Source organism: Salvelinus namaycush, chromosome 20 (assembly GCF_016432855.1).
Source record: "Salvelinus namaycush isolate Seneca chromosome 20, SaNama_1.0, whole genome shotgun sequence".
NCBI lineage: Eukaryota > Metazoa > Chordata > Actinopteri > Salmoniformes > Salmonidae > Salvelinus > Salvelinus namaycush.
The window spans coordinates 40,497,633-40,551,924 of NC_052326.1; the positions used below are offsets into that span (position 1 = coordinate 40,497,633).

Genomic DNA, 54,292 nt, shown 5'->3' on the forward strand with positions numbered 1-54,292 from the left:
GTGCATCAGTTCATGAGTATTAATATGTTTTACAAAAAAGGGTTGGAAATAGGTGTCTCCATAATGACAATCTATACTGAACAAAAACATAAATGCAACATGCAACAACTTTGAAGATTTTACTGAATTACAGTTCATGTGTTGTGTGACAAAACTGCACATTTTAGAGTGGCCGTGTATTGTCCCCAGCACAAGGTGAACCTGTGTAATGATCGTGCTGTTTAATCAGCTTCTTCACAACATTTGAGAGAAATAAGGTTTTTAAGAGAAATGTCATGGCGGCTCCGGTGCAATTTACAAATAGCCAAAAACCCGCAACCAATACATCTTCACCCGCGACATCGTTTACAAAGTAGCCCAATCTGTAATGAAAACCAAGAACATGGCACGACTGAGACCACTTCTTGTTACCTTCATCGATTCCACATCACCGAAATCTGTTTTCACCCACCCTGAAACAATGGATCTGCCAGAAGACAAGGGTCGGAGTAGGTGTTCCCTAACGGAAATATGCAAATAGATAATACAACGTGCCAATAGGAACTCACTATCTCGTGCTTGGTTCTGCACCACCAACTACACCAATATACCACTACTTCATAAAAATAAAAATCACCACCCCACTCCACTACTTTGACCCTAACTGATCCTACACCAGGCCGTTGGCCTGGGAGGACTGGACTCTTTCGTTAAATCTTCCTTCCACACTTAAAGCTACAATATGTAACTTTTGGGCGACCGACCAAATTCAGAAAGAAATGTTAGTTATAGATCTGTCATTCTCAGTGAAAGCAAGTCTAAGAAGTTGTATATATGTTTTCTGTGTCCACTGTTGCTATGCTTCCAATTCTTTAAGTTTCATTTTTGTGTCTTTTACTTTCGGTTTTGTACATCAGCTTCAAACAGCTGAAAACACAATATTTTTGGTTATGGAACAGATATTTCAAAGCGGTTTAGATGGTATAATGATTGCTTGTTTTGGGATTTCTACATAATGCAGCATGAACTCTTCTGCAGTAAAACCTCGTACACCCAAGTACTTCTCTGCCATCACAACATCTATTTTCTGTGATTTACATTCCATTTCTGTGGTACAGTTGATATCCATGGCAATGAATGCTAAAAAGCCAACCTTACTGAAGCACAAATTCGGATCACTCTGTATTGGCCTAGGCCAGTGTTTTTTCAAAGTCGGTCCATTTAGTTTTTTGCCATAACACAACAAAGCTGATTGAAATGATCAAAGCTTGATGATTAGTTGATTATTTGAATCAGCTGTGTAGTGCTAGGGCAAAAACAAGACATGTACCACGAGTTTGGGAAACCCGGGCCTATGCCTACTAACCCTTGACCCATGATCCTATACTCTCATTACTGCCTCAGCACAAGACACCTTCTGTTCTACAATGACCCTGGCAACCTCAACCTGTCTCTCTTGCACCGGGCACTTCTGAAGCCCAGCAACATGGGCACCCCCACAATTGACACACACACCGATATTACACATTCCTTTGTCCCATGCCATGCTGCACACTTCTACACTTCACAGTTCACCATAACAACGGACACTGTAGCTGGGTGTCTGCACCGATGCAAAATCAAAAAAGAAGCACAGTCAGTCACTAGCATAGACTTAGATAGATATCACATTAGGGCGTCTGTGAAAGCATGGGCAGCGCCATTGAGGCCATCTCCATTTTGAAGTCGTTAATTTTCTTCTTCTAATATTTCTATGAGTTGGCAAATAAACTGAAAAGGTGCATTCTACCACTAGAGTGTGTGGTTTGAACAGGTATAAAGCCAAGTTAGGCAATTTACTATTTACTGCCACTTGCAGTTATGGAATGTTTGCTCACAAGTATAATTCAATGACTGATCCCTCCTGATGATCCGGATGGAATCATGTGATCCTTCCTTAACCCATAGGAAGTCCCACCAAGTTGACCACTTCAAAATGGTGAAAGTCCTCAATGGCACTGCCTATGTTAAAATTAGGCTTTTGGGAACTAGAGTCCCCTATCTATCTCTATGGTCATCAGCAACCTTCTCAACTTCATTGGGGTTTTTCTGCCATTGGCATCCAAAGTTATTGGTGCATTACCGCTACTGTGCTGGAGTGTGTGCCAGAGACAGGGAGGAACTAAATCAAATCAAATCAAACTTTATTTGTCACATGCGCCGAATACAACAAGTGTAGACTTTACCGTGAAATGCTTACTTACAAGCCCTTAACCAACAGTGCAGTTCAAGAAGAAGAAAATATTTACCAATTAGACTAAAATAAAAAGTAGCACAATAAGAATAACGAGGCTATATACAGGGGGCACCGGTACCGAGTCAGTGTGCGGGGGTACAGGCTAGTTGAGGTAATCTGTACATGTAGGTGGGGGCGAAGTGACTATGAAGTACAAACAAACAGTGAGTAGCAGCAGTGTACAAAAGGGAGGGTGATGTAGATGATCAAATTGGTATCAATGCAATAATATAAAATGTGGGTAATTTCTTGATTTGATAGTAATTTGATTCAATATGTTGTGTTTGTTTGTCATGGTACAGTATTTTAGTCCAATAGACCTAGCTATACCGATTATTACCAATCCACTTCATTTCTCTAGTTCTTGACCATGACGATTTACGTGCGCGCTCCCGCGTTGCAGATGATGCTGCCACTGATGAAGATGGCGAATGCTTGGAGTATGGCGATTTACTGCAGAAGCTGATAAAGTGAATGAGAAAAGATAATTCACAAGATAGAAAACCAACTAAAGAATACGTGCAGAATTACGGTGAATATCAAAGCTGTTGGGGTTATGATTGGAAGGGAAATATGGCCCCTGAAAACCTGACAGAAATAGAGCAGAAACCAAACAAACCACTAACGTTAGTAGTTTCTTACTGCATCCTAGCTGGCTAACTTAACGCTTTAGCTAGCTACTTTAGCTATACCTACTAGCTAGCAAGCTATCTCTAACATTATATTCCACAGATACACTGGCATTTTTCATTACAGTTTTCCACGGATTGGTAGCAAAATATAAATTATTTGACACAGTGTTAACTAATTTGATGCCCTACCATAGATGGAAATTCTAATTAGTGAGGGCGGGCCAGAAAGGATGCGTTCATCGGTGGCTGTTAATGCTACTAGTAGCTAGCTAACGGTATTGTGCCAATTAGCTAACCACTTTGCTTAGTTATCCAGCTAGCTAGCTACATTAATTAAGCAGGTTGCTTAACATCGGGAGTCGGTGTATTGGTTCCAACCAATACACATACTCCCTGTCCCAAAGCTAGTAAGCTAAATTAGCTACAGTATGTCTATCCCAACCCTGTTGTAAATTCCCAATACTACCATGAAGCACATGTTACGTGATGGAATTGATGGAATGTACTATTATTGTTTGTCTTTGGGCCCACCTTTTTATTGTCATCTCCCATCTATGTCCAGGCACAGAAAGAATGTCCCGCTCTTCAGACAGTGATGATGGGTACTTTGTTGCCATGGATACAGAGGAAGATGTATCAGGGCCTGTTGGAATGGCACAGGGGGGAGATCTGAAATTGGGGACCAGCAGAGGAGAGGGGGACATAGAAGGCTGCAATGAGGGTGAGGGGACAATGGTGGAGCTGCCGGAGGAAGTCCTAGAATACATCCTCTCCTTCCTCTCACCATACCAGGAGCACAAGACCGCTGCACTGGTGTGTAAACAGTGGTATCGCCTCATTAAAGGTATGTCTCTCTACTGATGACACAACAACCTCCACCACCGTTCTAAACCCAAATAGTAGTGCTGTGCAAATAACCCAAATAAAAATGTTTTGGTTATTAAACAACTAATTGACCAACGTCTATTTGTAACAGTATAACTTTAGTACGTCCACTCGCCCCGACCCGGGCGCGAACCAGGGACCCTCTGCACACATCAACAACTGTCGCCCACGAAGCATCGTTACCCATCGCTCCACAAAGGCCGCGGCCCTTGCAGAGCAAGGGGCAACACTACATCTAGGTTTCAGAGCGAGTGACGTCACCGATTGAAACACTATTAGCGCGTACCACCACTAACTAGCTAGCCATTTCACATCCGTTACATATTCAAATCAAATTTTATTAGTCACATGTGCCGAATACAACAGATAGTGAAATGCTTACTTACAAGCCCCTAACCAACAATGCAGTTTAAAAAAATACGGATAAGAAATAAAAGTAACAAGTAATTAAAGGGCAGCAGTAAAATACCAAAGCAAGACTATATGCAGGGGGGTACCGGTACAGAGTCAATGTGCGGGGGGCACTGGTCTGGTTAGTTGAGGTAATATGTACATGTAGGTAGAGTTATTAAAGTGACTCTGCATAGATAATTACAGAGAGTAGCAGCAGTGTTCCAGAGGAGGGGGGCAATGCAAATAGTCTGGGTAGCCATTTGATTAGCTGTTCAGGAGTCTTATGGCTTGGGGGTAGAAGATCTTTCGAAGCCTCTTGGACCTAGATTTGGCGCTCCGGCACCGCTTGCCATGCGGTAGCAGAGAAAACAGTCTATGACTAGGGTGGCTGGAGTCTTTGACAATTCTTAGGGCCTTCCTCTGACACCGCCTGGTATAGAGGTCCTGGATGGCAGGAAGCTTGGCCCAGTGATGTACTGGGCCGTGAGCACTACCTTCTGTAGTGCCTTGCAGTCCGAGGCCGAGCAGTTGCCATACCAGGCAGTGATGAAACCAGTCAGGATGCTCTCGGTGGTGCAGCTGTAGAACCTTTTGAGGATCTGAAGACCCGTGCCAAATCTTTTCAGTCTCCTGAGGGGGAATAGGTTTAGTCGTGCCCTCTTCACGACTGTCTTCGTGTGCTTGGATCGTGTTAGTTTGTTGGTGATGTGGACACCAAGGAACTTGAAGCTCTCATCCTGAACCACTGCAGCCCCGTCGATGAGAAATGGGGGTGTGCTCGGTCCTCTTTTTCCTGTAGTCCACAATCATCTCCTCTGTCTTGATCACGTTGAGGAAGAGGTTGTTGTCCTGGCACCACACGGCCAGGTCTCTGACCTCCTCCCTATAGGCTGTCTCGTCGTTGTCGGTGATCAGGCCTACCACTGTTGTCATCGGCAAACTTGATGGTATTGGAGTCGTGCCTGGCCGTGCAGTCATGAGTGAACAGTGAGTACAGGAGGGGACTGAGCAAGCACCCCTGAGGGGCCCCTGTGTTGAGGATCAGCGTGGCGGATGAGTTGTTACCTACCCTTACCACCTGGGGGCGGCCCATCAGGAAGTCCAGGATCCAGTTGCAGAGGGAGGTGTTTAGTCCCAGGGTCCTTAGCTTATTGATGAGCTTTGAGGGCACTATGGTGTTGAACGCTGAGCTGTAGTCAATGAATAGCATTCTCACATAGGTGTTCCTTTTGTCCATGTGGGAAAGGGCAGTGTGAAGTGCAATAGAGATTGCATCACCTGTGGATCTGTAGGGGCGGTATGCAAATTGGATTGGATCTACGGTTTCTGGGATAATGGTGTTGATGTGAGCCATAACCAGTCTTTCAAAGCACTTCATGGCTACAGACGTGAGTGCTACGGATCTGTAGTCATTTAGGCAGGTTACCTTAGTGTTCTTGGGCACAGGCACTATGGTGGTCTGCTTCTAACATGTTGGTATTACAGACCCGGATAGGGAGAGGTTGAAAATGTCAGTGAAGACACTTGCCAGTTGGTCAGCGCATGCTCGCAGTACACGTCCTGGTAATCCGTCTGGGCCCACGGCCTTGTGAATGTTGACCGGTTTAAAGGTCTTACTCACATCGGCTGTGGAGAGCATGATCACACATTCTTCCGGAACAACTGTTGCTCTCTTGCATGTTTCAGTGTTATTTGCCTTGAAGTGAGCATGGAAGTAGTTTAGCTCGTCTGGTAGACTCGTATCACTGGGCAGTTCTCGGCTGTGTTTCCTTTTGTAGTCTGTAATGGTTTGCAAGCCCTGCCACATCCGACGAGCGTCCGAGCCGGTGTAGTACGATTCGATCTTAGTCCTGTATTGAAGCTATACCTGTTTGATGGTTCGTCGGAGGGCATAGCGGGATTTCTTATAACTTTCGGGTTATAAGAAAGCCTTTAGCTCAGTGCGTATGTAGCCTGTAATCCATGGCTTCTGGTTGGGGTATGTACGTACGGTCACTGTGGGGACGACGTCAACGAAGCACTTATTCATGAAGCCAATGACTGATGTGGTGTAGTCCTCCTCAATGCCATCGGAGGAATCCCGGAAAGTACCGTAATTTCCGGACTATAAGCCGCTACTTTTTTCCCACGCTATGAACCTCGCGGTTTATACAATGACGCGGCTAATTTATGTTTTTTTTTCTTTTTTTCACAAGATTCATGCCGCCAAAAAACTGAGCACCGTCACATAATGTGACGTAAATCGAGCGCGCTCAAACTTGCCATCATTCTGATTACGGTAGTCATTTTGTCACCCTCATCATGGCAAAGACACGGAGAAATGCATATGATGCAGCTTTCAAGTTGAAGGCGATCGATCTGGCTGTTGGGAAAAGGAAGTAGAGCTGCTGCACGGGAGCTTGGCCTTAATGAGTCGATGATAAGACGTTGGAACTGTGCAGATCCGACTGAAAGCCATAACAATCGCCACCGCAATGAAGTTTGACTTTCTTGGTAGGCTACTGTTTACTGCTATTTATTTTTTATTTTTGTTACAAGCCGTGTTTCGTTAAAGCCTATTTATTTTTGTTACAAGCCGTGTTTCGTTTAAAAGCCTATTTATTTTTGTTACAAGCCGTGTTTCGTTTAAAGACTGTGTAAAGTTCATTTGTTTCAATGTACCGGTAGGCACTTGCGGCTTATAGACATGTGCGGTTTATTTATGTACAAAATACATATTTGTAAAAATTTCAGTGGGTACGGCTTATATTCAGGTGCGCTTAATAGTCCAGCAATTACGGTAGTATATCATTCGCATCGGGCTCGTCAGACTTGTTAAAGGAAAAAAAAGATTCTGCCAGTCTGTGGTGAGTAATCGCAGTCCTGATGTCTAGAAGTTATTTTCGGACATAATAGATGATAGCGGTAACATTATGTACAAAATAAGTAAAAACATTTTTTTTTATAAACAAACAAAAAAACACGATCAGTTAGGAACACATAAACAGTGGCTGTGACACGTAAAACGTCACCCTTCTCCGGCGCCATTGTTACTCTCAAATACAACTCAAATACTTGAATTGCATTTATAAAAAATAAAAAAATTGTGAGCCCAATGAGCTGTTTCTCTAGAGAGAAATCAAATCATTTATGAGAGAATCAAGTCGAGAACTATGTGGGATGCTGGTGTCCCGAGTGATCGGGAGCCCCATAGGGCTGTGCACAATTGCCCCAGCGCTGTCCAGGTTAGTGGGGGGTTTGGCCGGGGGCCTTTCCTTGGCTCATCGCGCACTAGCTACTCATTGTGGCTGGTCGGGTGCCTGCAAGCTGACTTTGGTTGTTGGTCAAACGTTGTTTCCTCCAATATATTGGTGTGGCTGGCATCTGGGTTAAGCGAGCAGTGTGTTTAAGAAGCAGCGTGGCTTGGCGGGTCATGTTTCGGAGGACGCTTGTCTCAACATTCGCCTCTCCCAACCCCGTTGGGGAGTTGCAGTGATGAGGCAAGATCGTAACTACCAATTGGATATCATGAAATTGGGGATAAAAATGGGATAAAAAAAGAAATATACTTAACAAAAATATAAACGCAACATGCATACATACAGTTCATATAATGAAATATGCCAATTGAAATAAATTCATTAGACCCTAATCTATGGATTTCACATGGCTTGGAATACAGAAATGCATCTATTGGTCACAGACCAGTCTGTATCTGGTGTGTGACCACCATTTGCCTCATGCAGCGTGACACATCTCCTTTGCGTAGAATTGATCGGGCTGTTCGAATGTCCCACGCCTCTTCAAGGGTTGCGAAGTTGCTGGATATTGGCGGGAATGGGAACATGCTGCCGTTTCCATCGATCCAGAGCATCCCAAACATGCTCAATGGGTGACATGCAGGCCATGGAAGACCTGGGACATTTTCAGCTTCCAGGAATTGTGTACAGATCCTTGGAACATGGGGCCGTGCATTATCACGCTGAAACACGAGGTGATGACGGCAGATGAATGGCACAACAATGGGCCTCAGGATCTTGTCACGGTATCTCTGTGCATTCTTATTGCCATCGATAAAATGCAATTGTGTTCATTGTCCATATCTTATGCCTGTGTAACAGTATAGCTTCCGTCCTTCTCCTCGCCCCTACCTGGGCTCGAACCAGGGACCCTCTGCACACATCTACAACTGCCTCCCACAAAGCATCGTTACCCATCGCTCCACAAAAGCCGCGGCCCTTGCAGAGCAAGTGGAACAACTACTTCAAGGTCTCAAAGCGAGTGACGTCACCGATTGAAACGCTATTAGCGCGCAACCCGCTAGCTAGCTAGCCATTTCACATTGGTTACACCTGCCCATATCATAACCCCACCGGCACCATGGGGCACACCATGGGGCACAACGTTGACATTAGCAAACCGTTCGCCCACATGACGCTATACATGTGGTCTGTGGTTGTGTGGTTGGTTGGATGTACTGTCAAATTCTCTAAAGCGACATTGGAAGCAGTTTATGGTAGAGAAATTAACAACAAATGTTCTGTTAACAGCTCTGGTGGACATTCCTGCAGTTTGCTTGCCGATTGCACACTCTCCCAAAACTTCAGACCTCTGTGGCATTGTGTTGTGACAACTGCACATTTTAGTGGCCTTTTTGTCCCCAGCACAAGGTGCACCAGTGTAATGATCATGATCACTTTACATATTGCGTTTATATTTTTGTTCAGTGTATGTGGGATGCTGGACTGAAAGGAGTTGTAGTTTTCATTAAGCAAATATTCAACCTAGTTCAGCACAGAAACGTGGTAATGAAATACAATAACCATAATCCATTGCGCTTGTTTTTTCTGGCTCAGACAGAGATGGATACACTTTTATGCCTGCTACATTAGGTTAGATATTTTGTTGTTACAAAGTGGGATTAAAATTGATTGTCATTTATTTTGTCAACGATCTACAGAAAATACTCTTTCAAAGTGGAAGAAAAATTATAATATTTGTAAAAATGAATAAATAAATACTATCTTCATTAGAATTAGTATTCAACCACCTCAGTCAATACATGTATTAATCACATTTGGAGGTGATTACAGCTATGAGTCTTTTGGGTAAGTCTAAGAGCTTTTCACACCTGGATTGTGCATGATTTGCCTGTTATTTTTTCAAAATTCTCCAAGCTCTGTCAAATTGGTTGTTGATCATTGCTAGACAACCATTTTAAGGTCTTGCCATAGATTTTCAAGCAGATTTAAGTCAAAACTGTAACTCGGCCACTCAGGAACATCCACCGTCTTCTTGGTAAGCAACTCCAGTGTAGATTTGGCCTTGTCTTGGGTTATTGTCTTTCTGAAAGGTGAATTCAGCTTTCAACAGAAACATGGCTGAGATGCAAAGGAAATTCAAGAAAAGTGGGTACAAAAATGGTCAGATCAATACTGGCGTTGAGGGGAAAAAAGACATAGTATTTGAAAGAGATCGTCTCGCAAAAAGAAGCGTTCTTGCGTTCTTACTACGCGCTATTCAAAATACTCTGAACAAATTAAGGGAATCGTTCACAAACATTGGCACATTCTAAGATCCGATGACTGTATTGGTAATGTGTTTTTTCGGACCCTCCCTTGGTCATATTCTCTTGGAGCAGAAATCTGAGATCAAGTGGTAAACTCTATGATTTACCACCCCATAATACCCCCGCATGACATCTCCTTGTGCCCCTTCCGGATGGAAACTACAAGTGTAATGGCTGCACTCAATGCAATGGAACTTACAAATGTAGATCATTAAAACACCCCCAAACAGGGAAACAGATCAATCAAAGGTGTTGTCACGTGCTCAACTAAGGTAGTTATTTATCTTAAAAAATGATGTGGGCAAAACAAAGTGCGAACTAAAAGTAATCTCTGAGCATCGTAGCACCATTAGGTGCAAAAACTCGACGTATCCAATTGCGGCACACTTTTTGGAAGCTAACTACTCTATTTTGTCCCTTCGCTATTTTGGCATCGAACACTGCACCCTCCTTAGGAGAGGGGGTGACCTTGACAATACATTGTTAAAACGAGGCCATCTGAATCTTTAATTTAAAGATCCTTGCTTCCTTCGGTTTCAACGGAAAGTTTGATCTGAAGCTATTCTTGTGATTTATGTTTTTGCTATCCATTGTAAATGTTTGTAGGTCAATGTGGCCAAATGGTAACTCTGATCGTATGTAATCCATTCATGCTTTATTATATGTTCTATTTATATCTGAAAATTGACCAATGAAATCAAGCCACAGCCGGCCATGATTAGACACCCATGTGTGTCCTTTCAAACTCTATATAAACTAGTGACCCGCAGTGTTTGTCATTATTGCCTGATGAAAGCAGCTTGGCTGTCGAAACGTTATTAAATTATTGCATCTGAGCTCCTAGTGTGCAGCTCTTCTTTTTCAAGTGTTCTACTCTGCTAGCCAGCACCTCACCTAACCTGGTGTGCATTTCTTCTGTCTCCGGAAAGCAGGCTGAATCAGGTTTTCCTCTAGGATTTTGCATGTGTTTAGCGATTACAAGCATACCCATAACCAGGGCTTGCGACTAACTTTTTTCATCACCGTTCCGAAGTGCAATTTCAACTAAACCAAACTGAACTTGAACCGTCCCAAAATTTAAATGCTTATTTTATTTTTTGATATGCAACCATGGGTCAAGGTAATTTACAGTGCTTTTAAAGTAATTTGTGTATTTCTGAGAAAGTCTATATTATATAAACTTAATTTGTTAATTAAAACAGACACATTATTAATAATTAGAATTTATTAATTGAACATGCTAACCAAATGTTATACAATAATATATCTAAGAGAACAATGTTATTGTGAAATGGTTACTGAATACACTTAAGTTAGAGACATTACATTCCACCACCAGCTGTCCCATTAAACCACATTACACAACAATAAAGAACGTGTGTTCCCCAGCCTTCACTTTCTCTGCTTCACCCTCCCTCTTCAGGTACTGAAGAATGGTCGCCTTTACCTTTTTGAGCACCACCACTTGCTAACGGCCAGGGCCTAAAATGTACTTTCTGGTACATCAGCCACTGTGGCAGGTAGATTTCAAAATCTACCAGTCACTCAGATTTCGAACCAGACCAAATAATTTTTGGGCTAAAATTGCAATAACAAAACACAAAAAAACAGATGAGCGTGCTTTGTAATGTCTCTAAAACAATAAATGTATTACTAGTAAGGAGTAATGTGGAATTGTTTAAGTAAATGTTTTGTGACCTGAGACTTTTAACCAAAATATCAGATGAGACAAAAATGTTCACCTGCCTCTTTAAGGGCGGGAGGTTACCGTGGTAATGCGACTCAAGTCATGTTTGTGCCTGTAGATTGGGAGTCTGACAAGTATCCACGTTGCTTCTCTTCCTCAGCAGTTCAAACTCAAATATTGAAAAACAACCTAGCTTGTGAACAAAACAGTGTAAATAGCCAAGGAACACAAGGACAAAGTCTCTCTTCAGTAGACTTCCATTTCAAGTTAAACAAACTTTTATGCCTGTGCGGAACGCTTCTAAAAATGAATATGTAACTCAGCTCTTCACGTGCACACACTCAGACCCCAGTCAGGCAGTGTTGCAGCACGAGGCAGAAATACTTTGCACATTTTACAGTGTGCATTCGGTTCAGGTCAGGGAGATATAACCATATTCTGTAGAATACTATAGTAGCTAGCCTATAGACAATGCAAATGCTGCAGCAACTCCCGGCACACGAAACCTCAGTTCCGGGCCGCTGGGCCGCAGACAGGCTGGGAGAGAGTCAAATGTGCATTTTAATAGGGATATTTGCCCAACATTGGAATGATATTCTAATATTATACATCTCCCGAGTCCGTATGGGAGTTGCAGCAATGGGACAAGACTGTAACTACCAATTGGATATCATGAAATTGGGGAGAAAAAGGTGTAAAAAAAATAAGCAAAGATTTCTAGATATGCCATTAACCAGCATTTCTTCTACTGTCCAAAGTCAGTAAGGCACAATCATATTGTTGCATCTTCAGATATTCTAAGTTTCTACTATTATGTTCTATATCCATCTGTCGCATTATAAAAACCTCTAGCATCAGGTGCGTGTTTTAGAATGGTGTTCTCCCGTACTAGCATTTTTGAACATTCACGCTTATGGCCGAGAGGAGTAAACACATTGCTGCGCTTGTAATGTGAATTATTCATAGTTTATCAACTTTTAAGCTAAATGTTGTGAACTGTTTCATCTGCCTCGTCTTTGTTTTTATACATTTTATTTTACCTTTTGGCAAGTCAGTTAAGAACAAATTCTTATTTTCAATGATGGCCTAGGAACACTCGGTTAACTGCCTTGTTCACGGGCAGAACGACAGATTTTTACCTTGTCAGCTCGGGGATTCGATCTTGCCTAGCCTCGGTTACAAGTTCAATGCTCTAACCACTAGGCTACCTGCCGCCCCAGTTGTGTTTAAACATTTTAGTAATGAACCACTGTTGTATGCATTTGATATTTTTCTGTCCCACAACTGTCCCAACGTATGTTTTGACCGATCGAATACATATTTTTATTGTACCCGGGACGCCCTTAATTCTGAGCCACCACTATGCTTGAAAATATGGAGAGTGTTACTCAGTATTATGTTGTATTGAATTAGCCCTAAACATAACAGTTTGTTGTTTAGGACAACAAGTGTATTGCTTTGCCACACTTTTTGCAGTATTACTTATTGCATTTTTACTTTTTAATTTAACATTTATTTATTTGGTTAATTCGGTTAAGAACAACTTCTTATTTACAATGACGGCCTACCGGGGAACAGTGGGTTAACTGCCTTGTTCAGGGGCAGAACCACAGATTTTTCCCTTGTCAGCTCGGGGATTCGATCCAGCAACCTTTCGGTTACTGGCCCAACACTGCCTAGGTTATGCAAACAGGATGCATGTTTTGGCATATTTTTGTATTCTGTACAGGCTTCCTTCTCACGCTCAACTAGGTTAGTATAGTGGAGTAACTACAGTGTTGTTGATCAGTCCTCAGTTTTTTCCTATCGCCATTGCACTCTAACTGTTTTACAGTCACCATTGGCCTTATGGTGAAATTCCTGAGGGGTTTCCTTCCTCTCCAGCAACTGAGATAGGAAAGACACCTGTATCTTTGTACTGGCTGGGTGTATTGATACACCATCCAAAATGTAATTAATAACTTCACCATGCTCAAAGGCATATTAAATGTCTGTTTTTTTTACCCATCTACCAATACTGTAGGTGTCCTTCTTTGCGAGGCATTGGGAAACCTCCCTGGTCTTCATGGTTGAATCTGTGTTTGGGGTCATTCAAAAATCATGTTGAACACTATTTTTGCAAACAGTGAGTCCATGCAATTTATGTGACTTGTTAAGCAAATGTTTATGACTGAATGTATTTAGGCTTGCCGTAACAAAGGGGTTGAATACTTATTGACTCAAGACATTTCAGCTTTTCATTTTTTATTAATTTGTTTTAAAAAATCCCCAAAAATAATTCCACTGACATTATGGAGTATTGTGTTTGTGTGTGTGTGTGATGGCCAGTAACAAAAAAATCTCTATTTAATCTATTTTAAATTCCCGGCTGTAACAAAGTGGAGAAAGTAAACCGGTGTCAACACTTTCTGAAGGCTTTGTACACACAGACCACATAGACCGCATGAGAGAGGAATGTACACCACAACGGTGAGAGAGGAATGTACACCACAACGGTGAGAGAGGAATGTACACCACAACGGTGAGAGAGGAATGTACACCACAACGGTGAGAGAGGAATGTACACCACAACGGTGAGAGAGGAATAGAGACAGTTCGTGAAATTATGCCTTATCTACTTTGGAGAACTAGTCAAATGATTTTGTCAAGACAGCTCTGCAGCATACTTAGGCAGGCTAAGCTAGCTAAATATGATGACTAATGACAGTACAGTATGGAGAGCACACAGAGATACCGTTGTCTGGCTGGCTGGTTGCTACTGCCTGAGCAGAGAGAACGTTGTCTGGCTGGCTGGTTGCTACTGCCTGAGCAGAGATAACGTTGGCTGGCTGGCTGCTACTGCCTGAGCAGAGATAACGTTGTCTGGCTGGCTGCTACTGCCTGAGCAGAGATAACGTTGTCTGACTGGCTGGTTGCTACTGCCTGAGCAGAGATAACGTTGTCTGGCTGGCTGCTACTGCCTGAGCAGTGATAACGTTGTCTGGCTGGCTGCTACTGCCTGAGCAGAGATAACATTGTCTGACTGGCTGGTTGCTACTGCCTGAGCAGAGATAACATTGGCTGGCTGCTACTGCCTGAGCAGTGATAACGTTGTCTGGCTGGCTGCTACTGCCTGAGCAGAGATAACGTTGTCTGGCTGGCTGGCTGGCTGCTACTGCCTGAGAAGAGATAACGTTGTCTGGCTGGCTGGCTGGCTGCTACTGCCTGAGAAGAGATAACGTTGTCTGGCTGGCTGGTTGCTACTGCCTGAGCAGAGAGAACGTTGTCTGGCTGGCTGGTTGCTACTGCCTGAGCAGAGATAACGTTGTCTGGCTGGCTGGTTGCTACTGCCTGAGCAGAGATAACGTTGTCTGGCTGGCTGGTTGCTACTGCCTGAGCAGAGATAACGTTGTCTGGCTGGCTGCTACTGCCTGAGCAGAGAGAACGTTGTCTGGCTGGCTGGTTGCTACTGCCTGAGCAGAGATAACGTTGTCTGGCTGGCTGCTACTGCCTGAGCAGAGATAACGTTGTCTGGCTGGCTGGCTGGCTGCTACTGCCTGAGAAGAGATAACGTTGTCTGGCTGGCTGGCTGGCTGCTACTGCCTGAGCAGAGATAACGTTGTCTGGCTGGCTGGTTGCTACTGCCTGAGCAGAGAGAACGTTGTCTGGCTGGCTGGTTGCTACTGCCTGAGCAGAGATAACGTTGTCTGGCTGGCTGGTTGCTACTGCCTGAGCAGAGATAACGTTGTCTGGCTGGCTGCTACTGCCTGAGCAGAGATAACGTTGTCTGGCTGGCTGCTACTGCCTGAGCAGAGATAACGTTATCTGGCTGGCTGGCTGGCTGCTACTGCCTGAGCAGAGATGAGATAATGACTAAGGAATAAAAAATCATCAAATAAAACTAAGTAATATACACAACTTCAATATTTTATTATTTTATAGTAATTTCCTTTTTTTCAATTCATGTCTACCCAATGTGGACCTGACGGAGACAATATAATATTTTCAATGTTTTGGCAATTGAATGTTTACAATTTTTTTGGCTTATTTAATGTCAAATAAATACATAGTGAAATCGAAAACGTGATTATTTTGTAATAATTGAACTGAAACCGAACCGACCTCATAAAGCACTAATCGCTCAGCATTACCAAGAAGGCAACAGCAACAATTTTGAGACACCCGAGTGGAAACCCAAACTACCACTCAGCTGTTTGACTGAAGTGGTTTCTTTTTTACAATGGGTCAAGTAATGTTTATCCCATTTTCAGATGGGACACTTGAGTCAACCATGACAATAAGTTACTTATTATTTAAAAAACAGTTAAGATAATGACGAGTTACTTATCATGTTGCTTTTATTGTGGCTGTGACTCACATAAAACCATAGTAGTCACTCACCTCATCTCCAATCTCTTTCTCCCCCCCAGGTGTTGCATATCAGTGTTACCATGGTTTTCTGCGGGCCGTCCAGGAGGGCAATATTCAGTGGGAGAGTCGTACATACCCATATCCTGGAACACCCATCACGCAACGCTTCTCACACAGTCAGTATACAACATATACCACCGCTTTGTTGAATTGAGTTGATTGGCCATGGTATAAGCTGGATAATCAACTCCAGGCTGTGCAGTCCTAAGTATTATCTTTTAAAAAGTAATGCCATACACAATTTAAATTGAAAGTATTAGGGATAGGGCATTGAAGGTGTAAGTCAGTTGAATAGCCCCATCTTGCAGGGGTTGGATTTGAAAAAGGTTATTTACGGGGGCCAGATATTTTCTACATGGGATGGGATCTATCCTAAAACCGGTACAAAAAACAATGCACAAACACAATTCTAATCTTATGAAGCTCTTTTATTAAAATGAAATGTTGCTAAAAGTTCATTTTAAGTGCTTTTAAGATTAGCCTAATTCAATGCATCAAATTGTTTAATTACATACATAGCTTCATCTTTAGTTTTTATTTATACACAGGAAACCTTTGTGCATGGCATATCTCAGTTGACTAGTATCATATTCTGTTTTATTTTCTATTTCTTTATCATTTTGTTATTTATTTTTTAAAATATTTTTTTACCCATAGAAACCTTTTATGCATGGCATATCTCAGTTGACTAGCTTTTGCGGAGAAGTCTCTCTCCCCCACATCTGTAGAGAACGTGGGGGAGAGAGTTGGTTGTGTGTGCAATAAGCATAGAACACTATTTTATATAAGGAATTGGCAACTCGTTCTCATTCTGAGAAATAAGGTAGGCTTACACTTGATTTCAACATCTGAACAAAGTGGACAGGCTAGCATGCTGTTCAAACAGTTGGAGACAGAAGGGTGTGTTCACAACAATTCAACTGTTCAACCTTGTTAGCTAGGAAATAGATCCAAGTTGGCTAAACTTGAAATATAAAGATTAGCTGGCTACTCACTAGCACGTGAGATTGTTTGAGACCTTGTGTTCATTTTCTATAATGTCTGCTACAAGAAGTTAGTCATTATTAGTGAATGTGCATTATTCGTGTTTCTTTTTAAATTTGTAACAAAAAGGGCATTTTCATAGACATACTTGAAAGCCAGATAAGTGATTATTGCAAAAAAAGCAGGTTAAACTATTTTGCTAAAATAATTGTATTATTAGTGGGGCTTATACACTGAGTGTACAACACATTAAGAACACCTTCCTTTCCCCCTCAGAACAGCCTCAATTCGTCGGCGCATGGACTCTACAAGGTGTCGAAAGCATTCCACAGGGATCCTGGCCCATGTTGACTGCAATGCTTGCCACAGTTGTCAAGTTGGCTGGATGTCCTTTAGGTGGTGGCACATTCTTGATACACAAGGGAAACTGTTGAGCGTGAAAAACCCAGCAGTGTTGCAGTTCTTGACACAGACCGGTGTGCCTGGCCCCTACTACCATACCTGTTCAAAGGCACACTTCAATCTTGTGTCTTGTCCATTCACCCGCTGAATGGCACACGTTTTGTACACTCTGTGTATTTAGCCTAATTTCACAAGCACGGAATTCATTTGATTATTGCTGACTGTTTGAAATGCAGTGTATTTGACCTGTATTTGTACATCAAAGATTTAGAGAAAACATTTTTAAAAATCGATGTATATTGTGAATCACCCATAAGCTTGAAAAAAATCCAGATTTTCAGGCCATATCGCCCAGCTCTAACTGATGGTGACTGAATATAGTTGCGCAGTGTAGCGAAATAGAGCCTTTTGTTTGGGCTCAATTCAGAGGAGAAAATGTATTTTGAAAATAAGTCTGTTTTTCAATCATGTCAATAACTGTTTTATCCCTCCCCTGTAGTCCCAAATTAAGTCCATTCAGTTGATGAAGATCACTGAAAAACATCTGATACGAACTCATCAAGCATTTTTGTTAGATATGTGTTAGTTGCTTTTCTCCGCCACAAGAAAGCTATGTCCTCCCTAAGCTCACAGGCTGTTCTCTTGAGAGTATTATTACCCTTAGCCACCGAACGTCATTATGTAAAAGTAGATCAGGATGCTCAGCAGACTACGAAGCAAGCGATGTTGCAGTCTAAATTCATGATCGCCATAACTGAGTCCATGGTCTTTTTCACTCACAGCTGAGTTAAGTACAAAGCACGCTCTGGTGTATTGGGCAGTGTAGTGATCTCATCTGTGGTGAAAGAGCCGACAGGCGGGCAGACCCTTGTACCCCTGTTTGCAGCTCTAATTGGCTGTAACTGGTATGTTGGGTGATATTGATTGACAGCAATCAAGGGGTGGGACTACAGGAATACAGATTCTCCCATTGGAGAATATTGAACGAATGCTCCTTTTGGCACTAAACACCGGATTTTTACGAGATTAAAACAAAAACAAAAAATTTAATGAATGTTCATAATTGATCCAAGGGCTATTCTAAATTGATTAACAGGCAGGATCTGGCCCACGGACGCCAGTTTAAGTCATTATGACTCAAACCATGTATGTGTGTGTTGCAGGTGCATGCTACTACGACTCCAACCAGTCCATGTATGTGTTTGGGGGCTGTACTCAAAGTAGCTGCAACGCTGCCTTCAACGACCTGTGGAGACTTGACCTCAACAGCAAGGAGTGGATCCGCCCTTTAGCCTCGGGTAAGAAATCAGCTCTTTGGGTGGATACTGCCTACTTGTAACAAGGAAAGTGAAAATAACGTTCCTTGATGGTTCGTGTGCGGCAAAATTTTTTATTTTATTATTGTTTTAGTAATTTTTTTACTCCGCTTGCAGATGTAGTTTGTCATGTTTAAATCGACTTCCAACCTTTGTATGCATGACATAGAAGTATGTACAGTCCATTTGGAAATTACTCATACCCCCTTTTCCACATTTTGTTACATTACAACCTTGTTGTAAAATGGATTAAATAAATAAAAATCCTCATCGATCTACACACTACCCCATAGTGACAAAGCCAAAACAGGTTTTTAGAAATGTTTGCAAATTTATAATACGTAAAAACAGATACCTTTACATAAGTATTCAGACCCTTTGCTATGAGATGCATCCAGTTTCCATGAATCATCCTTGAGATGTTTCTACAACTTGAGTGGAGTCCACCTGTGGTAAATTCAATTGATTGGACATGTCTATTTAGGTCCCACGGTTGACAGTGCATGTCAGAGCAAAAACCAAGCCATAAAGTCGAAGGAATTGTCTGTAGAGCGCCGAGACAGGATTGTGCCGAGGCACAGATCTGGGGAAGGGTACCAAAACATTTCTGCAGCATTGAAGGTCCCCAAGAACACAGTGGCCAAGAACCACCCGATTGTCACTCTTGACAGAGCTCCAGAGTTCCTCTGTGGAGATGGGAGAACCTTCCAGAAGGACAACCTTTTCTGCAGCACTCCACCAATCAGGCCTTTATGGTAGAGTGGCCAGACGGAAGCCACTCCTCAGTAAAGGCACATGACAGCCCGCTTGGAGTTTGCCAAAAGGCACCTAAAGGACTCTCAGCCCATGTGAAACAAGATTCTCTGGTCTGATGAATCCAAGATTGAACTATTTGGCCTGAATGCCAAGCGTCACGTCTGGAGGAAACCTGGCACCATCCCTACGTTGAAGCATGATGGTGGCAGCATCATGCTGTGGGGATGTTTTCAGCGCCAGGGACTGAGAAATTAGTCAGGCTCGAGGGAAAGGTGAGCTTAGCAAAGCACAGAGAGATCCTTGATGAAACCCTGCTCCAGAGCGACGGTTCACTTTCCAACTGCATACAGCCAAGACAACGCAGAAGTGGCTTTGGGACAAGTGTCTGAATGTCCTCCAGCCAAAGCCCGGACTTAAAACCAATCTAACATCTCTAGAGAGACCTGAAAATAGCTGTGCAGCGATGCTCCCCATCCAACCTGACAGAGCTTGAGAAGATCTACAAAGAAGAATGGGATAATCTCCCCAAATACAGGTATGTCTAGCTTGTAGCGTCATACCCAAGAAGACTGGAGACTGTAATCGCTGCCAAAGGTGCTTCAACAAAGTACTGAGTTTAGAGTCTGAATACTTTTCATTTAGAATACATTTGCAAAAATTTCGAAAAACCTGTTTTTGCTTTGTCATTATGGGGTATTGTGTGTGTGTAGATGAGTATTGTGTGTAGATTAGGGGGGAAAAACAATTTAATCAATTTTAGAATAAGGCTGTAACGTAACAAAATGTGGAAAAAGTCAAGGGGTCTGAATACTGTCCGAATGCACTGTATGAAGGCTTATTCTTACTCCTTTTGCCCACACAGGCTCCTATCCGTCTCCTAAAGCGGGTGCTACCCTGGTGATGTACAACAATCTGCTGGTGCTTTTTGGTGGATGGACTCGACCTAGTCCATACCCACTACATCAGCCTGAGAGGTTCTTTGACGAGATCCACACATACTCCCCCTCCAAAAACTGGTAAGAGGAAGAGACCAGAAGGTTTGGAGATAGGCCTAGACCCTGTGGATGAATTAACTCCTTTAGCCATACAGTATGTGTCAACATCACATGTTGACTACTGTTCACTCTCATACAGGCTGATAGTCAGAGTGCTATTACTCATGACAATTCTTTCTGTGTAGAGACTGAAAACCCATAGCCCCACAATAGTATGGCATTGGTTGAAGCTCAACATTATGTGCAAATCTCCATACCATCATATCTAAGCCAATGACACCAATGTCAATGAAAATTCGCAAATCAACTAGGAGGTACGACACACTCCCCGCCTATTGTCATGAGCCGTCCGGCTGTTACCAGATTTTTAACAGGGTTGTTAGGTATTGAGTTTTCAGAGTTCTTTTCTGTGCCCACCTAGCTCAAATTCTAGATGTCGGATTAAAACGAGACTATATTGTCCTGAAAGTGAACATTGGACTTAAAAAATATCTAAGTTTGTAGGTGCAACAGTTTTTATTAAATGTATAATTTATCCCTCTCACATGCTAACTTCTGTCCATTAGGATTCAAATGATGTGCTACCTTTTCGTAGCATTTCTGACATGCTACCATATTTTTCAGTTGAATTTCAGAGTTCTAACACCATGTCGAACAACTCTGTTGATAAGCAACAACACAGCTGATGCTGCAGAACCAGGCTGCCAGTTATAAGAAGTGGATGAGAACAACCATACACTGTATGGTGTATATTCAAGCTGAGGTTAATAAAAAATGCTAGTAAACGTTACCTAGCTAATGTTAGCTTGCTTATCCAAAGTCCAGAAACTAGCCTCTCTAGCTAGCTAACACCAGTCAGCCGTAAGCTAACTAGCTAACAAACAGGCAAAGAAGAGTTTTTACACAAATCACTTCAGTCATTAGCTAGCTAGCTACAGCTGACCTCGACACAGACGCTAGCTAACATTAGCTAGCTTAGGTCCAAATGCCAGCCCTACATTTTTCCACAAAACATAGCTACATCATTTCAAAACCAACACCCAACTTTGGGCAAATTATCACACTGCTACCTAGCTCTTGAACATTTTTCTTGGTAGGTTTTTCAGCGGTTAGCTTTGTTCAGTTAGCATAAGTGGCCGTCTTTGTCTTCAGTCTGTCTTCTGTAAACTAGCGCTGTTGCATGGAGATATGGCCGAGTGGGAACCCTAACCCTATAAAGGTGTTTAATTGAACCTTTATTTAAATTATTTCTCACTGATATGAAAGATACATTCCTTATGTTTCCAAAACCATACCGCAAACGATGGAAACAACTCAAACTGAGAAAACAAATTGCTAGCCACATGTAGCTAGCTAGCCACATGTAGCTAGCTATGTTAAATCCCCAATGCACATTTCAACAGCTCTTCGCTTGTGCATTATAGTGTACAAATGCATGCTTGCTAGCATCAGAAGAATTCACCAGTTTCGAACATCCAGAATAAATTCCAGTACGCTCCTTCTCCTGTCTTGACATTTGAATCCAAATGTGTACTGATCAACAGTGCCAAACTAACAACTCATTGTATTTACAGCTCCGATCTGGATGCTGGACTTGCCCATGTGTTGGATATTTGTCAACAACTAATGCCCCACCAAACCTGGATTATATAATTGTATAGAATGGTAGAATCTGTATAGGATGCTTTATGCTAGAAACAAGCTGAAGAAAGACTATGTTGTACATGGGGATATATTTTAGACTCTATGGCTGAGTTATACAACCTTCAAAAGTCAATGATCTAAAACAGTTTTCTTTTACACAGAACAAAAATATAAACACAACTTGCAACAATTTCAAAGATTTTACTGAGTTACAGTTCATATAAGGAAATCAGTCAATTTAAATAAATTCATTAGGCCCTAATCTATTAATTTCACATGACTGGGAATAGAGAGATGCATCTGTTGGTCACAGATACCTTAAATAAAAAGGTAGGGGCATGGATCAGTTAAAACCAGTCAGTATCTGGTGTGACCACCATTTGCCTCATGCAGCGCAACACATATCCTTTGGATAGAGTTGATCAGGCTGTTGATAGTGGCCTGTGGTATGTTGTCCCACTCCTCTTCAATGGTTGTGCAAAGTTGCTGGATATTCTGTGGGAACTGGAACATGCTGTCGTACACGTCGATCCAGAGCAACCCAATGAGTGACATGTCAGGTGAGTATACTGGCCATGGAAGAAGTGAGACATTTTCAGCTTCCAGGAATTGTGTACAGATCCTTGCGACATAAAGTCGTGCTTTATCATGCTGAAACATGAGGTGATGGTGGCAGATTAATGGCACAACAGTGGGCCTCAGGATCTCGTCATTCAAATTGCCATTGATAAAATGCCATTGTGTTCGTTCTCTGTAGCTTATGCCTGCCCATACCATAACCCCACTGCCACCATGGGGCACTCTGTTTACAACGTAGACATTAGCAAAACGCTCGCCCACACGACGCCATAGACTGTGTCTGAAATCTGCCTGGTAAAATTGAAACCATGTATCATCTGTGAAGAGCACAATCTCCAGCGTGCCAGTGGCCATCGAAGGTGAGTATTTGCCCAATTGCAGTCAGGTCAAGACCCTGGTGAGGACGACGGGCACGCAGATGAGCTTTCCTGAGACGGTTTCTGACAGTTTGTGCAGAAATTCTAAAGTTGTGCAAACACACAACGGGTGGCTGGTCTCAGACGATCCCGCAGGTGAAGAAGCCAGATGTGGAAGGCCTGGCATGGTTACACGTGGTTGTGAGTTCGGTTGGACGTACTGCCAAATTCTCTAAAAGGACGTTGGTAGAGAAATAAACATTCAATTCTCTGGCAACAGCTCTGGTGGACATTCTTGCAGTCAGCTTGCCAGTTGCACGCTCCCTCAAAACTGTGGCGTTGTGTGACAAAACTGCACATTTTAGAGTGGCCTTTTATTGTCCCCAGCACAAAGTGCACCTGTGTAATGATCATACTGTTTAATCTGCTTCTAGATATGTCACACTTGTCAGGTGGATGGATTATCTTGGCAAAGGAGAAATGCTCACTAACAGGGATGTAAACAAATTTGTGTACTACTTTTTAGAAAAATACGCTTTTTGTGCGTATGGAACATTTCTGGGATATTTTATTTCAGCTCATGAAACATGGAACCAAGATTTTACATTTAACATTTACATTTAAGTCATTTAGCAGACGCTCTTATCCAGAGCGACTTACAAATTGGAAAGTTCATACATATTCATCTTGGTCCCCCCGTGGGAATTGAACCCTGGTCCCCCCGTGGGAATTGAACCCACAACCCTGGCGTTGCAAGCGCCATGCTCTACCAACTGAGCCACACGGGACCATTATTTTACATAATATTGCGTTTATTCTTGTTTAGTATTGTTAGGTTCTCATTTTTCAGAGTAAATAACTCATGGCCACTAGAGAAGCTTAACCAAGTTTAATTCTTCCCAAAGGGTTGTTACAGCTGTAATTCAGAAAAAACATTTCACACAAGCACTGATATTTAACGCTGTCTCCTCCACAACCGAACAGCCATTGCATCCCTGTTGCTAGACAGAACCTTAGTGATATCTGTTCTTCCTTACTTCATCTAACCTGACCTCTACCCCAAAGTGCTCACTCCTCACCAACTCAAGGCTGTCATGGTTATTGATACCAGACTGTCTCTTCTCCTCCCAGAGGATCCCTGATGGCTAACAATAACATGCTGACATAATGTAAACGTTATACATTACCCTCTCTCCCTCAGTGACATTGTTACTTTCTAAGATCTCCACCCGTCTCCCCTTATCCCCTTATCAATGTCTGCCACATGTAATCGCTTCCCTGCACTCAACACATTCCAAGCTTAGTTGCACCCACTATCTACCTTCCTCCTATAACCCTTAACTACTGGTGTAGACCCTCAACCTTAGCCCTCCATCAGTGACATGAATAAGTAACATTTCATATTCTCAGAACCCAACAGTATACATTGTTTTCAATGGAAATTGAGTCATATTTTACTGTTACAATCAATTGAGCTATTCACCTTCTGAAAACAGCAGACAATTACTTTTGACTATCCATGGTACACATACCTTCTGAAAACAGCAGACAATTACTTTTGACTATCCATGGTACACATACTACACATGCTTTTAATAGATAGTTCAAAACTGATTTCAGCTGGCAACAGCCAGCAGACCAGGGTTTAAACTAGCAACCCTTGCAGTTATGCAAGCACACAACCTGTACCATTAAGGCCCAGACCTTTTGGCAGATGACACATTTAAATGTTACAATAGCACTGCCAATGACAGACATTTGGTTGCTTCAAAAAAATCAGGCTTTGCATGTGGAAATGTTGTATAATGCACCTTTAACAGAAATTCACCTTCCGGTGCAAAAATCTTTTTAAGTGAGAAGTAGGTATTGGTCTGAAGCTGAAAAAGAAAGGAAATTCATGTGAGCACCACAATGCCTACTCCACTCATGCTTTACCAGGGGTTTTCAGCACCCAGCTTTGCCCTACTACACTGTTGGTCTATTGTACTTCAAGCAATGTATATGCAGGTTGCTTAGGATTCAAACTTCTCAAACGGCCTACTTCGTACTCTTCAGAGGAATAATATACTTTACAGTGTCCTGCTGTATGTCTTTTTAGATATAGTCCTATTGTAAATGTGTATTGTAGCTTTAAATACAAATACACAACTTTAAGCTACATATTCATTTGGCAGAGGTAATGAACTGACCATTGATCAGCACAACAATTAATAAAACATGACCAAATTTGCAAAACAAGTGTTTCTGAACTTATGTCAATATTACACAGGTTAGCTAACAGTTACAGAAATCCAGAATGCAGACAGGCTCTGTAGACCTCTATAAATTAGTGACTGTGTCCAACACACTTATGGTGGGCACCTACCGACCAAAAAAGTGTGTTATGAAATGTATTGCTAAAATAAAGGTTTTAGGAAATACAGACAGGCACCACTACTACCAGACAAAACAGCTCACTCAAATAAGCTTGCTTTCATATAATAATAAAAACAGCTTGAAAAGGTAGCGGAATGGGATTAGTGTGGCGTGTGTGAAGAATCCAATACTTTAACTTGTATTCAGTACAAATCACATTATTATGGAGGCACCTCTAAGAGTATGAATTAGGCTGTTTGAGAAGGTTTGAATCCTAAGCAACCTGCATGCACATTGTTTGAAGTACAATAGACCAACATAGCTACGGTAGTAGGTCAAAGTTGTGTGCTGGAAAATCTTGGTAGAGCATGGGTGGAATAACATTGTGGGGCTTGTGAATTTCCTTTTTCTTCAGACCAATGCCTACTTCTCACTTAATTATACTTATAGCCTTACCTAGCCATCAGTGCTTGGTCTTTTATCACTTTACCGTCATCTAGCTAAGCCCGTAAACTTCTCCATGTGCCCTCAGGTGGAACTGCATCGTGACAACCCAAGGACCCCTACCCATGGCCGGTCACTCCTCCTCCGTCATAGGGAGCGCCATGGTGGTGTTTGGAGGGTCGCTAGGAGCCCGCCAAATGTATGTCATTACTTTGAGGAGCTTTTACCTTTTTAGTTTTCTGCACATTTTACTATACTGTGCCAAACCAGACACTACAATGGAACAACCTGACACATCAGTTAAAACACTTAAAATAAATACAGTTGTGGTATAGCGAGACAATGTTCAAAGGTTGTAGTGTGAATGTCTTGAAAGTAAAGGGAAATCATGTCATTAAACTTTTTTTTTATGTTGATAGTTGTCTGTGAATCTGTCAAGGTGTGTGCTTTTGGCTCACCGTGTCCCCCTGCTCTCTCCACTGGTCCCTAATCAGGAGTAACGAGGTGTGGGTTCTGGATCTGGAACAGTGGTCCTGGTCCAAGCCCACCATCTCCGGCCCGTCCCCACACCCACGAGGAGGCCAGTCTCAGGTCAGGATGTTTTTCCTTCACACCTTCTCCCCTCAATACCTCCAATACCTCCATCTACATATCTCAATTCCTGCATTTCCACCACACACCTTCCATATCCCCATCATGCAGTATTTCAGATTATTTAGTAAATACACTACTGTTCAAAAGTTTGGGGTCAGTTATAAATGTCCTTGTTTTTGAAAGAAAAGCACATTTTTGTTCTTTAAAATAACATCAAATTGATCCGAAATACAGTGTAGACTATGTTAATGTTGTAAATGACTATTGTAGCTGGAAATGGCCGTTTTATTTTTTATGGAATATCTACAGAGGCCCATTATCAGCAACCATCACTCCTGAGTTCTAATGGCACGTTGTGTTAGCTAATCCAAGTTTATAATTTTAAAAGGCTAATTGATCATTAGAAAACCCTTTTGCAATTATGTTAGCACAGCTGAAACTGTTGTTCTGATTAAAGAAGCACTAAAAGTGGCCTTATTTAGACTAGTTGAGTATCTGGAGCATCAGCATTTGTGGGTTTGATTACAGGCTCAAAATGGCCAGAAACAAAGAACTTTCTTCTGAAACTCGTCAGTCTATTCTTGTTCTGGAAATTAAGGCTATTCCATGCGAGAAATTGCCAAGAAACTGAAGATCTCGTACAACGCTGTGTACTACTCAGCGCTAACTGGCTCTAACCAGAATAGAAAGAGTGGGAGGCCCCGGTGCACAACTGAGCAAGAGGACAAGTACATTAGAGTGTCTAGTTTGAGAAACAAGTCCTCAACTGGCAGCTTTATTAAATAGTACCAGCAAAACACCAGTCTCAATGTTAACAGTGAAGAGGCGACTCCGGGATGCTGGCCTTCTAGGCAGAGTTGCAAAGAAAAAGCCATATCTCAGACTGGCCAATAAAAATAAATGTTTAAAATGGGCAAAAGAACAGACACTGGACAGAGGAATTCTGCCTAGAAGGCCAGCATCCCAGAGTCGGCTCTTCACTGTTGACGTTGAGACTGGTGTTTTCTGTGAAGGAAGTAGTACACAGCATTGTACGAGATCTTCAGGGTCTTGGCAATTTCTCGCATGGAATAGCCTTCATTTCTCAGAACAAGAATAAACTGACGAGTTTCAGAAGAAAGTTCTTTGATTCTGGTCATTTTGAGCCTGTAATCGAACCCACAAATGCTGATGCTCCAGATACTCAACTAGTCTAAATAAGGCCACTTTTAGTGCTTCTTTAATCAGAACAACAGTTTCAGCTGTGCTAACATAATTGCAAAAGGGTTTTCTAATGATCAATTAGCCTTTTAAAATTATAAACTTGGATTAGCTAACACAACGTGCCATTGGAACACAGGAGTGATGGTTGCCGATAATGGGCCTTTGTATGCCTACGTAGATATTCCATTAAAAATCAGCCGTTTCCAGCTACAATAGTCATTTACAACATGAACGATGTCTACACTGTATTTTTGATCAATTTTATGTTATTTTAATGGACAAAATGGGCTTTTCAAAAACAAGGACATTTCTAATTGACCCCAAACTTTTGAAAGGTATCTGTCTGTGCTTTTACAGGGAATACAAGTTACCTTTTTGTGGCTCGTATAGATGGTTATCCACATGTTTTAAATGTATATTCTCCTCTCTCACAGATTGTGATTGACAACGAGACTCTTCTTATTCTGGGAGGCTGTGGAGGCCCTAATGCAGTGAGAGCCTATGTTCTCTAATGAAAGGCAGCATTATTATTGCCCATGCATAAAAAGCTCTGCCCTCTTGTTTTGCTGTTTGTGACTCTGCACCTCCCTTCTCTCTCATGTCCCTGCTAGCTGCTGAAAGATGCCTGGCTCCTGCACATGGGTACCCCACCCTGGACATGGCAGCAGCTGAGGGTGGAGAACGACGACCATGGAGCCCCAGAACTGTGGTGCCACCCTGCCTGCAGGGTATGTTGCTCTCTGTCATCTATCCACGGTCTCACTGCACTAAACACTGTTGGGATATTGTTTTGTAGGTTTACTTTCAACTCAACTTCCTTCATTGTTTTCTGTCTGTCATCTCACGCTCTCTCCAGGTTGGACAGTGTGTAGTGGTGTTCTCCCAGGCTCCATCTGGCCGTGCGCCACTCAGCCCCAGCCTGAACTCTCGGCCCTCCCCCATCAGTGCCTCCCCTGGCCCCCTGGGCCCAGAGCCCTCCTCGCTGCGCTCCCAGTCCCCTGTAAGGAGCGGCGCCGCCGGGGTCGTCCTGGGGGCCGTTGAGGAGGCCCCCTGTGTGAACGGCCGCTGGGGGACACTGAGACCACGTCCCTCGGCCAGAGGGGGTGCAAGAGAGGGTAGCCCCGGCTCCTCCTCTCAACAGCCATCCCCCTCCCAGGGGCCTGACAGCCCGCCTCTGCCCTCCCTCCATCCTCTACTCAACGGTTCATCCCCCTCTCCCCGGACCAGCCCTGCCCAGGATGCCTCCCCGCCCTCTCGCCCCCCTGTCTCTTCGGACTACGGCTGGGAGTCTCCCCCCTCAGCCACCCACCCCCTTTCTGAGGTACCCAGCACTAACGGCGTGCATACGCCTCCACCTGCCCCTGGCTCCCCACGCACTCCCCCGGGGGCCGTGTCCCCCGCAGCCCTGAGACGAGGCCTGGAGGCTGTCAAAAACCTGTCCTCTTCATCCTCCTCAAACCCCTTGTCCCAAGGAGCTGCTTCAGGAGGAACATCCCCCTCTTCCAGCCCGCCACAGGCTGCTGCTGCCGGGTCTGACGGACACTCCATCCCGCCTATCGCACGGCGGCTTGGCCACCACCCGCCGCAGAGCCTGAACGTGGGCAAGCCCCTGTACCAGTCGCTCAATTGCAAGCCCATGCAGATGTATGTCCTGGACGTGTCCCGAGCCAAAGCAGCCGGTCTCGTCTCCTGGAGGGTTTACGGGAACGGCACGCCCGCTGCCGTCACAGGCCCCCCCGAGACCAGCCTTCACACAGTGGTCCAGGGTAGGGGCGAGCTCATCATATTCGGGGGCTTGATGGACAAGAAGCAGAACGTGAAGTACTACCCTAAAACTAATGCCTTGTACTTTGTGCGCGCTAAGAGGTAATGCAGCAATGGACAGGTTTGTGAGTGACGCCAAAGTGTTGCTAGGTAACGGACGATCAATCCATCCTAACCCATACAAGGGAAGTAAAACAAGGCCTTTTTCCTCTACCGCTGAGGATTGTGGGAAAATAATGTGTCACACTAATTCTTGACGTTCCTCTTCCCTCTCACACTAACTTCTCTCCCTCTACCCCCCATCTTCCTATCACATAACTTTAAAGAAAATAACATTTCAGACAGTACATTTTTAATAAGACACTTGAGGATGTTGTTGCTTTAATGGTGACTGTTGGATGAATGGGCATCCTGACCTCCCAACACTGTGTGTGTGTGTGTGTGTGTGTGTGTGTGTGTGTGTGTGTGTGTGTGTGTGTGTGTGTGTGTGTGTGTGTGTGTGTGTGTGTGTGTGTGTGTGTGTGTGTGTGTGTGTGTGTGTGTGTGTGACGAAGGTTGGTCAAATGGCCTGAGTGGACAGCAGTTTATCCCAAAAGATGTAGACAGTTTCTTTTCCTCTTTGTTCGCCCCGCTTTGAACTTACTGAGAGAAAAGAAAATGGAACGAGCCTTGCGCTTGATTACGAGGGCACAACAGTGGACAACTGACTACCTTGCTTTTTTTAAATCACTCTTTCAGCCTGCATTGTTTACATTGGAAACTGTGTGAATGTGTGTAATAGCATGGATGTTGGTGTGTGTGTGGTGTAAATGCATGTTGATTGTTGTTTAGGGGGGGGCTCGGGAGGGTGTTGCAGTGTACTGTGTAAGCATAAGAAAACAATAAAGGCCTCCATGTCTTAACTGTCAGGTTTTATTTATTGTTGATTCAGTTGACTGGATATGTATGCTAGCAGTTATTGATGCATTACTGACTGAACTATAGTTAACTGAGGTTCCAGGTCTAAATCCTGCATTTATTGTAAGAATGAAAACCACCTCACAGCTTTTGTACATGATTGCACTCCTGCTCTTTTCACAATCTATACACCAATGATCTGGTTGTGATGATATCACCTGTGTTAAGATTAGTCATTGAAACTAGTGGTGAGAGTTTGGGGGGGTTTATCACAAATAGCCTAGCACACAGTGCTCATAAAATGATCTTGATTTTTTTTTTATCTTGGCACTAGATGTGTAGTTCTTCTCAGACACATTCATCAACCTTCAGTGGAGCGGCTAAGCTGATTTGTGTCCTGAAAGTATTTAGATTCTGGGCCATCACATATTTGGCAACCATCTTACAAAATAAAGGTTACAAATAAAAGAGAAAACGACAACGGTTTTGACTTGAGGTTATTGTTTGTAGGGGTGCCAGGTAGGTTGTACCTACCAGAGAAAATATTGATTTCTCCTTTTTGTTTGGGAGGGAATGAGTCCCATCTGATCCGTCAAGTCTACACCAATACAAAGACTTATGTAAAAGTTGGTATGGACATACACTTTTCATAAACCCTTACAACATTGGAAATAACTTAAACTGGGTTATTTTGCATTACCAAAATAAATGATCACATAACTATGAGCTCTGGTTCCTCAAGAAAAGTCCTGTACCTCTGGCCTAAAAGAGTCCAGCCCGCTAAAGGAGTTCAGTGAACACACGTGACCTCAGTATTGCAATTGTCCTTTCGTGATGGGTGAACCCGGTCTCATTAATACAATCAGATTGCAATCAACTCTACCACACAACTATAAAGAGTGTCACATCTCTGTAGTCTTCACTACAACTTAAATCATCACGGTATACATCACGCCAAAACAAATGAAATACCACATGCAGAAAGTTGTGGTCAGTCAGACAATCCAATCCGCCAACAGATCTCCAGCTGGGAAAGGCCACAAAGAAACAGCGGAGACCAACGTAGATCAGTAGTCAAACAATAGACATAAGTAGATCCTGCGACACGGCTACAGTACACACTTTTTACTACAAACAAAATAAACTGGCTCTTAAAAATTCTTATGGCTGGGGGCAGTATTGAGTAGCTTGGATGAATAAGGTGCCCAGAGTAAACAGCCTGCTACTCAGGCCCAGTTGCTAATATATGCATATTATTAGTCGATTTGGATAGAAAACACTCTGAAGTTTCTAAAACTGTCTGATGTCTGTGAGTATAACATAACTCATATGGCAGGCAAAAACCTGAGAAAAAATTCAACCAGGAAGTGGGAAATCTGAGGTTTGTAGTTTTTCAACTCATGGCCTATCAAATATACAGTGGGATATTGGTCATATTGCACTTCCTAAGGCTTCAACTAGATGTCAACAGTCTTTAGAACCTTGTTTGATGCTTCTACTGTGAAGGAGGGAGGAATGAGGGCTCTTTGAGTCATGGGTCTGGCAGAGTGCCATGAGCTGACCACGTGCGTTCACGTGAGAGTTAGACCTGCGTTCCATCGCATTTCTACAGACAAAGGAATTCTCCGGTTGGAACATTATTGAAGATTTATGTTAAAAACATCCTAAAGATTGATTCTATACTTCGTTTGACATGTTTCTACGAACTGTAATATGACTTTTCGTCTGAACTTTCGCAAGGATTGCCCGCGCGTCGTGAGTTTGGATTGTGTATTGAATGCGCAAACAAAAAGGAGGTATTTGGACATAAATGATGGACTTTATGGAACAAATCAAACATTTATTGTGGTACTGGGATTCCTGGGAGTGCATTCTGATGAAGATCATCAAAGGTAAGTGAATATTTATAATGCTATTCTGACATCTGTTGACTCCACAACATGGCGGATATCTTTATGGCTTGTTTGGGCTCTGAGCGCTGTACTCAGATTATAGCATGGTGTGCTTTTTCCGTATAAAGTTTTTTTATAAATCTGAGACAGCAGTTGCATTAAGGAGAGGTTTATCTAAAGTTCCATGTATAATACTTGTATCTTTTATCAATGTTTATTGGAAAACACTACAGTGAATACTACAGTAAAGTCAGTAAAACACTAGTCAGTACTATAGTATTTATACCATAGTATACTATAGTATTTTTCATGTTGGGTATTGTGATTTGTTCATGAAGAAATCATTTTATCACCTAATAAAAAGCATAAGCTGGCGGACACAAAAAAGTTGGTAGAGTTGCCGGCTAATGGCGAGTAAACTATATACAAGCTCCCAGTAATGTATAGGGTAAACCAGTTTTTTACCAACCATAATTGCCTACCACCATGACTATATAATACCAGCCTAACTTTAATTAGGGACCGAGTGTAGTAGCCTATAAATGTGTCACTTATTTTGTTGTGGTTCGCAGATTAACCTGTTTTTCCTTAGCACATGATTAGGAATCCTACTAGACAAATATCTAAACCACAGTATCAGAAGCACAGCAGTGGTCAATATGCTTTTCCCCTTTCCCCCTTTTTCCTGTGTGACACACTTCCACTCCACCCCCTCTCTCATAACTATAACCTTTTACCCAGAGAGAATCAATAGGACCAAGGCAGGGGACAGAGCTGAGCTTTCGATTGGAACAGAGCATTTGAACAAAGCAGGCGATGTGGTGAGGTGTCGGACAGGGTTGTCTGGATTGGTTCTGGCCTAAGGCAGTAGGAGGAGACTTTCACAATGAATGGGAGTGCTGGGAACACATGTTTACTGAAGTTGTCTGGCTGTGCAGGGAGGGGAAGCAGAGAGAGGAAAGGAACACAACAAGAGTAAGATCTGCTTCATTTGCTATCAGAAATGAAGACGTTTGTAGATATGTGCAGATTATGCAGTCACTCTGGGGATCAGACTTCAGTGTCTTAAGTGCTTGATTTATAACTTGTGGGCCCTCCTTATGTCCGTAATTGTAGAGTTAGTATATGTATGTGTGTGCTGTTATTGGAAGTTAATGTGTATTTTTCTTTGTACAACAAGCTGTAAAGTGACAAAACTGCAGAGGTGGAAAATATGAGTGTTATGTGACAGTTTTGTTGAGAAGAAATGTAGTGTCAGCTGTCCTCTTTCCTCACTCTCTCCTGTTACATATTATTTAAAGAAAGGGAACCAAAGAAGTAACCAAAGCAAGACATGTAGTTCTTCCTCATAACTCCTCTTTCCAACTCATTACTCCGCATAACACCTCTACATAACTCCTGATAAGTTCCTTCATTATTTTACAGGCTCTGCTGTCTCTCAAGTTGGGCCAGATCTCTTGGCTGGACTTCCTCAATGATCATTGCACATGTAGACATGTTAGCTCAGTGAACAAACACAACCCTTTAACCCATGAGTCTAAGCCCTGTCTAAGCCGGGGGGGGGGGGGTTCTACTAAGCTATATGGAATTGTTTTAAGAAGGTCATACCAAGGATCATTTAGCTATTTGATTTAGAATTTTAAGAACCCTTGAAGTGTCAAAAAAATATTTACTAATATTTTTTGGCCTTACTGCTATTAGCCCATACAAATGCATTGAATAACAGATTCACTACATGGAACAACAGATAGTCCACCCAAAAATCAAAAGGAAGTTTGTTCTTATGTGTCTGCCTTATATCTGTGAGATATAAGAAACAGGAAACATTATTATTATTATATATATTTTCTAACATATATTTAACTCCTTATTTTTTTGGCACTAAACAGTCTCCTTATATACTTCCATTCATTTTTTCAACTGGTACCAGGGGACGTTCAGACGAGTCTTGAGAGGCCTATGGGTCTCCTAGGGGAAAACAACCAACATGTACGTGTTCGTGAGAGTCTCACCTTTACACAGAGGGGTGACAGGCTCTGCTGTCTCTCAAGTTGGGCCAGATCTCTTGGCTGTACTTACTCAATGATCATTGCACATGTAGACATGTTAGCTCAGTGAACAAACACAACCCTTTAACCCAATTCATCAATGTTTTCAAGAACATTGAGGACCTCAAGATGTAACTATACTTATGGACAGACTGGCATGAGGCATCTAAGAACATCATCCCAGAAACACTGAGCACCAATGGCAGAGGAGCACAGTAACAGGAGCACAGGTCACATGTGACGTCATATCAGGCATATCAGGCAGTAATCACTGACTTCTTATCATACCAGTCTCCGTCAGCCGTACAGTTCTGACCTCTGTTTCCAAGATTTCATGATCACATGCACCATACCCAGTAGTACACTCCATACCCTCTCACCCATCTGGAAGCCCTGACATAGCCTGGGCAGTGGGTAGACTCATCACGCAGGACAACATTGGACACTCCGCACTTCAGAGATGACCGGTACCCAGCTTCTAAACTACCCTGCCACAGACTCTCCCTTCAGGTCTCCCAACTCCCACTCTATTCAGCTCCATTCAGTTGCCATGACATCCCCAATCCCCCCTCTTTCCACGGTCACCTCGCCGCAGCTCCCTCCGACCCTGTGGCCCCCGCTGGACTTTGCCTTGTGTGCGTTGTCGTGCTGCGGGGCCTGTGTGTTCACTAACCCCCTGGAGGTGGTGAAGACGCGACTGCAGCTGCAGGGAGAGCTGCGGGCGCGGGGGACCTACCAGCGGCACTACCGCGGGGTGGTCCAGGCCCTATGGGTGGTGGGTAGGACAGACGGGCTCCGCAGGCTGCAGAAGGGGCTCTCAGCTGGGCTGTTGTACCAGGGTTTGATGAACGGTGTGAGGCTGGGCTTCTACTCCTACTGTGATGCCGTGGGGGTCACTGCAGCCCCTGGAGGGAGTCTGATGTCAGGAGCCATCGCCGGGGCTCTGGGGGCCTTCATCGCCTCTCCTGCCTATCTGGTGAGTAGCATGTTTGTTTTGTTGTTTCTCTCGTAGTCAATAGCTTTGTAAAAGGTAAAGAGATATGGAAGGCACTTGGGGTCATAATCTACATACATAACATATATAGCATCTAGAGTATTTTCAGTGTGACGTCCCTCCCACTCTGTCTGCTGGGATCTCCTGTTTAGTAGTCTGCTTGTTGCAGGAGGCCAGTGGGCAGAGCTGGGAGGATCGTCAGCTGATGTGGCGCACCTGGGCAGGATTGGCCTGCAGGCTATAAAGGGAGGCCACATCAGCCAACACTCTCTCTCTTCCCTGACTGGCAGGCTGGTTTCCACCACCTTATGTTTTTTTCGGTCTGTTTTCACCATATAACACCCTCTCCACTCATCCACACACTGCATACACTACTGATCCTACAGACGTCCACAGCTTATGTTACATTGTTGTATTTATTATTATTTAGTTTAATACATGTATTCCTTTATACATTTAAGACATGCGTGGTCTCCCTTTGTTGTTACGAAATATGAGCCAGGTCGTAACAACAGTATTTACCCTACATTGTAAAAATTGATAAACGACAGCAAATCAGCTCAAATTGATTTTAATTTAGGAAATCTCTTCCAAAGTTTTCCCACAGAATAGAGAGATATACTGTATGTTATCGTATACAAACGTAAGCAACACTTGAATTGATTATGTTTTAGTCAAATGTTATATCTACGGCTTCTTGCCGTCAATTTGCAGTCTACAAATTATTTGTAATTATGTTATGGCCCCCTGACCAAGAAAAAATCGGCCCGCGGCTGAATCTAGTTGATGATCCCTGTGTTAAGGACAGACGCTGGGAGACGAGAAGCAAGTACAGGGAGTGACCATTTAATAAACAATGGACATGAAACAGAACACGGACAGCGTCTGGACAGGGGAAAACAAATCGACAATAATGCTGACACTGGGAACAAACTGAGGACAGACAGATATAGAGGGGCAAACAACAAAGTGAAGGAGTCCAGGTGAGTCCAATGAGCGCTGATGCGCGTAATGATGTTGACAGGTGTGTGTAATGATTACGTTCCAGAGAGGCACTCGAGGGCGCCAGAGCACCAGAGAGGGTGAGCTGGCGCAGGCGTGACACCCTGCCCTACAGTACGTGCCCCATTTTCACAACAAAGGCTTTTTGAGCACTCAGTGCATCATACCTTATGGAGTATAATCATAAGTGTCATAAATATTGCACCAGCCATGTTCCCTGTTATGAGAACCTGGGGCATTTGTGCAGGTACTGTAAATATAATTATAAACTGGGTGGTTCGAGCCCTGAATGCTGATTGGTTGACAGCCATGATATATCAGACCGTATACCACCGGTATGACAAAACATTTATTTTTACTGCTCTAATTACGTTGGTAACCAGTTTATAATAGCAATGAGGCACCTCGGGGGTTTGTGGTATATGGCCAATATACCACGGCTAAGGGTTGTGTCCAGGCACTCTGCGTAAGAACAGCCCTAAGCCGTGGTATATACCACACCCTCTCGTGCCTTATTGCTTAAATCTATCAAGTCAGCCAGTTCAGCGTGTTACGTATCATGTTATGTTCAGGGATGTGATTGTTACTGTGCGAAGGGCAGTTGCTTCTACAGTGGCTGTGTATTTCCCCATGCGTTCAGGCAGTTGCCCCTCACTTGTATAATTTCCCTATAATAACCCATATAATAACCCAAGGTGGCCCTCATATACTCATGCTACTGTTGTTGTTGTCTAGGCTGCATCTGTTGCTCAATACATCAATGTAGCCGCATAATCTCTCCAGCATTCTGAAAACACTATACATATAGATATGTTTCTGAGTATCTGGGTCAATAAATATACCTGGCATGTATCCACTTCCAAGCACTACCCAAAATACTTCCCAGCAGTCCCTTCTGTCCTTTTTGGCAGTGTATGAAGGTAAGCGAGACAGAATAATAGAAAGAGATTTCTGATTACACCCGGTATGTGAGAAAGACCAGGGAGGGCTTGGCCTCCGGAGTATGTGTGCATGTATACTGTGGGAGCCAAACTCATCTCAATAACCTAAGTAACGGTCATTGAGAGAGAGAGTGAGAGAGCGAGAGAGAGAGAGATGAACAGTGAGGAAAGACAGATGTAAAATTGAGGTCATGGGCATCCTGAAGGGGTGTGTGTGCAGAGTGCTGAAAAACGTGTACATGTTGTGTAACTAATACCAGGTGTAACCACTGAACAGTGTGTCTCTATTTATTGACAGGGTTGTGCTTCTTTAATTATAGGGTGATGTACTGCAGAGGCTCTCTTTGCAATGCTGTGTATGTCAAATGTGTATTCAATACATTGAAGAATCTATGTCTTATTTTTCCTCCACAGGTGAAGACACATCTGCAGGCCCAGATAGTTGAGGCCATCGTAGTGGGTCACCAGCACAACCATCAGGTGAGGGGTGTATGCGTGTGTGTACATGTGTGTCACATGTGGATGCAGGACATATGTTCCCTGTGTTCAAGACCTGCCAATATTTTTTTTTGTATTTTACCCTTTTTCTCCCCACTTTTGATCTTATCTCATTGCTGCAACTCCCCAACGGGCTCGGGAGACGAAGGTTGAGTCATGTGTCCTTCGACACATGTGTCACGTTCCTGACCTGTTTTCCTTTGTTATGTATTTGTTTTAGTTGGTCAGGGCGTGAATTGGGTGGGTTAGTCTAGGTTTCTATTTCTATGTGGGGTTTTGTGTTCGGCCTGGTATGATTCTCAATCAGAGACAGGTGTGTGTCGTTTGTCTCTGATTGAGAGTCATACTAAGGCAGCCAGGGTTTCACTGGTGGTTTGTGGGTGTTTGTTCCTGTGTCAGCGTTTGGGCCACACAGGACTGTTGCAGGTTAGTCACGTTTGTTGTTTTGTTAATTTGTAGTGTTTGTTGGTTTGCCATTAAAATCATGAATTCCTACTACTCCGCATCTTGGTCCGATCCATGCTCCTCCTCGTCTGAGGAGGAGAACGACATTGACAGCCATTACAGAAACACCCACCAAACCCGGACCAAGCAGCGTGGCAACGGGCAGCAGCAACAGCAGCAGCAGTACAAGGAGGAATGGACATGGGAGGAGATCCTAGACGGTAAAGGACCCTGGGCAGAGCCAGTGGAGTGTCGCCGCCCCAAAGCGGAGCTGGAGGCAGCGAAAGCGGAGAGGAGGTTGTATGAGGCTAAGGCAAGGCAGAGCGGCTGGAAGCCCGAGAGGCTCACCCAAAAATGTATTGGGGGGGGGGGGGCTAAAGGGGAGTGTGGCGAAGCCGGGTTGGTTACCTGAGCCAACTCCCCGGGCTTACCGTGGAGTGAGAGGGCGTCGTACTGGTCAGACACCGTGTTATGCGGTAAAGCGCACGGTGTCCCCAGTACGCGTGCTTAGCCCAGTGCGGGCTATTCCACCTTGCCGCACTGGTAGGGCTAGGTTGGGCATCGAGCCGGATGCCATGAAGCCGGCCCAACGTATCTGGCCTCCAGTACGTCTCCTCGGGCCGGCGTACATGGCACCAGCCTTACAGGTGGTGTCCCCGGTTCGCCTGCATAGCCCAGTGCGGGTTATTCCACCTCGCCGCACTGGCAGGGCTACGGGGACCATTCAACCTGGTAAGGTTGGGGAGGCTTGGTGCTCAAGAGCGCGTGTCCTCCTTCACGGTCCGGCATATCCGGCGCCACCTTCCCACCCCAGCTCAGTACCACCAGTGCCTACTCCACGCACCAGGCTTCCAGTGCGTTTCCAGAGCCCTGTTCCTCCTCCACGCACTCTCCCTATGGTGCGTGTCTCCAGCTCAGTGCCTCCAGTTCCGGTACCACGCACCAGGCCTACTGTGCGCCTCAGCAGGTCAGAGTCGGCCGTCTGCCCAACGCCGCCTGCACTGCTCGTCTGTCCAGCGCCGTCTGAACTGCCTGCCTGCCCAGCACCATCTGAGCCATCCGTCTGCCCAGCGCCGTCTGAGCCATCCGTCTGCCCAGCGCCGTCTGAGCCATCCGTCTGCCCAGCGCCGTCTGAGCCATCCGTCTGCCCAGCGCCATCTGAGCCATCCGTCTGCCCAGCGCCATCTGAGCCATCCGTCTGCCACGAGCCTTCAGAGCCGCCCGTCTGTCCCGAGCCATTAGAGCCGTCCGTCAGTCAGGAGCCGCTAGAGCCGTCCGTCAGTCAGGAGCTGCCAGAGACGCCAGCCAGTCAGGAGCTGCCAGAGACGCCAGCCAGTCAGGAGCTGCCAGAGACGCCAGCCAGTCAGGAGCTGCCAGATCCGCCAGCCAGTCAGGAGCTGCCAGATCCGCCAGCCAGTCAGGAGCTGCCAGAACTGCCCTTCAGTCATGAGCTGCCCTTCAGTCATGAGCTGCCCTCCAGTCATGAGCTGCCCTCCAGTCATGAGCTGCCCTCCAGTCATGAGCTGCCCTACAGTCATGAGCTGCCCTCCAGTCATGAGCTGCCCTCCAGTCATGAGCTGCCCTCCAGTCATGAGCTGCCCTCCAGTCATGAGCTGCCCTCCAGTCATGAGCTGCCCTCCAGTCATGAGCTGCCCTCCAGTCATGAGCTGCCACTCAGTCCGGAGCTGCCACTCAGTCATGAGCTGCCCTACAGTCATGAGCTGCCCTACAGTCATGAGCTGCCCTACAGTCATGAGCTGCCCTACAGTCATGAGCTGCCCTACAGTCATGAGCTGCCACTCAGTCATGAGCTGCCACTCAGTCATGAGCTGCCACTCAGTCCGGAGCTGCCACTCAGTCCGGAGCTGCCACTCAGTCCGGAGCTGCCCCTTATCCTGGTGCTGCCCCTTATCCTGGTGCTGCCCCTTATCCTGGTGCTGCCCCTTATCCTGGTGCTGCCCCTCAGTCAACTGCTACCCCTCAGTCTGTTACTGCCTTTTGGAATAGCGGGATTGACATGGAGGGTGAATATTGGGAGGAGGCCACGGAAGCGGGGGTTGACTATGGTGGGGTGGGGACCACGACCAGCGCCGCCACCGTGGACAGACGCCCACCCAGACCCTCCCCTAGACTTTGTGCTGGTGCGCCCGGAGTTCGCACCTTAAGGGGGGGGTTCTGTCACGTTCCTGACCTGTTTTCCTTTGTTATGTATTTGTTTTAGTTGGTCAGGGCGTGAATTGGGTGGGTTAGTCTAGGTTTCTATTTCTATGTGGGGTTTTGTGTTCGGCCTGGTATGATTCTCAATCAGAGACAGGTGTGTGTCGTTTGTCTCTGATTGAGAGTCATACTAAGGCAGCCAGGGTTTCACTGGTGGTTTGTGGGTGTTTGTTCCTGTGTCAGCGTTTGGGCCACACAGGACTGTTGCAGGTTAGTCACGTTTGTTGTTTTGTTAATTTGTAGTGTTTGTTGGTTTGCCATTAAAATCATGAATTCCTACTACTCCGCATCTTGGTCCGATCCATGCTCCTCCTCGTCTGAGGAGGAGAACGACATTGACAGCCATTACAACATGACCTGCCAAACCGCGCTTCTTAACACCCGCATGCTTAACCCGGAAGCCAGCCGTACTAATGTGTCAAAGGAAACACCGTTCACCTGACTACTGAGGTCAGCCTGCAGGTGCCCGGGCCGCCACAAGGAGTCGCTAAAGCGCAATGAGCCAAGTAAAGCCTCCCCCAACCAAACCCTCCCCTAACTGGGACGACGATGGGCCAATTGTGCACCACCCTATGGGACTCCCGATCACGGCCGGTTGTGATACAGCCCACTATCGAACCCGGGTCTGTAGTGAAGCCTCTAGCACTGCGATGCAGTGCCTTAGACCGCTGTGCCACTCGGGATGCCCCATGCCAATACATTTTTAATGATGGCTCTGATATTGCAAAAATCCTGTATTAACACCCTTTCAGTTTCAGAGGTAGGGGCAAACAAGCTTTATTTTGTCTTGGTACTCCTCTCACACTTACAATAAAACAGCGTTTCCCAAACTTGGCCCTCGGGACCCAAGGGGTGCACGTTTTGGTTTTTGCCCTAACACTACACAGCTGATTCAAATGACCAAAGCTTGATGGTTAGTTGATTATTTGAATCAGCTGTGTAGTGCTAGGGCAAAAACCAAAACGTGCACCTCTTGGGGTCCCGAGGACCCTGCAGTGAAGCTCAAGGCAATGTATAGATCTAAGGTATGCAGGTTTTCTACAGTAAAGTCAACTGGTACAATATCCCTTTGTGTGTGCCATAGGCTGAAGCAATCCAATACCCTGACACACTATCATTTGTGGGCAAAATGTCCACAAGTGATGTAAGTGCAGAGTTCATAACTTAATAGTAGAAAAATGTCCATACTTCAGAGAGGAATTTCCATTTGAAAACACTTTCACATTCAACAGCGAGAAGCACTAGGCTATATATGGTAGCCTACACATGTGGTTCGACACTTCCAACTTTTCTCCCTCAAAATGTATCTGTCTTCTTCTGAATTTGCTTTACAAGCCAGTTGCCTCTAGCTACAGTTTACTAGAGTATACCTCTCCACACCTTGTGGTAAAAAGAAGCAAAGCACTTTAACTGATGGAGGATCCCCTTTCCCTCCCTCAGGGGGTGTCGAGTGCCTTCGCCAATATCTATTGGCGGGAGGGCGTGGTGGGGCTGTGGAGGGGTGTGAACGGGGCTGTGCCTCGAGTCATGGTGGGATCAGCCACCCAACTGGCCACCTTCAGCTCCACCAAAGAATGGGTGGCACGCCTGCAGGTAACTATAGAAACCATGTATCGCACTCCCAGACTGTGTTGCCTATTGCGTTACAAGCCAGGTGTCACACATGCAGATGACAATTATAGTACAGTACCAGCAGATAAGGATGGTGTATATAGATTAGGGTTGTCTGTTATTGTCATGCAAAATACTGCCGGTCTCACGGTAATTGGCCATTAACATAAACATGTTTAGCATCCCCAGGCCTCCACTCATACTGCTGCATACTGCTGATGCACGCCTTTGGAATATCTACATTGAAAAAAGTATAAGAAATCAATTTAATATACACCATCACAATAAATCCATTATTTATTTTAGTCAGGTCTAAATAAACATTATGATATGAAGAAAATGTATTTCCGAAGAACAGAATATAAGTTGGCCTACTGTATGTTATCTGGCTATGCTCCATGCCATAAGCTGTAGGCTTCTTCATTTAGCTGACAAGATATGCATATAAATCCCATGCCATTATTTTATATTATATGATTTTAGAGTAAGAAGAATATAATTGAACTTAGCTGAATAAAATAGAAAGGATATTTTTGCCACTCTGGAGCGAGTGCGCATATGAAGTGGCTATGTTGAATGTACAAGTGATCATTTGAAACAAGTCTTATAGAGTAATAGCGGGTAACTGCCCCACCCCTTCCTCACTAGTACTATACTATATAGCACTAGTGAGCCAAGTTAGGCATGACTTACTATGCACTGAATGGAGCTGTATGCATGCTACAGAGTGATGCTGAAGTAAAGACTTTCTAATCAACATTACCTAGCTCTTATATGGAATAAACACCATACAAAACATGGTGTCGGATGAGTGTGTGGGGGCAACTCGCCCCCCCAAGTTAGCTAGTTTATGCTAACTTGCTCTAGCAACTTCACTAGCAGTAAATGATAGCCAGCTAGCTAGTTAGCATAAGCTGCAAGGAGTGCTAGCTAGCAACCTTACTACCAAATCGTCTGAGGTAAAATACTGTAATGAAACAGGCAGGGAGCAGGTCTCGAACCCTCGACCTCCTAGCCCGAAGTCCGGCGCGCTATCGACTGTGCCGCAAAAGCATGCTCAAGCGGCAGAGTCGATTTCCGCGCTTATAAACCCAGGGTCGTTACAATACATAAAAAAGATTATGTAACTTAATTGCAGTTAATGTTACTTTATAGCCTTTTAGCTATTTTACACAGCATTTAATGTCAAATAAAGAGAGAGCTTTTCAATTGACATCTCTCACCCTGTTTTCAGTCACAGGTGGGGACTGAATTACGTGTGAGCAGTGCAGGAGGTGGGCTCATGAGTTGTGCTCGGGATAACTTTATTTGTGACCTCTGTACAAATTAGAATCTTGCAATAGCAGAGCATAAGAGAGTTGCCACATCAATGTTACACTGAATTAATTAGTTAAGTTAAGTTATTGTTATTAAATGTTATATTCCAATGTTATGTAATGTTATGAGTTATATTCCATTCCAATATTATATTTCAATTCATATTTTTTAAAACAACTATTGAAAATCTTTTGCTCCTGAATGTCATTTTAAAGACTGCTGGGATGTAAAATCTTGCATTATTAAAATCATATTTAGTGTAATTGTACATAATGGATTGTATGGAAAAGGATCCACAAAGAAGGAACAAAGAAAATGAATATTCAGGTGAGTTAAAGAGGGACAAATCTCCTCATAGTGCGGATATTAATGGTGACATGTGCAACACCATTTCCCCCATATATTTTATTTAAATAATTAAAATAAGACAACTAGAATTAGCTTTTACGTCTTTCTTACTAAATAATTTCTAAATAAAACGGATTAAATTGATTTTAACACACGTGTGTAAAACCATATGCCATAATCTTCTACTGGGGTAATTGGCACCTCCGAGGACTGTTAAGAAACTTTTCTAAAAACAACATTCATGAAATAACAAAAAAAGTGTAAACTGTAGCCATTTATTTCCCTTTATAGTTTATTTGCATAACTTTTGAATGATATAAACCTTAGAATGTCTTAGAAATCAAAACATATGTAATTTATTATTATTTGACCCTGCTGGTCATCTATAAACATTTGAACATCTTGGCCATGTTCTGTTTTAATCTCCACCCGGCACAGCCAGAAGAAGACTGACCACCCCTCATAGCCTGGTTCCTCTCTAGGTTTCTTCCTAGGTTCTGGCCTGTCTAGGGAGTTTTTCCTAGCCACCGTGCTTCTACACCTGCATTGATTGCTGTTTGGGTTTTAGGCTGGGTTTCTGTACAGCACTTTGTGACATCAGCTGATGTAAGAATGGCTTTATAAATACATTTGATTGCTTGATTGATGAGCTGCATGATGCGACTATAGGCTATTGATGATTTGAGAAGGTCACAAAAAAGCTTGCACCCTGTTTAATGCCTCAGGCTTCACAGCCGTTATCTCATCAGGTGATCACATTTTCACCTATCAGAATATTCTCAATTTAATTTTGTCTTTACTAATATGTACAAGTAGTTTCGCTTTAGAATGGCCCGTTATCAGATGGGCAGGAACAGTGGCAGGGGGAAAAATACATGTCATCTGTATGCACTGGAATAGCGAATGGATGCCGCACGCCTTTCCGCTGGTCCGTTTTTCAGTGACGCCTGGTAGGCTACTACGGTTTTATTACTTTGGTGATTAATATGATCAGCTGAGAAATAAATATAACACTTATTTCACTCCACTCATCAACCACTATTTGCGGTGCATGCTATCGCTGCGCGACAGGTGATATTCCGCCCAAACTCTGTATGTCATGGGATCTACATCCCTGTTCCTGCAGTGCTTAATTTGATAAACCAAGCGAAATCTGTTCGGAAACATTGATAGTATGCAAACATGTTTTCACAATGAAACATATTAAACTAAACTGCTGACAGCCCAACTGCACGCTCGATAAAGAAATAAAGGAGGAGATGGAAACGCATTAATTATACAAATATTTAAAAAATGCCCTATTACTAGGCTATTCAAAATCAAATAAAAATGATTTATAATTGTAAACTACCTGTAAGCCGCCCTGCACAATCAATGAACCAACAGCATCGCCTAGGCCTATACGTTCTCCCCCAGACTCATGGTGTTACGGCTGATTTCCTCCTCTTCGTCTGAAGAGGAGGTGTAGGGATCGGACCAAGACGCAGAGTGGAAAGTGTCCATGTTTTATTAACAATAAACTGAACACTACACGAAACAAAATAACAAAAGAGAATCTAACCGACAAACAGTCCCGTGTGGCACAACTACTGACACGGAAAACAAACACCCACAAAACACACGTGAAACCCAGGCTGCCTAAGTATGATTCTCAATCAGGGACAACGATTGACAACTGCATCTGATTGAGAATCATACCAGGCGGAACACAAAATCCCAACATAGAAAATCACACATAGACAACCCACCCAACTCACGCCCTGACCAACTAAATAAATACAAAACAAGGGAAAACAGGTCAGGAACGTGACAGAACCCCCTCCTCAAGGTGCGAACTCCGGGCGCACCACCTAAAACTCTAGGGGAGGGTCTGGGTGGGCGTCTGTCCGCGGTGGCGGCTCTGGCGCGGGACGTGGACCCCACTTTAACAATGTCTTTGTTCGCCTCCTTAATCGCCCCCGTGGCCTCCTCCTAACAACCACCCTCCATATCAACCCCACCGGACTGAGGGGCAGCACCGGACTGAGGGGCAGCACCGGACTGAGGGGCAGATCCTGGCTGGCGGTTCTGGCATATCCTGGCTGACTGGCGGCTCTGGCAGATCCTGGCTGACTGGCGGCTCTGGCAGCTCCTGGCTGGCTGGCTCTGGCGGCTCCTGGCTGGCTGGCTCTGGCGGCTCCTGTCTGGCGGACGGCTCTGGCTGCTCCTGTCTGGCGGACGGCTCTGGCTGCTCCTGTCTGGCGGACGGCTCTGGCTGCTCCTGTCTGGCGGACGGCTCTGGCTGCTCCTGTCTGGCGGACGGCTCTGGCTGCTCCTGTCTGGCGGACGGCTCTAGCGGCTCGGGACAGACGGACGGCTCTGACGGCTCGGGACAGACGGGCGGCTCTGACGGCTCGGGACAGACGGGCGGCTCTGACGGCTCGGGACAGACGGGTGGCTCTGACGGCTCGGGACAGACGGGCGGCTCAGATGACGCTGGGCAGGCAGGCAGCTCAGACAGCGCTGGGCAGGCAGGCAGTTCAGACAGCGCTGGGCAGGCAGGCAGTTCAGACAGCGCTGGGCAGACGGGTACACCTGTAGGGAGGAGACGGAGAGACAGCCTGGTGCGGGGGGCTGCCACCGGAGGACTGGTACGTGGAGGTGGCACCGGATATACCGGACCGTGAAGGAGTACACGCGCTCTTGAGCACCGAGCCTGCCCAACCTTACCAGGTTGAATGGTCCCCGCACTGGGCTAAGCACGCGTACTGGGGACACCGTGCGCTCCACCGCATAACACGGTGTCTGACCAGTACGACGCCCTCTCACTCCACGGTAAGCACGGGGAGTTGGCTCAGGTCTCCTACCCGGCTTTGCCACACTCCGCGTGTGCCCCCCCCCCCCCCCCCCCCCCCCCCCCAATACATTTTTGGGTCTGACTCTCGGGCTCCCAACCGCGTTGCCGCGCTGCCTCCTCATACCAGCGCCTCTCTGCCTTCGCTGCCTCCAACTCCGCCTTGGGACGGTGATATTCCCCTGGCTGAACCCAGGGTCCCTTGCCGTCCAGGATCTCCTCCCAAGTCCAGGAGTCCTGTGTCTGTTTCTGCTGCTGCTGTCGCTGCCCTTTTCCACTCTGCTTGGTCCTTTGTTGGTGGGTGTTTCTGTTACGGCTGATTTCCTCCTCTTCGCCATCTGAGCTGCCCGTCTGCCCAGCGCCATCTGAGCTGCCCGCCTGCCCAGCGCCATCTGAGCTGCCCGCCTGCCCAGCGCCATCTGAGCTGCCTGCCTGCCCAGCGCCATCTGAGCTGCCTGCCTACCCAGCGCCATCTGAGCTGCCTGCCTGCCCAGCGCCGTCTGAGCTGCCTGCCTGCCCAGCGCCGTCTGAGCTGCCTGCCTGCCCAGCGCCGTCTGAGCCGTCCGTCTGTCCCGAGCCGTCAGAGCCGTCCGTCTGTCCCGAGCCGTCAGAGCCGTCCGTCTGTCCCGAGCCGTCAGAGCCGCCCGTCTGTCCCGAGCCGTCAGAGCCGCCCGTCAGTCAGGAGCCGCCAGAGCCGCCCGCCAGACAGGAGCCGCCAGAGCCGCCCGCCAGTCAGGAGCCGCCAGAGCCGCCCGCCAGACAGGAGCCGCCAGAGCCGCCCGCCAGTCAGGAGCCGCCAGAGCCGCCCGCCAGTCAGGAGCCGCCAGAGCCGCCCGCCAGTCAGGAGCCGCCAGAGCCGCCCGCCAGTCAGGAGCCGCCAGAGCCGCCCGCCAGTCAGGAGCCGCCAGAGCCGCCCGCCAGTCAGGAGCCGCCCGTCAGTCAGGAGCCGCCAGAGCCGCCCGCCAGTCAGGAGCCGCCAGAGCCGCCCGCCAGTCAGGAGCCGCCAGAGCCGCGCGCCAGTCAGGAGCCGCCAGAGCCGCGCGCCAGTCAGGAGCCGCCAGAGCCGCGCGCCAGTCAGGAGCCGCCAGAGCCGCCCGCCAGTCAGGAGCCGCCAGAGCCGCCCGCCAGTCAGGAGCCGCCAGAGCCGCCCGCCAGTCAGGAGCCGCCAGAGCCTCCCGCCAGTCAGGAGCTGCCATTCAGTCCGGAGCCGCCCTTCTGTCCGGAGCCGCCCTTCTGTCCGGAGCCGCCCCTCAGTCCGGAGCCGCCCCTCAGTCCGGAGCCGCCCCTCAGTCCGGAGCCGCCCCTCAGTCCGGAGCCGCCCCTCAGTCCGGAGTTGCCCCTCAGTCCGGAGTTGCCCCTCAGTCCGGAGCTGCCCCTCCGTCCAGTGGCGCCCTCTACGATGGTCTTCAGTCCGGGACTCGTTGCAAGGGTCCTCGTTCCTGGGAGGCCCCCTAAGCAGGTATTAACTATGGTGGAGTGGGGTCCACGTCCCGCACCCGAGCCACCGCCGTAGGAAGGCCCACCCGGACCCACCCCTTCTGTGTCAGGTTTTGCGGCCGGAGTCCGCACCTTTGGGGGGGGGGGGGGGTACTGCCACGCCCTGTCCTTAGTTATCTTTGTTTTCTTTATTATTTTAGTTAGGTCAGGGTGTGACATGGGGGATGTTTGTGTGTTTTTGTCTCGTCTAGGGTGTTTGTATTGTCTAGGGGGTGTTTGTAGAGTTCATGGGGTTGTGTTCATTGTAGGTGTTTATGTAAGTCTATGGTTGCCTAGATTGGTTCTCAATTAGAGACAGCTGTCTATCGTTGTCTCTGATTGGGAGCCATATTTAGGCAGCCATAGTCATTAGGTAGGTTGTGGGTGATTGTCTATGTGTAAGTTGCCAGTGTCTATGTGTAAGTTGCCCGTGTCTGCACTTATTGTTTTTATAGCTTCACGTTCGTCTGTTTGTTGTTTTGATTAGTTTGTATAGTGTTCGTTTCGTTTTCGTCTTCATTAAAGAAGAATGTATTGTTATCACGCTGCGCCTTGGTCCTCCTCACTTAAATGTTACGACGAACGTGACACTTGCACTCACTCAGTGGTTGACAGGAAGGATATGTAATGGCTTGACATACATCACTTAACTTGACTTAAACAACTTGATCCATCTCCGGTTTATTTTACTGACACTGCAAGTTCCTGGACAGTGATGTTGAAGGAGGATATGGAAGATGAGGCTCACTCCATGCCTTAAAGGGGCAATCTGCAGTTGCTATATACATTTTTGGACTTATACATAAATTATATGTATCCATTAATTCTTAAAGAATATATCTTAGAATTTCTTCATGAGCTTAGTTCAAATGGAATACCCCATCAGAACTCAAAATATAAGCTTGTTTTACTCCAGTGTTTGTAAACAAAGTGTAAATGTAAATAAACACTATATATCCTCAAAACATGGTTACAACTATAATTTTGATATCATGGATGGTCAGTCTTGCATCCATAGTTCTGTCTATGAATTTAAGAGTGGTTACAATTCTCCAGCCACATCCCTCAACTTTGACCAAAACAGGAATCGGGGAGTTCTCTTTTATTTTTTTAATGGATTCAACTGCAGATTGCCGCTTTAAGATCAAAAGTCAAACTGTGCACAAGAAGGCCCATTATTAATGAAGCAAGACGAAGGTTGGTCAGATCAACAATTCTGTGTAATATGTGCCTTTTATTCTAGGTTAGTGACCTAGATAATTTTGAGGCAACAGTTTTACTGATATGTTTGTCGTTTCCATGTAATGTGTGAAAATAAAAATGCTTTGACTTGTGCATGTCTGAAGATGAGAAACATTTAAGATAATTTGAACTAATTGAAGTATATGTATAATTGTTATATTGAATTTCTATTAATAAAGACCATTCTACTTTAAAATTGGAATACACATCCGTTTAACATTCACAGACCCCATTGACGGCACAAATGAGTAGCTTCTGAGAATGCATTTCTTAAAGACAACAGCCTAATCGAGCAGATTCCCTTGATGCGATTTCAGACAATCATCTATTGCAACCCCTTTAGATCATGAAACGTCTAGGCCTCCTCAGACAGGGGGGGCACACGTCAGACCACAATCATACGACCTTTGAAACGTCAACATGGAGAGAACACATAAGTGATCAATACGGTGAAAATGAAGGCAACATGAAAACCATCTGAAGAGTTTCGTGTTGCGGAGGAAAGGATACTAATACGTCCTACTTGGTCACTGCGTTTCTAATCAATAGCAATATCACTGTACATTTTGGATCGAAGTTTCTAACATTGGAGGATTAACAAATACTTGCGCGGATCGTGCCAGTCAGAAAAAACGAACAAATGTCAATGTCTCCCTCAAACTGGCTAGCGTGGATCCCGGTGTGGCTGCCATTTGACTCCAACCCTTTCGATTGTGTATTGCAAGGTGAGTCGCTATACGGTTATACATTTATCCGTTCGCGTCTATGTTATTGCACCGGTTTCATATTAAGTCCTTGAATTATGGTGGTGATGATGAAACGATCATGTTCAGAAACTTTATTGGTGATGATGATAGTAACGTGCGTGTGTTCCTCAGGTCTGGTTGGTGCATGTGGAATCTCAGTGTTCTATAATCTCATGAGAGTTCACCTACTCTTTCAGTCAATCAGGTGAGATACTGTTGCTTTTTAATATATATTGTCTCAAAACAATAAATAACCTCTACCGTGTTTATGAATAACCTGTGTTCATGAATGCTTACATCAAATGCAATGTTGTATGCGATAGTGCATATGTGTACAACGTTATTGGTGTACACTTAACTTAATCTCTCCCCTGTAGCAGTGGTTCTGGATGTAATGGGGACAGTAAAGACAAGGGAAGGTCAGAGTCTTCGCCTGCAGCAGGGAACAAGCCGTTGGGGGGACATGGGTTGAGTGGTGTGCTGCAGTTTTGGTTCCTGACTGGCCTCCTGTCTCTGGTCGGCCCCCGGGTCTCCTCCCTAGTGGTCCTGGAGTTCTCCCTCAGGGCCGTCGCTGCCTGGATCACTGCAGGACCGGTGAGACACACACAAACACGCACACATCAACACAGTGTGTTTTATATTGTTTTTTGGTTCCTTTTGTAAATATGGTACACCAATGTTATTTTTGTGTTTTGTTTTGGGGGACATTGTCATTCATTGTTCTATAAATGTATTCCTTAATCCATGCGTTAATCTGCCTGCCTGCCTGCCTGCCTGCCTGCCTGCCTGCCTGCCTGCCTGCCTGCCTGCCTGCCTGCCTGCCTGCCTGCCTGCCTGCCTGCCCAGGATGTCCTCTCAGGCAGCACCAAGCTCATGCTGGTCCAGTGCCAGTTTTCTCTAGGCTGTGCTCTGAGCTGCAGTCTCCACTTCCTCCAGGAGGGGGCTCCCCATCGCTCCCTCAGCCTCCTGCTGGCGGCTGGCCTCAGCTGGCTGCTGGCGGGTCACTGCCACCTTCTCTGGGGCCACGTCTCCAGGCTCTACCACCTACACAGCTCCCAGCGCTACTGTGGGGTCTGCATCACCCTTCTGAACTCCGGCCACTCCCTGCTCCCCTCGCTGCAGAGAGCCGTGCTCCTGGCCTTTGCCGTGGCCGGCATGGCCAGCCTCGCCAACGTGCACCACCACTTCCTGTCCGAGGCGGAGTCTCTGAGGTTCTGGACACCACTGACCATCTGCTACACCCTGTTGGTGGTCTACGTCCAAGGTGATGCATCACTTAGATTGACTTGATTTCCATTGAAAGTCTTAGCAGCCCAAGGAATGAATTGAATCAATCAATTGAGAGAAGTAGCACCACAACAAGTAGAATAGCCTCTTAAATATCAGGGTTGTGTTCAATAGTGAGGAAACATTTCACAACAGAGTGTAATGGGGCAAGTACTACCTCAATTTGTCCAATAAGAACACAGATTTTAATGTTCAGTCACAAAACTTTGCAGAGTGCCCTACTGAACAGAATCACCTTTATTCTCCATGTACATTTACACATACCTGAATTTTACCCGGTGATATGGTGCAGCTAGTGATAGACAACAATTAGAGACAGAATACAGACAGCGGAGTTTACACAAAGTTGACATACATTATATACAAATAGGTAGAGTGAGCATAGAGCTATAAGAGATTGAGCAGTGGCTCTACAAATATACAGTTGATATACAGTGGATGTACAAATGTACATTATCAGTATACATTTATCTAGCACCCTAGTAGTGTCACGTTTGTTCATTGTCTTCTCTATTGCCCTCCACAGAGGAGCGGAATCGACGCCCTGGTAGTGAGGCCTTGCTGCACACGGTGGCTTTGCGTCTGGGAGCCCTGCTGGTGCTCATGCTGATGGTGGGCCGCTGGACCGACATGCTCCACATCCTCATCACCTTCCTGGGGGAATTTGTCTGTCTGTTGCCTTCTCAGGACCTCCACCGAGCCCTGCCCCAGGTTAGTGTGGCTCCACAGCCTGTACACATCTCACTCTTGCTCTGTGTTTGCTCACTTTCTGTCTCTCTCTCTCTCTGTCTCTCTCTCTCTCTCTCTCTCTCTCTCTCTCTCTCTCTCTCTCTGTCTCTCTCTCTGTCTCTCTCTCTCTCTCTCTCTCTTTCACCTTCTCTTTCTTTCTCTGCAGGGACGGCGAAAACATTTCACAGGGGTGCGGGAAAACAATGGTTTAAACCTAGACATGTTTCTAAAAAGCCTAGATAATATTTCTGCCAACATTGGGTAGGCTATTTGTTAGTCAACTTGTCTGTAATTACATACATGCAGCTTCTCGTCTGTCATAACTTTGCCGTAGAAGATTTAATAAAGCTTTGCTTACAAGAAGAATGTTAGAATGAGCATCAATTACGTTTTCTCTTTCATTTCTGCTTCGAGGACCTTTAAGGAACGTGGAGAAAACACAATACCTCTAAAACGGGAAAGATTCTTCCGCTTTTATGGCACAGACTTTTGTGATCATACAGTAATCATTGATTCGAAATAGTTTTCTGTATCTTCATGACAGTATTCTCTGTTGTTCTATTGCTTTTTAGGTGGAAGCAGAAGAAGACATTCCCAGCAGATCTGCCCGGCACTCCAGCAGCACACAGCAGCACATGTCACCAAGGAGAAGCCTGTGCTCCATATCATCAGACAGAGACACACAGAGAGACTATCAGGCTGCAGAATACCACAACACAGACCAGTCCTTGTTTCACTCTACCTCAGATAGAGAAAAATAACTCTTACATCAAACACAGCTATCTACTGGCCTGTCTCACTCAGTGATATGTTGAAATCCAATAATGTCCCCATTTACGCAGACATATTCATCTTTGATACTGTTTTGTCCCATAGACGTACACAATTTTTGTCATAAATCATAGCAATATTAAAATATGAATGGTTGTTTATGACCTTGTTATGACACTGTGTGGTTTGGACCAGTGAAGGGAGACCTAAACCTGCTTACACAAGGGCACTGATCTGTTGTTTCTTTCCTCTGTCTTCTCTTGAATTATTAACCAGTCTATTACCACAGTGACAAGGATGTGGTTGCTAGAGCCACAAATATACAGTTTGTTCTCTGGCTAAGTGGCTTATATAACACTCTAACTTTATGGTATAGATTTGAGCTGTAGCTAGGAGTTGTAGTCTATTTAGCTTTACCAGATGTCCTGAGTTGACTATTCAAAATATAACAATTGTGATGATCATTTCTATTATTTAAGAGGGGTGAGTATACAGTGAAAGATAGAAGGTGGTAAGGAAGTGGTTGAGTGGTAAGTAAAATGGGGGAATGATGAGAAGGAGAGGGTTGAAGATGGGGATGAACTCAAAGACCAGAGGGAGAGGTGTGTGGTAACTGTTGTCTCTACTGGGTGTACCTTGTCCCTTCAAAAAGTAGTCATCAGCACACCCAGTTGCGCAATCCTAGTAGATTTACATTTTAGTCATTTAGCAGATGTTCTTGTCCTGGGCGACTTACAGTCAAACAGGAAGTACAGACAGGTATCATGCTTTATCAACTAAACGAAAGAGAAATTAGACCATTATTTGGTTAATGATGCCAGCGTTATGTCTAGGGTTTTAAATAGTTGCGAATAAAACCAGATTAAAGTTGAGAACAGCGTTTTATATGTGGCCAGGGCCACACAAATGGTTTCTAAAATGCAACTCATGCCTACATGCCTTTTCTGTCCTTTTAGAAACACACTTGTTGTGAAATGTTCATCATCATCCTGTTTGTGTTTCCCTTGGAGTCACCCTATTTGTACTGAATAAACCAAAAGGCGATTTATTTCAAAGGGATGTAACATTATGTGCTGTTTCCCTACAATGGCCATCTCTTCTCTTACAGAAATATTAGAGTTGTGTTGTCAGTTTCCCCCTTTCTGCATCTGGGTTCTTGATGAAGGGAAGCTGTGGGGGAGGGGCCTAGATTTTAGGGGCTGATGTCATAACTGGGTATGCCCTCCTGCAGCTGTGACATCACCACAGAGTAGCATTCCATTTGTCAGACACTGGAACAACACAGACCCCCTGACCCAGCTCCCCTTCTGGTAGCTCCTCTCTCTCTGTCTGTCTTTCTTTCTCTCTCTCTCTCTCAATTCAATTCAATTCAATTCAAGGGGCTTTATTGGCATGGGAAACATGTGTTAACATTGCCAAAGCAAGTGAGGTAGATATTATACAAAAGTGAAATAAACAATACAAATTAACAGTAAACATTACACATACAGAAGTTTCAAAACAATAAAGACATTACAAATGTTATATTATATATATACAGTGTTGTAACAATGTACAAATGGTTAAAGCACACAAGTTAAAATAAATAAGCATAAATATGGATTGTATTTACAATGGTGTTTGTTCTTCACTGGTTGCCCTTTTCTTGTGGCAACAGGTCACAAATCTTGCTGCTGTGATGGCACACTGTGGAATTTCTCCCAGTAGATATGGGAGTTTATCAAAATTGGATTTGTTTTCAAATTCTTTGTGGATCTGTGTAATCTGTGGGAAATATGTCTCTCTAATATGGTCATAC

The 54,292-nt window shown here is 44.9% G+C and overlaps 3 protein-coding genes across 6 annotated transcripts; all 3 read left to right on the plus strand.

Annotated features, from left to right (window-relative positions):
* The first annotated feature begins 2,661 nt into the window (after positions 1 to 2,661).
* LOC120065354 (F-box only protein 42-like) lies at positions 2,662 to 30,029 on the plus strand. Its single transcript, XM_039016282.1, has 10 exons — positions 2,662 to 2,786; positions 3,449 to 3,730; positions 15,809 to 15,925; positions 18,359 to 18,493; positions 20,130 to 20,283; positions 25,729 to 25,839; positions 26,135 to 26,231; positions 27,872 to 27,928; positions 28,049 to 28,165; positions 28,294 to 30,029. Exons 1-10 carry the CDS (start codon positions 2,729 to 2,731, stop codon positions 29,305 to 29,307), a joined length of 2,142 nt encoding a protein of 713 aa, XP_038872210.1. The 5' UTR covers positions 2,662 to 2,728; the 3' UTR covers positions 29,308 to 30,029.
* Positions 30,030 to 32,765: 2,736 nt separating this feature from the next.
* On the plus strand, positions 32,766 to 43,815 carry LOC120065356 (solute carrier family 25 member 34-like). Its single transcript, XM_039016287.1, has 5 exons — positions 32,766 to 32,965; positions 33,416 to 35,014; positions 37,390 to 37,455; positions 41,575 to 41,727; positions 42,980 to 43,815. Exons 2-5 carry the CDS (start codon positions 34,499 to 34,501, stop codon positions 43,073 to 43,075), a joined length of 831 nt encoding a protein of 276 aa, XP_038872215.1. The 5' UTR covers positions 32,766 to 32,965; positions 33,416 to 34,498; the 3' UTR covers positions 43,076 to 43,815.
* Positions 43,816 to 48,211: 4,396 nt separating this feature from the next.
* LOC120065355 (transmembrane protein 82-like) lies at positions 48,212 to 53,549 on the plus strand. Of its 4 annotated transcripts, none has more exons than XM_039016284.1 (7): positions 48,212 to 49,686; positions 49,840 to 49,912; positions 50,088 to 50,301; positions 50,554 to 50,971; positions 51,521 to 51,705; positions 51,890 to 51,984; positions 52,296 to 53,549. In XM_039016284.1, exons 1-7 carry the CDS (start codon positions 49,602 to 49,604, stop codon positions 52,528 to 52,530), a joined length of 1,305 nt encoding a protein of 434 aa, XP_038872212.1. In that variant the 5' UTR covers positions 48,212 to 49,601; the 3' UTR covers positions 52,531 to 53,549. The 4 variants fall into 4 exon arrangements, with proteins under 4 accessions (XP_038872212.1, XP_038872211.1, XP_038872213.1 ...); XM_039016283.1 differs by having other exon boundaries at positions 48,213 to 49,686; positions 50,085 to 50,301; XM_039016285.1 differs by having other exon boundaries at positions 48,213 to 49,686; positions 50,085 to 50,301; positions 51,890 to 51,913.
* Positions 53,550 to 54,292: the final 743 nt, after the last annotated feature.

What these genes read in the sequence shown, in the direction of transcription:
- LOC120065354 (XM_039016282.1), top strand. Translation starts at nt 2,729, where the DNA reads ATGAGAAAAGATAATTCACAAGATAGAAAACCAACTAAAGAATACGTG. An exon ending in TCGCTAGGAGCCCGCCAAAT is followed by an intron (nt 25,840 to 26,134) that starts GTATGTCATTAC and finishes GTCCCTAATCAG; the next exon opens with GAGTAACGAGGTGTGGGTTC. An exon ending in GCTGTGGAGGCCCTAATGCA is followed by an intron (nt 27,929 to 28,048) that starts GTGAGAGCCTAT and finishes TGTCCCTGCTAG; the next exon opens with CTGCTGAAAGATGCCTGGCT.
- LOC120065356 (XM_039016287.1), top strand. Translation starts at nt 34,499, where the DNA reads ATGACCGGTACCCAGCTTCTAAACTACCCTGCCACAGACTCTCCCTTC. An exon ending in TCGCCTCTCCTGCCTATCTG is followed by an intron (nt 35,015 to 37,389) that starts GTGAGTAGCATG and finishes TTTCCTCCACAG; the next exon opens with GTGAAGACACATCTGCAGGC. An exon ending in GTCACCAGCACAACCATCAG is followed by an intron (nt 37,456 to 41,574) that starts GTGAGGGGTGTA and finishes TCCCTCCCTCAG; the next exon opens with GGGGTGTCGAGTGCCTTCGC.
- LOC120065355 (XM_039016283.1), top strand. Translation starts at nt 49,602, where the DNA reads ATGTCAATGTCTCCCTCAAACTGGCTAGCGTGGATCCCGGTGTGGCTG. An exon ending in GTTGGTGGTCTACGTCCAAG is followed by an intron (nt 50,972 to 51,520) that starts GTGATGCATCAC and finishes TGCCCTCCACAG; the next exon opens with AGGAGCGGAATCGACGCCCT. An exon ending in AATATTTCTGCCAACATTGG is followed by an intron (nt 51,985 to 52,295) that starts GTAGGCTATTTG and finishes ATTGCTTTTTAG; the next exon opens with GTGGAAGCAGAAGAAGACAT.